The following is a 71,414-nucleotide window of genomic DNA, read 5'->3' as shown; positions in this document are numbered from 1 at the left end:
ATTATGTTGACACATGAAACACGGAGCATTTTCCAGTCCTACCTCACAGATCTTCTCCAGTGAGGGAACAAAGTAGTCATCACAAACCAGCGCCAGGGCATAGAACATGTACACAGCCTGCAGAAACAGACCCATGGTCAGGGCAGCGATGGCACACAAACATGCACACGTCATCACACACACACACACATACTGTATACTCACGGACACACACTCATACACCAACACATTCTGTATACACACACACACTAGTCAAACACATATACAAACAGAGCTTGTCTTGGTCATTTGAGGGTCTCAGAAAGTGATATAATCATGGATCGCCTCCCTGTGGCCCTATGTTCTGGATAAGCCTCTTCAACATCTGGTAAAAAACACATACACACACGTGGCCCTCACACCAACACAGACAGGGTCTGTAGAGCAATATGCGTGTGTGTGTGTGTGTGTTGGGGTGTAGAGTGGTGGTGGAGGATTTTTATTTGAATGTAAGGATGTGTGGATACTTGTGCTGTAAATCATGCTGGCATGACCAAAGCACAGTAAAGTGTGTCACTTACAAACAGGACGTGAAAGCCCACCGCTCCCTCGGTGCGCTCCTGGTTGGTGAACAGATCGCTGGGGAATTCATGGAGTGCTGCAAAGAGAACACACGCATGCACAAATTAATTGAGTTAATTAGGCAACACTCTGACTGATAAGCACATGCTTGTTTGCACTCAAACACCCAATATGAACCTGTTGACTGTAGTCTGTTATTAAGCCCGTACACTGTAAGGAAGTCTGTGGTGGAACACAGTGAGTGACATGTTTGTTATGGTAACAGGAGAGTGAGATTGATTGACAATAACTCTGCCAACATACTCAGTCTCGAACTCAAACATGACACAGTTTGATTCAAACCCACGCACACCAGAACAGTCACATACATACCAGTCTACGGGAGTGACAAGACTAAACATAGCCTTTCGCTGTGTGTGTGTGCGTTTGTGTATGTACATACGCGAGAGCATGTGCATGTGTTAGTGTCTCTACTTGTGAGGGACAGTGTGGGTGCGTGCATGTCCGCGCGTGTGTGTGTCGTGTGCGATGGCTGCACAATGTGCGGTGACATTCTCTCCTCGAACACCCAAGAGGTTGTGTGAGTCAGCGAGCTTCAGCCTGCCCTCAAAGCCCCAAACACAACACAGCCATCTCTGCTCATAGGACCTGACAAGGCCCCAGAGAGAGAGAGAGGGAGAGGTGAAGAGGGGAGGGAGAGAGAGACAGAGAGGGCTGAGGGCGGGGCGGAGGCAGCGAACAAGTATGGGAGAGAGGATGAGAGGGTGAGAGCGAGGACAGAGAAAGGGGGATGAGGCCGTGGGAGGGCAGGAGAAAGAAAAAGGAGAATGGGGCGAGGAGGAAGTACGAGGAGAGAGGTGTTTTCAGAGACGGATCATTGAGCGAGTCGTGTATGGTCCTGAAATATGTTCTTTATACAAATCGTTCTCTTGGAAGTGTTCTCTCTCTCTTCCTCCTCCCCGTTTGGTTTTCCTCCATCTCCCGTCACCTTCCCTCTCCTTCCTCCAATACAGTACAGTCGAAATCTCACAGTGGGCCCTACAGTACAGCTGGCAGGGCAGAAGCACACTGGAATGGGTTTCACGCTGTGCCTGGCAGCCAAGGTAGTCTCGCCAACACCAGCGCCCAGCTCTCAATGCCCACGCTCGCACACAATGAGCCAAGGTGCCAGTCAATTACTCCAAGATGCAGCCAAATACTACTTACAACACTAATAAGAAGGGACTCGGATTTGTGTACAGTTCTACACCAACAACACTAATTTGCTCCCTCTCTCTCACACACACATACACGCACACATACACAAACACATGCCCCCCCCCCCCTACCTAGATACAGTACAATTGTACAGTATATAAGTATAGAAACCTTCACACACATCCCAAGTGTGATTTCACGCCCCACAGCCACAACCAATTAAGAGCCCTTCAAAATAAAAAACAACAACAAACATGCCCACCCAAACAAGTGAGCGGCTGGGGCGGACAAGAAAAAGAGCCTTCCCGCTCTCTGTGACAGAGGGGTCTTTTGTGTGTGTTCACCTCACAGTTCGGTTCAGTTCAGCCATACGAAGCTCCGTCCGGCACTGGATTCCACCTCATTACTTCAAGTGAATGAATTGCAGTCAAATGAAACACATCGAAACACACAAATGAGACCTTTTCAAGCTCAAGGAAACGCACACAAAAAAAAGAATGAAATGCATTTAAATATATTGAAAGGCCTCGCCTCCCAGACCCCCCCCCCCTTCATGATCTTTGCTCATTTTCATGTCAGTTGGATCCTTTCAGACCCGACTCGTACAGAACCTCCACACTGTCCCCTGCTCTAAATGGATCATCTACGCTTGAGTCCATACATACACAGGGTTAGGGTTAGGGTTAGGGTTAACCCTAACCCTGCACTAAGTGCAGTCTGCTCTGTAAGGAGATTTATCCCCCGGTTCATAGCGCTGAGGCTGGAGAGAGAATAACATGGGATTAAGAGGGAAAACAACAGGGCTACAAAGTGGTGGCCGTCACTCTGGCACTGGAGCCTCCATTCAAACGGTTATGAACGAGATGGATGGTGATGTCATTTGGCTTTTCTTCGACAGCATAAAAAAGTGGAGAAGATAATGGCTCAGAGGCCAGCTCTGTATTTATAGATGGACCGGCCTTTGTCTGATTCCCAACTGTGAGTAGGAAGGATATTAACATCAAATGGTTGAGCTTAAGCATCTGTTTGACGAGCAGGGTGTCCTGTATTACAATAACAATCCAAATCTTTGTTCTGTACCAGTCTGCTAGGGTCATTACATTTTGGGTACTGTAAATGAAATTGTGTAATACACTATACCTATATCTCGGTTTTGAAATAACTATATGTTTGTGACAACCTTTCCCTGAAAATCTATTAAATGTATTAATTAAAAAGACATGTCCTTACACTTGACATTGGAAGTCTTGAACTATTGATGTGAGCGAAGCCTAGTTCAGGGCGTGGCACTTGTGCAGCGTGTGTCGTTCTGCTCATCAACTACACCTAGCCCAGACAGACCCAACACACCGGCACGGAAACACACTAGATCTAGTGATAACAACTGGACTAAATATCAATAATATTTCAATAACTGATCTACCCCTCTCAGAACATCATTATATACTTTTTAATGTGGAAATTATCCTAACAAAAACCAAATTCTTAGTCCATAGAAGATATTTAGACGATACAGCTATGATGACATTTTCTGAACAATTTGCTCTATATGAGCCGACTAACCATGATTGCTCTCTGAATGAAATGGTAGAGAACCTCAATGATGCACTATTATCTGTGTTAGACTCTGTTGCACCACTGAAAACCAAAAAGAAGTGCACAAGCAGAACCTCCCCATGGCTGAGAAATAAAAATGTTAGTGAAACAAAAAGAAAATGCCGTGCAGCAGAGAGAAAATGGAGGAAAACAAAGATCACTATCCACTACAATATCTACAAAGATACACTAACCACCTATAACAAAACCATCCGTCTAGCAAGGAGAGAATATTTCTCCAACATTATTACAGAAAATGACAGAAATTCCAGAGTTCTTTTCTCCACCATTGACCAGCTGCTAAACACTGTCCCTGCCCCACCTCCATCCTCAGCAGTTAAATGTGAAGAGCTTGCTTTGTTCTTCAAGAACAAAATAACTTTGATCAGAGCGAGTATTATTAATAGTGGGGTCGAAACTGACATCAGTAGATTCTGCAACATAACCATGAGCACATTTACCTGTATCACACTTAGTGAACTTTCCAAAATTGTCAGCGAATCTAACTCCACAACCTCAGATATTGATCCTATACCCACAACATTCTTTAAGCGAGTGTTTGATAGTGTCTCAGGTCCGGTGCTAGAGATTATAAACACATTCCTTAGAACTGGCGTCTTCCCAGATGCCTTCAAAACAGCTGTTGTAAAGCCCCTATTAAAGAAACCCAAATTGGATAACAGTCTACTTGCAAATTACAGACCAATATCAAACCTTCCATTTATTAGTAAAGTACTGGAAAAGATAGTTTTAGTACAATTAAATTCTTTTCTTGAAGAAAATAACATCCTGGAAGTCTCGCAGTCAGGTTTCAGGAAATATCACAGTACTGAAATTGCTCTCACCAAAATAATTAGCGACCTCAGACTAAACTCTGATGCAAATAAAGTCTCTATCCTTATCCTGTTAGATCTCAGTGCAGCATTTGATACAATTGATCACGACATCCTAATCAATAGACTGGAAAAGCTTATTGGGTTCATGGATAGTGTATTGAACTGGCTGAAATCATATATCACAGGAAGGAAGTTTTATGTTAGTTTAGGTGACCATAGGTCCAAGAAACATGAGAACTGCTACGGGGTTGCTCAAGGAAGCTGCTTAGGTCCATTACTTTTTTCTCTTTATATGTTACCACTCGGCGACATAATCAGAGAACATAACATAGATTTCCATAGCTATGCGGATGACACACAACTATATATATCCACTGAACCCAACGATGCAACAGCCATCAATTCCATTACCAACTGCCTGTTGGCAATAAACAAATGGATGAATGATAACTTTCTTAAATTAAATGAAGACAAAACCGAAGTCCTACTATGTGGCCCCAAATCCAAAAGAGAGATGCTTATTAAGAATATTGGAGGCTTAACCCCCTGTCTTAAACCAGAGGTGACGAGTCTCGGTGTAATCCTGGACTCAGATTTGAATTTCAACTCTCACATTAATAAAGTGACCAAAACAGCTTTCTTTCACCTGAGGAATATAGCAAAGGTACGACCATTCATAAACCAAAATGATGCAGAGAAGTTAATTCATGCTTTTATATCCAGCCGGCTGGACTACTGTAACGCACTTTTCACTGGTCTTCCCAAGAAAACCACTGAAAGACTACAGCTCATTCAAAATTCTGCAGCTAGATTATTAACCAAAACTAAAAGGAGAGAACACATTAGTCCTGTCCTAGCTACTTTACACTGGCACATACAAAGCTCTACACGGACAAGGACCTAGCTACATTGCTAACTCCTTTATAAACTACACACCAGCTAGAACACTGCGATCATCAAATGCAGGCCTATTAGAGGTCACCAGAAGCAGTCATAAGAAGATTGATGATTCGGCCTTTGTCAATTACGCCCCAAAACTATGGAACAAATTACCCATAAATATTAGGGAAGCAAACACTCTAGACATTTTTAAAAGACAGCTTAAAACCTACCTTTTTACCGAAGCATTTAAGTAATTTTATCTCAAAAGGGTTTTCCTACTTTTTAAAGTTGTTTTCTCTCTTGAACAGAGATCTTATTGGGATTTTTATTTTTGTTTGAATTGTTTATCACTTGTATTATTGTTTGTATTGATTTTATGTAAAGCACCTTGAGCTACAATTCTTGTATGAAATGTGCTATATAAATAAAGTCTTACTTACTTACCTGTGTTAGGTGGCTTCAAGCCCATTGGGCCACGTCTGATAAGGCGGCATTATAATGCCGCACCGGGAAGGAGGTACTCCTACACTCATTCCCGGTTGTTGTATGATTGTGCTGCTGCCACCCTCCTCCATCCCATCTCCCCTGTGTTGTCTGTATGTTGTTATCCTTCAGGGGGGATTATTTCTCTATTTGCTCCCTGCCTCATAGTCTATGTATGTTGCTTGCTAATGCTACAAGCAGGGAGTGCTTCCCCTAGATACATCCACTCTGCCAAAGTCAAACCTATTTCTATGTCTATGGTTATCAATAAATGCTCGAATCAATACCTGAGTGTCTTGACTGAAGTTAATGCTAATGAAGTGAAATGTCAATGAACAGCTCTTTAATTTAGGTCAACTTAAAAGCCTTGAAATCAAGTATTTTATCCTCCCATAAATCAATGTCTTCACCAGTTCTTCAGAAAAGGTTAAACTAAATTGAAAGAGTGCATTTAAAGGATCATTCAACATCTAATTCATGTTTGTGTGTTCATGTGTTTGTGTGTGTGTGAAAAATAAAAGAGCTAGACAGAAGCATAGAGAGATAATGAAATGGAAAGAAAGAGAGAGCAGGAGAGATACTTGACTGTGTTCCTGTGTGTGTGTGTGCGTGTGTGTGTGTGTGTGTGTGTGTGTGTGTGGGTGTGTGTGTGTGTGTGTGTGTGTGTGTGTGTGTGTGTGTGTGGGTGTGTGTGTGTGTGATCTTCTTATATTCTCCATGTGACAGAATTTGACCTTTGGATGTCCTGCCACATTTGAGTGTGACATCAGAGGGTGCTGGAGATCCATAGTGTTAGCCATTACAGAATTGACAGGCTGGTTTCCGGTACATACGACCTTTAAAGGTAGCTGGTCATTTCTCACAAAACCGTATCCAATGCAACGGCACCGATAACCCTCAAGGAAGACAAAACTCAACATTTCAGTGAGGGATTCCCCCCTCCAGAGATGGTTCCTAATACAGAGAGGTGCAGACCATAGGCTGAATAGAAGTATGCAGTCAGAATAGAGATCAAAGTAAAAACTGGCAAAGGTTGTGAAAGGTTGGTGAAGACATTCAGTGTTGAATTAGTAAAGCGTTGGCAGTGTTCTCCATTAGTGTTTGTCAGTTTGGCCAGTGGTCAGCTACAAGGCTGGGGAGTACAGGATCATCATACAATCACAGTATAGGCTCAAAACTAACATGCACATATACACACCCAAACACACACACAGGCAAAATGCTTGCATTGATACCCATAGAGACATACATTGTACACATGTACAGTGATGATATATTGTGCATAGTACACACACCCATAACACAGGTGTATACACATGAATACAATAAAATCAGATCAGGAACACATAAGAGTACTTAAACAGACAAATTCCCTATCCCCATTATCACAGCCACACACAGACACACACACACGTACAACCACCCAAACACACGCACACTCACGCATACTCTCAAATCCCAGATTTTTAAATCTGTGCTGGATCAGGCTGGATTGACAGGATCCTGTCATAGATAACTAGGTTCGATGGGGGGGCAGAGGATCTACGACATAGCCTTCAGTGTGTGTGTGTGTGTGTGTGTGTGTGTGTGTGTCCACGAGCATGCACTTACGTAATCAAAAGTCATTACATAAGGCCACTGTGAGCAGAGGAGAGAGTGAGAGAGGGACAGAAGAGAAAGGGGAGAGGAAAGAGAGAGCGAGAACGATCCTAATCCTATGCTTCATTATAGAGATCTCTGGAGGGCCGGCCTTTTACGAGCAGTAGAAAAGATCACTCCTTGTGCAGACGACAGATGGCTTTTTGTTCATCAACGCAAAGAGCGTCCCTGTTCCAACATCCCACAGGTAGCAGGGAGAAACGCCGGTGAAACGCTGTCAACCTACATCCACTGTAGTTAATGGCGGCAAATATGCATCCACGCACATATGTGTACACATGCACAGTGAAACGCTCGCACACACACCGAGTCAAACACACACTCACACAAACACAAATGGAGATTGGCAGACGGGATGTGAAGTCTTGTACCGGTCACTCTAATCTTTCCAACCTGAATGTTTAATGTACTCTAAGTAGACATGTACTATTTATATGAGAGTAATGTTAATATGGTTGGAGTGCCACAGTTACTGTATGTTGGCCCTTATGAGTACATCTTCACAATGAATTAAAAACCTCTGTGTTCCACGGCTTAAAAAGCACACAAATCCAGCACTCATCCTCCAACACGCTACTTACAGAACAAAAATGAAATGAATATGATCTAATCTTCAGGAGAGAGCTAACCTCTTCTTGTCCGTCCAGTGTTTGCACAACAGAAGGCTTATCGTTTGTGAGTGGGGAGCGATAGACCATATTACGGGCTCCCTTCATTTCTGGGTGGACGTTGTTATGTCGGCTAATACAGGAGTGAAGCGTGGACAGCCTCAATATCGTTTTTGAATGTACAGTGTCTATCTATCCATTGCTATTCTGGCACGGGTGCCGCACAGACAGTGGGAGGTATGACCCAGGACATTTGTGCAATCGTGTTGCAAAAGAGGAAGGATTTAGAGGGATTTAAGAAGGGGGTAGATACAGTATTGAAAAACAATCTGGTCCAAAAATGTGAGGAGAGGATGAAAGGAGAGGAGAGGAAAGGAAAAAAGGAGAAAGGAAATGATAGGAAAGGAAAGGATGGGGGCAAGAAGAAAAGGAAACAAGAGGATCGCACAGGTTGAGCTGCTTCAAGCTCCCCCACTCTGTAAATTGCTTGTCTGAACACTTCCAGCCATGAGCAACAATTATCACCAGGGGAGGCTTGGGGAAGGCTGGGTTACTGACCCCACACATCTCCCTACACACTGACTCAGACCTCCAGACGACGCTGAGACTCTCTCTACTCAATTACCAACTGCCAATAGACTGCCAACGCCATCTTCTGTCTGCACACTCATCCTGAAGTTTCCCCAGAGATCCCACAGAGGCATCCAAAGTACTTTGTGGGTTCGATTTTAAGAATGCCCACAAGCCTGGTTCAACATCTACGGCATTCCCATCAATACAAAATCAAACACATCCGATCAAAGTCGATTGTTATTCTATTTGATGAAAACAAATAGAGATAAATCAACAGCATCGCTACCGCCACCAGCCTCTCGCTCCCACCCGATACATCCCCAGCCTGGAATGGGCTCAGAGCCAAGTCGACACGCTTCAGTGTCACAGTCTTCAAGGAGGTTTGTACCGCCGACACGTCATATTCATAAGAACGTGGCTATTTTCTGACAAAGGTGTGTGAGGCCTTGATAGCTGGTATAATAGTCACAAGTCAGTCTGTGCAAGAGGCACGCGTGTGTGCATGCACGTCTGGAAGCCGGTTGCCCGTTTGAAAATACCTCCTCTGGTGGGGAGTGGGGTTGGGGGGCAGGGGGGAGGGGGGGGGGGTTGTCATTAGAGTGTGTCTGTGTGTGTGGAGGTTTCAGCGTGGCGGGACGGAGTGTGTGTGTGTGAGGGGGGGGGCGCAGTACCCTGTGAAAGGTTACATGCTAATACTGGCATTTAATCAGAGCGCCAACAAACGTGGGCCGCAAGAAATCAGGACACGCCGGTCGCGCTGCTGACCTGGGACATGAGAGAGGAGTTGGGGGGGGGGGGGGGGGGGTCGGGGGGGGCTCCTTCCTGGATGGAAACAACAGAACATGACAGCTTCTTGTTCTGTCTAATGAACACTACGCTCTGTATACTGCATGAGCCCCTAATACATGCAGAATTAGGTGCTATGGAGGACTATGGAGGCTCCTAACTTAAACCTTGGCCATCACAAGGGTCCAACTATGACTGCTTTCCAAAACTTAAAAGGGTTTGTACTACGCCTCAATGTGTGTGTGACGGTAAGCCTGCTGCTTAATTACAAACACATTTACGGAGGTGGAATGCTCGTAAAGGAAAGGTTGTGTGCTAGTCAGAGGGAAAAGAGGAACGCAGAAAGAGAAAAACGGAGGAAGAGAAGGAAAGAAAACAACGTTATATGGCTGTGTTGTTTTGGGATGAAACTGGGCAAGTCTGAACGTATCTGGCCAAGACCTCAGTCAGTCTGTTACATTTGGAACCTTGTCTGCCAATGTTCAGTCAATCAGGCAACTATGGTACAGTATGGGTGATGGTCAAATTCAAATCACGTTCAACTGATTGACTAGTTGGAGGATGGCTGGATGGATGGATGAAAGGATGGATGGATAGACTGCATGACTGGAGCGTTTTCAGGAGGGTGAACGGCTGGCAGAGTCACACCGTACGAGGTAACCACCAGCAGCTCGTCCAAACATCACAATCGCCATCACGATGCCGTAGCCCATGATTTAATAACCTCAGAAAGATGGTTTATTTATTTTTGATGGTACTTACTGTCTGCTTAAAGAGCACTGCTAATTAACAGTAATGCTCTGCTGAACAGGGGGTGAGGTAGAGAGACAAAAATGATAATGGATTTGGATGTGCATGTATACGTGTGTATATGTGCAAATACACGCACACACACGCCACACACACACACAAACACACACAGGGAGAGTACAGCGTCCTCAAGAGACTCTGTTCAAGTAAGTGTTCATAATTCAGCAGTGTTCTCTTTTGAAAGCATGCATCCTCAGTCCAACACACCCCTACCGCTGAGACCTCTCTCTGCTCCCCACACAGGATCAGGAAGTCCCCTGCAGGCTCGGTGTAGGCAGAGTGTGTGTCAGCACCTCAACACAGAGGTTTGTGTGTGTGGTGGTAGGCATGAGCAGCCATAGAGACATCCGTTTGTGTGTGTGCTCACCAACATGTGCAAGTGTGTGTGTGTGTGTGTGTAACCTTGTTTGTCTGCTCCCTGCTCACTGTCAAACCTCCAGATCAGGTCCACACGGCAACCGGTGACATCACATACAATACACATTAGTGGCATTTACCATTAAACTCTTACATTCTCACCTAAAGCTCAGGAGAATTCTGTAAGTTCCCACACAAACCCATTAGATAGATGTAGATATGACACACTGCATAAACAGATGTGCTACAGCGGAATAATAATAATCCTGTCACATACAACCACTAATGTTCCTCTTATTCTACGTCAGATTAGATTACACTCCAGTTCTTTTCATATCCCACTCTTGGTGATAACACTGGATTACGTAACCGCGGCAATCTGGCCACTGAGCGTCAGGGTCCGATGAGGCAACGGTAGGTGATGACGTCATCTATACGAGGGGCTGAGTTGCCTTGGAAACCAGCATGTGAGGCCCTGGCGATTTGGAGCGAGAGGATTCTTGAAGGGCCCAGCTGAAAATAAGCCAAATTAGTACAAAAGTGGGAGGTGGGGATGTGTGTGTGTGTGCGGGGGGGGGGGGGGGGATTTCAGCTGTCTTAAGTCAGGCTTGGAAGACGCGAGAAAGCAACGGAAAGAAAGGAAAGAAGGGAAGAAGTAGAGATCGGATGAAGAAGGAATGACAAGGATGTAGACTGGCAAAAAAAAGAAAGTATTTGGTTTTGGGAAAGACCAAGAAAAACAAAGAGCCAAGGAAAGAGCAAAGAAGCCAAAAGAACTAAGAGCCCAGTGGGCCGAGAGTCCCTAGAGAGCACAAACATTTGTGAAAGAACAACCAGAGACGTGTCTCAACAGGAGTGAGGAGAAGCGTACAGTCTAGGAGAAACTGTACGCATTGTCCCCCAATGTCCGGTGTGTCAGCTCTGTCTCTTCCCCGCAACACTGAGGCGTTGAGATGAAAACATCCCCTGCAGTGGCGGGAGGTGCTGGAATGTGAACATGATGCACGCAGAGACAAGAGGAGAGGCAGCCGGGCTCCACCAACATCTCTGGAATCTGCATCGCTGGCCTCGTGCAGAGTTGGCACTAAACTGTGGCCAGAGAGATGCATTCTCACATCGAATCTTGTCCAGCAACTGCCTTGCCAACACACACATAATACACATTCTAGAGACAGACAGACACACACACAGACAGACACAAATATACACTCCCCTGACCAGTGACCACAGTCAGGCCAGGTCGCCATGGTAACAAACGAGGGCTCCGATTGCACCTGCCAGAATTTGCCGGTTAGTCCAGGCAGTGGAATGGCACTAACTCCCCCTCGCTTGGTTACTCAATACAAACAATCATACACTCCAGTCCAACTCTCTTCCACTTTACTCAGTTGTTGTTAACAGTTTTTACTGGATATCAAGTACATAATTCTATGGCGGAATGAAGAGGAGACCAGGAAGGAGAGCGTATAGTATTCCACCGTAGGTCATGTTCATGTCAGGAACAAGGAGTGATAGAGATCAAGTTGTGGGCCGAGAGAAACAGATGTGCTAACAGATCGTGGAAAGATGGAGAGGGTTGGATGGCAGAGATGTCACATTCCTCAAGTGTAGGGGAAGAGGAGGGGTGTGTGCGTGTGTCTGAGAGATACAGACTGTCTTTCCTCAACTCCAAGTCCACCATAGGTGCAATACAAAACTGTCCACATACACACAGTCGACCGATTGTGTTTCATTGAGCAATTTCAAGAAGAATGTCACAGGGGATAGTTTGGATATGTTTGTCTCATCCAAGGCAGGGCCACTAACAGTCAATTGAAATAGATTTTCCTCCGAAAGGTAAAGTTTTAAATGCAGGACACGGGGCCGTGTGCACATGCATGCGTGCACGTTTCGTGTATGCTTGTTTGTGTTACAAGCGATTTATTGGTGTCGTTCGATAAAAGATCATGCCTAGAAATCCAAAATAAGATTACGTGGTTGAGTAACCTTGAGTTTGTGAAAACAAACAAGAGCTCATTCGTTATTCAGCGCACTGCGACATCAGAGGTCTTGAAAGAGGTGCTTAATCCCTTTCAACGTATTCACACACACTAACACACAATTACATACGCTCGAACACAAACACACACGCACACACGCGTGGCCCACCTCTGCCATTGTGTGGTCCGCCTTGTCGATGGTGAAACTACAGTCTGTTGTGTTGAGTGGTAGAAATGCCTCATTTTACAACTGACACAGGCACTCACACAGATGCAAAGTGACACTGTGTGTTGTCACTGCGCTCAGGGAATATATATCTTTGAAGAACACACAAAGGCACACACACATAAACGCAACACAATTAGGCCAATCGATAGGGAAGAACTATTTGTCTTCTGCCGTTGCTGCCTGCTCCCTCCGCTTGTCTTTCCTGTCTATGGCATCGTATTTCCTGCTGGTGTGACTCCTTGCAGGATGTGATGCGATGGGAAGAGACACAAGAGCCACCCCCCCCCCCCCAGCCTCCAGGCTGTGACAGGCTTCGTGAGCCTCCCAGAGTGACAGATGCGCTTCAGGCAAAGGAAGGGGACTGTACGTGCAAACACACACACACACACACACAAATGCATGAAAAAGCCCACTTAAAAACATGTTCAAGAACACACATACAACATACAGCAAGGACACATGCATACATAAACAGTCTGCTAAAACACACACACACACACACCTAAAGCTCATGTGCCCCCTTGAGGCTTGGGTTCCACAGAGTCCTCCCAGTGACGGACATGATCATTTCTTGGGGTTTGGAAACCACGGTGGGGTTAGCTCGGGGGGGGGGGGGTGATGCTGCGAGCAGAACATGACTTGCGTGTCTTTCAATCCATGTTTGCTCTCCGGCTGGTGCACCGTGGGGCAGAAAACAAACACCCTCAACCAGAGTCCCATGAATGATTGATGAAACACGCTGGACAGAGGGGAGACTTACGGGGAAGGGTTGAGGCGGCTGTCTGTCGAGCCCGGCGTTCGCAGGTTACCCTGTTATGTGTGACGCTACTGGCGTCAAGGAGCCACGGAGCCAGCGTGCGCTTGAGGGGGCTGGCTGTTTGTTCTGTGCTTCGGTCGCGCTGGACAGGGGGATGTGGAAAGCATGGTTGTCGTGACTCTCGGAGAGAGACAAGGACCACTTTAGACAGACATTGTCGAGCTGACACGCACACACACTCGTCCACACACCCACTAATGAGGTGGTGCCTCTTGTTTCCACTGCATTAGGAGAGGGTAGAAAGTGGACAATGTAAACATGATTATCTCTAATCAGACCGACCACAGTGCTATCCTGTTTAATGAAGGTAGAATGGGAGTGTGTGAGTGTGTGTGTGTGTGCGTGTGTGTATATTAAACAGTAAGAGTGACATAGAAAGAGGTAGGAGAGAAATACAACAAGTATTGTGTGTGTGTGTCCGAAGACAAGGAGGGAGAGGAGGCAATTGATAGAGCTAAAAGTAGCTAGAGTGAAGTGGCAGGGAGAATCCCTGCATCTTTGAGTGGCTGCTAATGGAGTATGGAAATAACAAATACTGTCAACCAGAGCAAGTTTACAATACTATTTCAGAATGTTTACTAAACTTTCCAGCTTTATTTAAGTGTTTAAGGAAATGTATGTTTGTGTGTGTGTGTGTGTGTGCGTGCGTGCATGTGTGTGCATGCATGTGTTCTGTGTGTGTGTGGGGACTGACATGAAGAAAGTCTCACTGGGCTAGACTCCACATCTCCAACATAAAATAGATGACCGTAATCCTCAACAATAGAACTAACTGAATCAAGGGATTCAGACATGTGAGGGTCTTAAGACAGCCAGTTACGGAGCTTGTTGAATTTGAGCTTTCTCCATGTGAAAAGTTGAATGGACTGGCCAGTGGCAGTTTGTCATCGTTTTTTCCATGTGACTACCGCCACTGTTCCACCCATTGTATGGGTGTTGTTTCTGAACCAAGCCCTCCTTTATGAGATCAGAGTTAATGTCCTCACATGAGTATGGCTTGATAGATGGTGAGGTCTTTGACATTGGCGGACCATTAGTAATGACCACTTACAAGGAACTGCGTGTGTCTCCTGATCCTTCATATAGAACTGGAAGAGATGGAGAGATGGACAGTGGGAGGGAAGAGAAAATGAATGAAATTGCAAGAAAGCATGTCGTCAGACGAGGCTCTTTGGTGCAGAAAGGCAGGGATGATGCCTATTAAAATAATTACTGTGTTTCAGGAGGCAACGCGTGATTAAACGGAAACAGGCTATTAGGTATTTCTGTCTAAATATAACTCCCTCATGCAAGCTAAATGATAACTACCAAATAGAGAGAGAGAGAGAGAGAGAGGGAGAGGGATATAAACAGAGGGGTAGAATGTGTGTGTTGGGCCCGTCTGTGTGTTGGTGTGTGTTCACGAGAGTGTGTGTATGCGTATGCATATGTGTGTGTGTCAGTGAGTGTGTGTGTGCGTGTGTATGTGTGTCCACACAGGGGTGATTTTAGGGGAGTGGAGAATTTACAATGAGATCAAGAGAATGCTTGGCAGAGTGGCAGCCTTGTAAAGCAACGGGACCCCACATGGAAAACACTCCAGCAGTACCAGGCAGAGAGAAAACACACACGCCCACCGAAAAAATCCGACATCTACGGACGAGTGCCCTTGCTTACAGCTCGGAGCATCTTCACAAACACAAACATACACACAAACACACATACACACAGTCCTATGCCCTCTCTGGTCCAGAAACTTTTGCAGCCAGCCAAAGCAGAATACAGACTGAACTCCCTCTGGCTTTTCTTTATCTGTTTATTCTTTATCTCATCTTTACTTCTCTGAAGTCCTCACGTTTTCTGACTCTCATCTCCACACCAGTACTCTCTCTCTCTCTCTCTCTCTCTCTCTCTCTCTCTCTCTCTCTCTCTCTCTCTCTCTCTCTCTCTCTCTCTCTCTCTCTCTCTCTCTCTCTCTCTCTCTCTCTCTCTCTCTGTCTCTGTCTCTCTCTCTCTCTCTCTCTCCTCTCCTCTCTCTCTCTCTCTCTCTCTCTCTCTCTCTCTCTCTCTCTCTGTCGCTCTTCCGGAATCCCTCCATTTGGCCCATAGGCTTCCATTCACTCTTTTCTTAGATGGTTTACTCATTTCATTCATTTTCAACCATTCACGGCTTCTTGAAAGCTGATTTGATTTGAAAGCTTAATGTTTTGTAGCCAGCTGAACTCTTCAACGAACAAGCACACACTGCAGCTACAGCAGGATGAACACTGATGCACTACTACATGAGCTAGACGGCAGTTATTGGTTGGCCTTGCATTTTTATTCAAAATGATCAATTGATCCATTCATACAGCTGTTTCAGAACTTGTCGCGTAGCCTTTTGGCATGTCAGTCACAGACAACAAAAAACTAACATTTCCACGTCTTCACCATGTTACATTTTCAATGGAAAGCCTCACATGCTAACTCGCTAACTTCGAGACTGAAGCTCAATGGGATACTGTTGAATTACACAAGTGATCCAATCGAATTTATTTAACTTATTGTCAGGTTTGACTGACACCTTTCCCTGGCATAGGAGAAGCGTTTCAGGACCCTGCTTCTGAAAGGATGTTTTAATATTGCTGTAGTCCTAATGTTACAGATTTGAAGAAAGACTCCACATGGCATCCTGTCAGTTCATCTGGCAACCTGAGAAATGTAATGTAAACATAGAAAGTTTACTCCTGCATAGCTTCCAACTTTCCTCTTCTGAACTTCCCTAAATCAATGTCAAAGCATGGACTGCTGAAGCTTAGGGGGAGACTTAAGTGCACACTGGGTGAAGAACAGTGAAACAGGTTTGTGCCAGTCTTACCTGGTTCAGTGCAGTTTTTGGAAGGGGGCTCCGTCTCGTTGTCGTAGGAGACCTGCAGTAGTCGACGACTGCCCCACCTCTCTTCCTCCTCAGTGGCGTGGCTGGACATGTCGTAACCTTGACAGGGGGTGGAAAACACACTTGTTCAAGGTTCAGTCCGTGGCATGGAGTATAACAGCAGACACTAAAGTCTAAAAAGATTTATGACATCATATACAGTATGCTACTAGTCAATATTTCCATCCCAGTTTTCACATGGGAAAATTCAAACCAGTGACGGTTCTTATTTTCTAGTCCCAAACACATGTGACATAATTTCCCAGAGAATTGTACAATGAGCAACACTGCATGTCCAAAAATACCCCCGAATCATCCGTTGAGGTTCAGCATGTTTGTAAGCACGCGTTAACTGTTAGGCTCAGAGTCAGCGGGTGCACAGAGGTATATGGAATGTATCAGTCTGAATATAAATGTCACACAGGCCTCGTCATATACAGTAGGACCAGAGTGGCAAATGTATGGTGCGTCCTTCCTGTTTTTCCTTCACCATGAGAGTCCGGTTCTAACCACCAGGAAGCTTCATCAGCACGTTGACTACTTTGTCATAAAAGCTAGTGTACACTCTTTCCAAAAGCCTTCCAAAGACGAGCTCTTACATAAAAAGGAGAAACATATTCTCCGGCTGAAACATAGCTGTTGTGACATCACAGGGAGCGTGTTCCTACGGCAACACAATTCCCAGCATGCTTTGTAAGCCCTGGGTGATCATTCCGGCAGCTCAGTCATCTGGGTCACGGTATCCTCAAACACCCGCCTGGAACTCATCTCAGCTCCCACGATGCAACAGGCCCTGACTTACGGCTGCGAGCCGCCAAACTATAAATAGCCACAACTGTATTTATGAAAATGGGAAGTAAAAGCAATCTCTTTGTTCAACTGTTTGAATGGAGAGAGCACTTTGATGCAAACCATGCTGGCCAAAGTATGTTTTAAAGTACTATGTAGATGTTGTACTTATAACAAATACTTGATGTAATAATGTTACAGTTAATTGCTGACTCAGCACAGCTAATACACAGCAAGACTCCTGTGGTGGTCCTTCTTAAAGCATGTCAGTATGCCCATATACGTATGTAAAGCTTACATTGTTGTGACACATCCTGTCGTCCTGGTCCTGATCTTCCCCTAAGCTGATGCTTATGTTCAGCTGTGTTTGTGTGTGCAGGACTACTGACAGCAATAGCTTAGAGCAGACACTCAAGACGCCCCACTGTGACCTTTTTCTCTCTCTCAGTCTTTGTCTTTCATTCTCCTCTCCCTCTCCACGAATGCTCAGGAGAAGTCGTCTCAGTTGGAAGAAGTGTGTGGCTGGGCAGACACAGGCTAGTGTCGGTTGAGAGGGGTTCTCCTTGACCGGCCACCGTTACAGACTAGAGAGTCACTGCGTCAACACACACACACCTTTACACACTCATTGTGGGTAGTGGGTGTTGACAGCTCTAAGTCACCTTATGAGTACATGTTTTTTACCTGTCATCCATGCAGACACACACAGACGCAACACACACACACACACACACACACAAGGAGGCATTACACACACACACACACACACACACACACACAAACAGAATTACACACACAAGCATTCAAATACAGAACCAAACACATAAAACCAGACACAAACACACACATGCGGCTCAAATCCAAAATCCCATATCCAAAACCAAACAGACCGACAGTCTGACCCATCAATTACACACAAATCCAAACACACACACATCATGAGATGTTTGTATTCTTAGATTGTTTAGTTCTTAGAAATAGTTAAACTTTTGTACTTTTACTTAATTTAAGATCTGTATATGTTTAGTGTTTTGCACCTCCCTGCCACAGTAAATTCTGTGTTTGTATAACATACATGGCGAATAAACCTGATTCTGATTCTGATTCTGATCTCTTGTGGTTCTATGTTTAGTAGTAAGCGCTGTTCAATGAGCCGGAATTCATCCACAAGCTTGAGTTACTATGGAGACATGACGTACACAGGACCGTACAGTAACAGTCGAGACGAGAGAGAGAGGGGATGATGTGAACACGGAGTAAAAAGACGACATGTCTACCACACACTGAAACACATGCACACAGAGAGCAACCAACATTGCTTTCACATAAATATTGCACAGTGAACAACACATTTCTCACATTGGTAGAGGCTGTGTAGATGTTATGGTTGTTCGGTGTCTGGCATGAGTAAGTAAACACAGATGGATATGAGACACACCAGGAAAGCCCACATGCTGCAGATCCAGATCAGAATACGGAACCAGGCATTGGCTTTTCCATGGGGGATATAGATGCAAAACTGACCTGGGGAGGTGTGCACATAGACACCATGCTTAGACACTACAGACTTCATGCTTTAGAAGCCCAGTCCTTCAGCAGAGTCCTCAGGTGGAGAACTGTAGTGCTATTACCAAGACAACCGTGAGTCACCCAGGTTACGTAACTGAAGGTTTTGTTGTGTTTTTAATGAAGAAGGCCATCAGGAAGAATATGAGTCTTCATGTAACAGTCTGAAAGGCTACTGTGGAAAGATCTAACCTTGGTGTAGTCTGTGTGTCTGTGTGGTTGTGTGTCTGTGTGGTTGTGTGGTTGTGTATGTTTGTTGCATGCCTAGTTTGGAGAGGAAATGTATTTGTGTGTGCCTCTTTGTGTGTTCATGGGCCAACATGCTTGTTAAATGATCAGTGTATGCGTGTGTATGTGTGTGTGTGTACAGGATGAGCAAATGAATATACTGTGTGTGGTGGTCAAATGTTTTCAGGTTATCTTGCAAGGATGTACTGAAACTACAGGAGTTCCCCCATCAGCCTTCTCCTCTGCAGAAATCTAGGCCAGTCGTGTGTGTGTGTAATGATCTTCAATACACAGGGGGAGGTTTAGACAATCCACATGACAAACTGTTCAGGGCTACAGAAAGTGAACACACACACACAATCTTTACCGTATTCTATAGTAAATTTAGATCTATGGGTCCAAATGACCCCATAATGTCGTTATGAAGGGGAAAAGGGGGAGGGGGGGGGAGGGGGGAGGGGGGAGAGCGCCAAGTCCTCCCTCCTGTCACACCTAATCAGGTAGTTCATCTTCATTAGAAATAGCAAGTGTGTGTGTATGTGGGTTTTGTGTGTGTATGTGTGTGCGCATATGGACCACTGTAGGTAAACAAGAGCCCTGTCCCTTGAGAGGGAAGAATCAGGCCAGGGACAGGTAGTACAGAATACAGTGATGCAACATGTATCTTGTGTGTATGCGTTACACAAACAGGACTGTAGATTGTGGAATATGTTATATATCTGAGATGATAGTGTCTACCTCCTGACAACCGTTGTTACCATGACACCAGATCCTTCTGTGCACCGCACACTGGCTTCAGGCTAAGCTTCAACCTGTGTATACTGTGTATATCAAATTGAGATGTGTTCCAAAAAGTCACCCAACAATCGTCTACTTTTACATCTTGACTCCCCCAGTTCTCAGACAGAGTAAGTTAAATGTAATTGTCACATCCATCTACAAGAAATCTTTGATTATATTTGTGGTCCTGAATATACTTTTTAGCTCTTTAAAGGTAATAGTAATGTAGTCTGGTAGAGATCTCTAACCCAAACAGTCACACACACGGTTTTCCACAAACTACACATCTTTTCATCATCAGGAGACTGCTCATTTCCCCCCTCAATAAATACATTTGTTCATAAGTGGGATGAGTGACTCAAGGGACTACCTTATGTTAAATAGCCCAGGGGGTCCTGAGGACCACCTCCGCCTCCAAGGACTTCATTAAGGGTGGTCAGAAATGTGCCTGAACACATAAAAAAAAGATCAATAGCTGATAAAAACTAGGCCCATTGGAGGGCGTTGGTAATTGGTGGTTAACGAGTATGACAGCTTGTTAATGGGCTTGTTAATAACCTCGTTATTGTCCATGACAATGGACAAAAATAATAATAAAATGACTAAATGACTAAATGTAAATGTCCAGTGTCATCCACCTCACATGCTGTGAGCGTGTGAGAGTGCGCTGTCAGGTTGTCAGATTTCCCTCGCCCATCTCTCCATCTCTCCCTCATCCTCGTTTGAATGCCGTGGACAGGGTGGCTTTGAGGAGCTGGTTGTCCCAGCGGGGGAGGGGTTTGGTGGGCTGCAGGGTCTGTGAAATCTCCATCTCTCCTGTGGAGCTCCTTCTGGGCCATGCTAACAGTCTTTGAGGCAGATGGAGATGGACTCAGCATCTGCTGTGGGTGTCATGCACAGTTGCTTTATCTCTCCATCTCTCGTTATTGCTCATGCGCACATTCTCTCCATCACATCCACTTCCACCACTCTCTCAACACATAGAAGTTAACTTCCAATAGTAATTCTCTCTTGACTTGAATTATTGGCTGGAGAGCTTTGGCTCCAAACCACAGTTGACAATCTGTATAGCAGTCAAGACGAACAGGCCTTTTATGGAGTCAACAGATGATCCTAAACCTGTTTCATCATAGTTCCCTGGTTGAAGAACTAATCGAATTACATGTATTACTGTAAGTAAGAACTCAAGATGACGTTAGATTAATTCAGTCACGGTCCGTAGGCCAGTGGACAATTGCGGTTGTATGACTGCATTCTTTTAAGACTGTTGCATTGATTCTTTGGTGACCGTGTGAGAATGTGAGAGAGTGTGTGTGATTGTGTTGCTATTTTGTACTTACATGCGTGTGCATGTGTGCATCACATGCATTTAAATAACGTTTCACAGCCAACTCCAATGCAAGTTCAGTCACAATGACTGATGGCCATAAGATGACACTTCCAGCTCATAACCTCCAGGAAGTATTTCACACCTCTCCCTATGTCCTGAGGGATATCTCATTCCCTCTCCAATAAGGTCACCCAACCCATCCCCATGTTTATTCTTACTTAAACGCAAACCATGCCACAAAAAACACAATCTATGGCTAAAATGCGAAAATTCTCAATGTGACACACGACTGTGAAACACAACGACTTACATAGTTTTCCCTTATTCTGCAAGCTCTGTCCAAAACATGTCCTCACACACTCCCTGCCAGATCTACATACAGAGCATTGTCAACTGCCAGACGATAAAAACTTGTTTATCCAAAAGGGAATTTCAGAAACTCTTTCATCCCTTTCCTTTACACTAAAAGCAGCCAAAGTAGAAAAATGACTTCAGAAAACAAGGAGCAATTCTCAAGATATACTTCAATATGCATGGTATGTTGATGGAAGGCATACATTTTTGTACTTTGAGTAAAGCATGCGTGACCATCAGCCATGTGTATCTTACATCCCATGATTTGCACCAGCCTGGAGATCAGGAGAGGCCTCTCTCTCATCACCCCCTATTGAGAAGATGAATATCGTTAGCTAATTGGTCTTTTCATTGAGAAAGCTCTGCTGTGAAATGAGCAAATCACACACACACACACACATGTCTCACACCACACGTGCAGACACACAAGCTCACGCAGAAACACATTTAATTTCACCCCATGACACTGAGAGCATGATGAATCGGCGCCGAGTAATTAAAAGGCTAAATGGTTCCATTGGTCTTCCAAGTGCAGGTGAATAGCTCAGTGATAGTGTTTTCATTGTTCAAGCGAACAAAGACTCTGGGGCTAATGACTGCTGACGACTCCAGAGTCTTCCATTGTCTGCCTTCTATCACTTTGCCAAATAGATATAGAGAGAGGAAGGGGTAGAGAAAGGGATGAGAGGTGTGTGTTTTGTGCGTGTGTGTTAGGGGAGTGTGAACCAACCTTGACCATCTCACCCTGTGCCATCAGGGGGCTGTGACATTACTGTGTCACATAGTAACATACATGTTGACACACTTAGTGTCCCTTCCTGTTCTTCTCATGAAATGTCAGCGCTACTCAGACCATCTGCCATAGACCCACTTGAACTCTGGGACCTTGTGCGTGTGAGAATGGTCCACTTCGTAGACTTCCGCACTCCAACAAAAGACCATCAAGGTAGATACAGAAGAGATCCCAGGGCTCAGGAAGCCCTGGGATCTCACTGGTCTATAGGAAAGAGCTCTAGTAACGTTTCCTTCTCGTCCTCTACATGTAATGAGGACTTTTATGGTGCAATTTCCATATGAGGGGTCAAAGCTATACATGTTGGAAGAAGCAAACCCCAAAGCAGTTGTCGTGGGGTTGGTTGTATTGGCCTCTGACTGTGTGCTGAAGCTGAGGAGTGGAAAGATAAGACAAGAGGGGAGGAGAGTCAAATGCCAAATTCGAATTGAATTATAAGAAACAGGAGGAGAAGAAAAAAAGGATATGGACAGAAGAGTGATAAGAGTGATTAAAACTAAGGAGAACATGGAGAGAGACTTCCCCTCTCACTCTCCACGGACCCCCCCCCCCCCCCCAGGTTCTTGGAAGGTCCCAGAATACATGCCGGTGTTCTAAAACGGGCATCGTGATGGTGATTAATTGGTCAGGGTGTATTTGGGGATCGGGAGAAGAATAGCTCAGAGTGTTTAATCACAGTAGGATGTAATATGGCATCACAGACTCCCAGATAGACCCAATGCCCCCATATCCATCATACTGGAGCAAGTCTTCCCACAGGCCCACAGACAGACAGACAGACATCCTTATTTTATCTCCCTATGAGAGTTGAAGACACCAACTGGTCAACTGGTGGTTAATAATGAGAGGATTGGGAATAGAGCAATGAGCACACATGCTCACACCTCAAACACAGAACCTGTCAGATGCATAAAAACATTTACTATTATAAGATTTTCCTGTATGCCAACATACAATCAAACACAGAGCACCAGCAGCCAACCCAGAATCTCTACCATCTTTCTGAGTGTAAACCAACATAATGTACCTTCATTTTCCCATGAACTCTCTCTGCAATCAGCATATTCCTTATATTCACATCCCTCTGTATTCATTATTCATATGCAGGGTTGAATTAGTAATAGTCTGGGACTTCTATAATCAACAGGCCTGTTGTTGCAGCCTCATAAAAAAGATTGATGGTGATTTCTGTCAAGCAGATGGTGTGTGTGCATGTGTGTATATGTATGTGTGTGAGAAGATTTATGTAAAAAAAAAAAGTGATATCAGAAATACTATAAGAATTAAAGACAAAAAACATGAAAACATCCTTCCCAGATGCTCTGAGGCAAGTGGTGTAACCATGGTGTCCAAAAATGACCACTCAATGAACCATAAGGTCATAAACCATTTCCAAATCTAGATTCCTTCAAAGCCCAGGCAACCAACCGACTGGACAAGCTGGCCACCAGTAAACCTAGGTGTCAATAATGTTTACAACACCCCCCTGTAATATTTACTGCATGGGTTGTGTACATGGAAAAGTATCATAAAAAATGCTCTGGAAAAGTACATATGCACATATTTAAGTCAAACTTTAATAGAATCTGAGCTTGTAAAATCTAGAACACAAACCGTGTAAGCGGGGAGATAACCTGTCATCGACTCTCTTCTTATTCTAAAGACTGGATTTGCTGGAGGTGGTTTAGCCTGACGTTCTCTACAGTGAATTTACAATATTTTTATGCGTCATGCTGAGACCGCTTTTTGCATCGGTTGTTGTGCATACTGATATGTAATGTGATATCAAATTGGGATCTGGTCATAGAGTTGATTTGTCAAGTAAAAAAGCACAATTGTTCTTTCTTATACGTCTTTCTGGAAGTGCAGAAGCAGAGTGTCTCTCTCTCCCTCGGTAACAGGGCCTTGAGGTCTGTCCTCGCGCTCTCTCTGCCTCTCTCTGATCTCCTATAATGGTAGAGAACGTACAATGTAAACTTTTATGTTTGGCTTGTAACTCATTTAATTAATTTACTAAATGAATCATTATTATTTTCGCTTTACTACACTACTTACGTTATCTTTACTGCACTGCACAGTGTTCCTTTAGATTGAGAACCTTTGTTTTTATTGCATTATCATTATAAAACCAGACATGGCATTCAAACAAAAAAAATTATGGTACTGTTCTTTACTGTGATTGGTTCTATCAGTTTATTTTATATGGTCAAAATAGTGCAAATCAAATACAACCTGTTCCTTTCATGTTTCAAAGAGAATAGTCAATGATCATATCTCTGGACTGTGGGATGTGTGTCTGAATGTATAGGCGTGTAGGTGTGTTTATTGGCGTGGATGTGTACTGTATGTGTGTGTACGTGCGTGTGTACTGTAAGTGTATGTGTGTGTGTTTGTTTTTGTGGGGGGATCTGGGACCCCAGCTGTGAGAATACCCATTATTCTAGGACAAAAGAATGAACCCACACATCCAAAGATTGAGCCTCAAGCATCTAAGAACGTCAGCTGTTTTTTCAGCTGACTATATATATGGTGCTATGGTACAGAAACACAGGTAAAATAGTCTCATACAGTAATACACTCTTTTCCCCTTCCACCACCCAAACTAGCTCAGATAATGTGCTTCAGAGAGAGAGAGAGAGAGAGAGAGAGAGAGAGAGAGAGAGAGAGAGAGAGAGAGAGAGAGAGAGAGAGAGAGAGAGAGAGAGAGAGAGAGAGAGAGAGAGAGAGAACAGACAGATAGACAGAGAGAGAGAGAGAGAGAGAGAGAGAGAGAGAGAAACGAATAAAGATAAAGATAGGAAGAGGGAGGGAGGGCAACTTGAGACAGGTTGGCATGTATGATGAATGAGGTAGTCAACATACAGGAGCAGCAAAGAGCCTGCTGTTTTCACTGGGGAACAGGTGGATCCATCTCTCGTACACACACTTCACACACATACTCACACACGCATACACGCATACACACACACGTGTACTAGTCTGTCATATTATTCCACCTCCTCTCTGGGTGTCACTCTGCAGGCATCCCTGATGAAAGGCGGAAACAGTACATAAGGAACACCGCAAGGAAAGGGAACTAAAACAGAGGAAGAGGGCGCAAGAGAGAAAAAAAGAGAGAGGGGGATAGAGAAAGCGAAAAAGCATACTGCCAGGATGAATATGCACCACAATCTCAATATGGTTCTCTAAAATCAAATACATCTTACTTTGTGGCCCACTCCTATATTTAATTAAACAGCTGTCCTTGTTTATCAGGCACAACAAGGTAAATAATCCTAGCTATCCATGATTTACCTGTCTAGAACATTGCCTGACATCACAGCTTCCATTTGACTGATGAGAAGAAGTGCATTGTGGGTGGTTGTTTGGGTGATGGGGCTAGCCGGGCGCACCTGGTCAGGGGATGAAAAGACTCTGTTCCACGCAAGCGGATAAACAACAAATAAATGAATCAACAAACAACAGACAAGGCTGTTAGAGAACAACAGATGAGGAAATCTTCAGGATTAGTTACAACTGATGGGAATGGAAAAACAAGAGAAAAGATGGAGAGACAGCGAGAGAGAGAGAGAGAGACAGCAAGAGAGAGATAGCGAGAAAAGACAGAGATGGGGGGGAGAGAGATGAAGACAGACAGCAAGAAAGAGACACATGGGGAAGTGAAAGAGAGAGACAGCTAGGAGAGAAACAGAGAGAGAGAGCTGTAAGAACAAACCTAGAGAGACATAACGTAATAAAACAATATAACAACGCAAACAGTGGAGGGAGAGAGAAGACGTACAGAGGCACAGGAAGAGAGCAAGAGGAAGCGAGAGTTTCAGTGACTGAGCGAGGGAAGGAGAGGGGGGGGAGAATGAGAGAGAGAGAGAGACTATGTTTGCGTCTGCACTCAAGCAGTCTCAGACTGGAAGGAAGCTCTCTGTTCAAACAGCCTGACCCAGATGCAGCTGAATTAGACACAGCCTCAGAGAGCACCGTGCGCATGCATGCGGTCGCGCGCACGCGGTCGGAGAACGACGCAGTAAGTGATGGAGTGACAGAGAGACGGAAAGTTTCAGATTGAGACGTCGAAATAACAAGCGATGAATGGGGACAGAGAGGGAGATAGTCACCTCAGAGACACCTTGCCGTGACAGGCAATCTGTGCTCTCCATCCCCTTCTTTCTCACTTTATCTCATCCCTTCTTTTCCACTCCCTCTCTCGCCGCTCTGCTTCATCTTTCTTTCACTTTACCCTTTACCTTTCTATTCAACCCGGGGGGGGGGGGGGTGGCTTTCTCTGTTATTCCAGCTTTTTAGTGTGACCCTGTTCTTAAAGCCCTGGAGCCTCCGAGTGCAAAGTGCTCCGCTGTCCACTTTTGCTCTTGTGCAAAAAAATCCCATATTGGCGTACCAACAGAGAAACCACAACCACGTTATGCAATGGGATAATCTACACGACCATAGCTAGTGCCCATTAGTGCCCATATGACATTCCATACATCGACGATGTCCATTCGTCTCGGAGGGGTTGTCTTTAAAGTTTTCCGCTGATGTTTCCTAGAAGGATAATGGTATGCCAAAGTGGCCTGGTCTAATGCATGGTACAAGAGGATTCTGGGAATGTGTGTGCTCAAACACTTATAATCTCTCCATTGTCAGTCCTTGAGTGTAATTATTATATTTCTTTGTTTTTAAAAGGGGGTGGTGGTGGTGGTGGTGTGGGGGGGGGGGTCAGACAAATATGACAAGATGGAATAAAGAACAGACAAAGGTAGGGAAGAGGTTGATAAAATCCACCAGGACAAATGGGTGTGTGCTCATATTGAGACTCAGACACACAATTTCAGTACATCCCAGAGATGAATAGTTAGAGGTGTTATCAATGAAGGACTCCTCATAATTCGCGAATTGTTCCTCTGGAATAAAGTATCTGCCTGCCTGCACTGCAACTGTACTGCTACCAGCCTCCTTAATGCTACCTTGAGCTCACCGATTCCTGAAAATAAACTAATTTAAACTATTCAGATACAAGCTTGAAAGGAATAGTATTCAATATGCATAGTTCCTATACATAAATGTTTATTATTAAATTGTTTGAGTCAGTCACACGACTTGTGCTTGTGGGATTTGTCTATATCCAGTACTGATTCGTTGCAATAGTTACAGTGAAGACAGCACCCCCTCCATTCTCATTCTGCACTAGTCAGAATACAATTCTTAGCAGACACGAGTCATAAAGTTTAGTAGCTTTCTTTTTCAATAGGCTGTTTGCGTGTATAATAGGCATATTTAAGAGGTTTAAACGCCTGCATTCTAATATTCAAGCAACTGTGCGGCGACTGACACTACCAACTTCAGAATTATATTGAGTGCAGATGTTCCACTCGCTCCCGAGCCATGGAAACAAATGTTTTTGTCAATTACTTTTGTAGCCAGAACCATGGTTTATACGGGTGCTATTTTGGGTGGTCACACTGAAGACTGAAAAGTCGAAAAAGAAACATTTGAACTTGTTGCAATCCTATAAAAAAAGAAATTCAACTAATTCTTGTTTATGCCACTCAACTACAGGTGCGTTATTCAAGCGTCATTGCATCATTAAGACGGATACAACATTCCCCTTCTAGGTAAAGCGTGTTACGAGCGTTACGACAAATATTACTCACCTGATTTATCTGTCAAACATGACAGCCCCGTAACAAGCGCTAGCAGTACCCCAATGAAACACATCTGTATACCGAACAACTCCTTTCGTTTTTTCCGCCTTGCTTTGATCTTTCGCTGGTTCAGCATCACTTGTGGCGGGCGACCTCGTACCCGGACGGGATCGAGCATCCCGCCAACAGCTATCCCATCCATGGAAACGTTTTCACGGTAAAAGTGTTCCAGGAAACCCAGACTATGACAGCGAAGGGAACGGGAAGAGAAGAAAGAGATGTTGCAAAGTTACACAACGACAGAAATTGATTGTCGACTCGTTGGAGACGTTGACAGCACGCTATATTGAGGCTGATTGTTGTATTCTATATTAAGACTACTTCAGACGGAGAAGTTAGTTTGCGTTGAGGATGTTGCGAGAGAACGGAGCGCTCCATGGATGCGTCAGTTTGGTGCCATGTCTCGCAGGACACGATTTGAAGCGGGGCTGAGGATGTCGAAAAGAGAAGAGCGCGAGCGGGAGAGGGAGGAGTGTGCGTGCGTGCGTGTGCCTGCGTGCGTGTGGCAGTGAGAGGAAGAGAAAGATGACATCAGTTATTAATCGAGATATGCACTCGTCATGGCCCTGGATGACACTTTGGGGAAATGTATTACTTTATTAAAAAACATTTTGTTTTTTTTCCCAATTTTTTTCTCACCCCCCCCCCCCCCCCTTTTTCTGCTTTTCCTGGCAGTATGTCTCTGTTTCGCTAGTAGGCTGCACTTTCAGATGCAGATTAGTTATTGGTTTTACATAACAAAGCAAGTTAATTAAAATACATTTGACAATTAACCAATAGTAGACTGTCACATATCAGAAACATTATGTTAGAATGATAAAATAAAATCGTGTCCTGCTTGGTAAATCTGCGAAACGATCGATCTGCGACGAACTATGGCCGTGCTGTTCCCACTGTCTCTCTTTACAGTCTTTCTTACGCACACACACACACGCACGCACACACATTTCCTGCCTGACGGATTGAGCATAATCCCTGTCTAGAGAACAGCAGTGATTCAGGACAATGAACTGGAATCAGATGGATTAAGAGGTATATTCAAATACAGTTCTTTTGAAAAGCTTGTCGTGGGTGGGAGAGATGTTTCATGTCAACCAATGACACTAGTTTCCCAGTCTAATCCTAATGGTGCCTTCTTTAATTTATCTAAAATGCAATCTTCTTGTCTCCCTTCAAACATTAATCAAATATGGGTATTGGTAACATGCTGTTATTATTATAAACAGTGTATAAACTGTCTTTATACGACCCGAATTCCGGAAAAATTGGGACGTTTTTTAAATTTGAATGAAATGAAAACTAAGAGACTTTCAAATCACATGAGCCAATATTTTATTCACAATAGAAAATAGATAACATAAATGTTCAAACGGAGAAATTGTACAATTTTATGCACAAAATGAGCTCATTTTACCTGCTAGGTCTCAAAATAGTTGGGACGGGGGCATGTTTACCATGGTGTAACATCTCTTCTTTTCGAAACAGTTTGAAGACGTCAGGGCATCGAGGTTATGAGTGTCTGGACTTTTGGTGTTGGAATTTGGTCCCATTCTTGCCTTATATAGGTTTCCAGCTGCTGAAGTGTTCGTGGTCGTCTTTGACGTATTTTTTGTTTAATGATGCGCCAAATGTTCTCTATAGGTGAAAGATCTGGACTGCAGGCAGGCCAATTCAGCACCCGGACTCTTCTACGACAAAGCCATTCTGTTGTCATAGCTGCAGTATGTGGTTTTACATTGTCCTGCTGAAATATACAAGGCCTTCTCTGAAATAGACGTCGTCTGGAGGGGAGCATATGTTGCTCTAAAACCTTTATATACCTTTCAGCCAGGGGCGGATCTAGAGATTTTCATTCGGGGTGGCAATGGGGTGGCAGAAGGAAGTTGTTGGGTGGCCTCCTGGAGGCAAATCAAAACCCAAAGTAGGGGGGTACAGTACTCCCTATGGTAAATGATTAGGCTATAACATTGTAGTTTAAATTAAACAGTAACATTAATATTATTTATTGAAATGTTCTGTAATGTACAAATAATATTTTTCCATGGGAAGATTGAGGTTCATGTTGTGTAATTGTAACTTGTTTAACTATATGCTCTTATGGTTCTTCCCTTTGGGACTTACTTGGTTTTTCACAATGCATGCTTCATGTTTTGGCTACCCGCAATGTTTGGGGCTATGTCGTTGTTATGATCAATGACCTATGCACTTTTGTAAAGCTCTTGCTTTGGATAAAAGCGACTGCTAAATTGATAAACAAAAAAAAAACGATTGGGGTGGAAGTATTTTTTATTTGGGTGGCAGCTGCCACCCCTTGCCACCCCTTAGATCTGCCACTGCTTTCGGCATTCATAGTGCCTTCCAAAACATGCAAGATGCCCATACCGTATGCACTTATGCACCCCCATATACCATCAGAGATGCTGGCTTTTGAACTGAACGCTGATAACACGATGGAAGGTCTCCCTCTTTTGCCCGGAGTACACGACGTCCGTGATTTCCGACAAGAATGTCAAATTTGGACTCGTCGGACCATAGAACACTGTTCCACTTTGAAATAGTCCATTTTAAATGAGCCTTGGCCCACAGGACACGACAGCGCTTCTGGACCATGTTCACATATGGCTTCCTTTTTGCATGGTAGAGCTTTAGTTGGCATCTGCAGATGGCACGGCGGATTGTGTTTACCGACAGTGGTTTCTGGAAGTATTCCTGGGCCCATTTATGTCATTGACACAACCATGCCGATGAGTGACGCAGTGTCGTCTGAGGGCCCGAAGACCACGGGCATCCAATAAAGGTCTTCGGCCTTGTCCCTTACGCACAGTGATTTCTCCAGTTTCTCTGAATCTTTTGATGATGTTATGCACTGTAGATGATGAGATTTGCAAAGCCTTCGCAATTTGACGTTGACGAACATTGTTTTAAAAGTATTCCTATATCTTTTTACGCACTCTTTCACAGATTGGAGAGCCTCTTCTGAGAGACTCTGCCTGTCTAAGACATCCCTTTTATAGCTAATCATGTTACAGACCTGATATCAATCAACTTGATTCGTTGCTAGATGTTCTCACAGCTGTATCTTTTCCAAATGTCTTGCTTTTTCAGCCATTTGTTGCCCCTGTGCCAGTTTAAACTTTTGTTATGTTATCTAGGTTATATTGTGAATAAAATATTGCTCATTTGAAAGTCTTTTAGTTTTCATTTTATTCCAATTTAAAAAACGTCCCAACTTTTCCGGAATTCGGGTTGTATATATCACACCATACATATACCCTTTGCAGAGAGGGAGAGAGAAAGATTAATTGAAATGGATGCTCTGGATGTTGTTACTTTCTTTCCAAACAAACTCGGCTTCGGTGTCAACTGTCCCACATGTTCTCCCTCTCAGTCTTTTCCTCAACTATAATCCTCTCTCAAACTCTTGGGCACACACATTATTTCTCTTGTCTACTTGGAGGCTTCTCTTTCACCTGTTCTTCCACCTGTAGTGTACCATATGTCTTTTCCCTCCTCCTGTCACTTTATCTTCTTTGTCTATCTGTCTGCCTCATCCTTTTCCCCTTACCCCACACCTCGCCATTCCTGATCTGTTGCTTCTCCCCGTCATTCGTACCCCCTCAGTCTTTGAAGTGCAGCTAGTACAGCATTGTTCTGTAAATGTGTGATTCTGTGAGCTGCTGGTTTGCCCGGCTCAGGGTGCCCAGCTCTCTCTCTCTCTCTTTTGATCAACAGAGACTGTGGCTTTTGTTTAGCTGCAGTTAAAAGGCTTTTGGAGCATCAGACTAGGCTGTGTTGGTAATGAATTACAAATTGGCGGCAATGTTGTTTTGAGGAGCACTTTGGAAGACTGTTGATGTAAAAAAAAAAAAAAAAAAGAAACACCCACACACACAAAACAGAAGAGTTTATTTCATCTGTTGAGATGTTCTGCTGCAGTGGGGATGTTTGTGTGTTCATGGAGGGGATAGAAAGAAAGAGGAGAAGGAGAATGTATGGAGGATGTGGGGTCTAAATATAAGAGAATGGAAACAATAAGTTAGGGGTGGTGTCCACATTCTCCATGCGTACCATCATGCACTAAACTACATCCTGTGTACACAGGGTAGGGTTATTGTCATGCACACACTCGTGCACGCACACACTTGCACAGACAAATGAACCCACTGAACCCACACACCTGTTGACCCTGTGACCCTGAGTTTATTAATAGACAGGTTATTGATGTGCTGCAGTGCTTCAGCGCTGTAGCACTAGTGATGTCGCTACCTCTCCCTTCTCTGCTCTTTTTTGCAGAAGCAGAGAAATCAATGTGTAAGCCGGCTGAAATTGAGGGTGTGAGGGTTTCGAATATCCTGAGAAGGAACCTCACAATGTGAGGCCTATTCTCGGACTAATTGCAACATATTTTCTGCTTGTGTAGACTGATTTTCTGTAACACGATTGTGACACTGAGCAGCAGAATCCGATAGCGAGATAAACGAGGGAGAGAGAGAGAGAGAGAGAATGAGGCAGAGAGGGAAGGATCTAAGGAAACATTTTGAGAACATTAGAAACATACAGGAGGCATTGAGTGAATTTGGAAAAAATAGAGCACAATTGAAAGAGAAGGAGAGAAGCAGACAATTGATTTAGCATTGCTTCGTATCAAATGGATCAAATGCTGAAGCTGTGAAATAACATGTGTGCTCTCTATGACATCGAGAGAACCTCTGCCCAAAGGATTACCCTAACAGAAAGCAATTACCACATAATACCACTGTCCTCTCCTCACATGCATGCAAGCATGCACACATACATACAGTACACACACAGTAGATGAGTGTGTAACTAGCAATCTGAAGGCAAGGTTAGATGGAGTGAGGTGCAACGTATAAGACAATGGAGTGATATATGGGACTGAGTGTGGCTTGACAAAAGTGTAAATTCTTATGAGTTATTAAAGATTAAGACATGTTGCACCAACATTTCTCCTTTTATTAAAATGGTGCACTCTGGTTGACTAATCCTCATGGATTGTGTGGGCTGTTTTTTACACGTTCCTCCTTGTATTCACACGTGTTCAGGCACATGGACACACAAACACACACAAACACACACACAATTCGTCCCCCTAAAGCCATTACCTGTTCCATCCTAGGACTGTGTGTTCTCTGTGAATGAGAGAACACCCTCTTCTATAAAACACATGAGCTTACACACTCACGCACACACCAAAATGAGTCAAAAATCTAAAATGATGTATTACACAGAGACATGGTAGAAAACCAGGCAATCAAACACTATCTGTTCTTTATATTTCTCCCAAATATAGGCTATCTGTTTTCATGTGATATATGTCAAATTATATCAGACCCCTCCTTTATCTCTGTCCATTGACAGTGAATGTGTGTGTGTGTGTGAGAGTATTGTCTCCCCTGCCAATCAATAAGTCTGGTCACTCAATCCCACTCCCTCCAGTCTTCGGTGCTATGCTGAAGCTAGGCTATGGGGATTTCCTAAAGGCTCCCTTTCCACAAATACCATTGTGGTCTATTCCAGTTCTGCTGTGTTGTTGTCTAGGGTTTCTTTATATTAGGATATTAGAGAGGGATCTGTAACCAAAGTCAGGTCAAGGACACAGAGGAGAGGATGAGAGGAATGGACAAGACATAAGGGGGGGAGAAGAGTAGGCATTTTTTGGAGACCAACTACAGTGATCTTACATCTGGATGAGACACCTGGCTGTCAAAAAGGTGATTGATGGAAAGAAGAAAAGAGAGGGGATGAGGAGAAAGGTATTCATAGATGGGGTTATTTACTGTCAGAGAAATCTGTTCTGATGGCCCTCTTCTCCTCCCTAGTCACGCTGTGACACTGACAGACTGGGTGCTGAAAATACACATCACACATATAGAACATGTAATGGAGCATACAGACGAGCACACACACACACACACACACACAATGACCTACAGGTCAGGCATGTCTGCTCATCAACGACTCTGAGATTATACAGTGGAGCTCAATGGCAACATGAATCACCCCAATGAGCTTGTTTACAGAAGTACTGACCTCCATTCACTCAGAACAGAAGGGAGGCCGAGATGAGCACTGGCACCTGACGCCCTCCTTGAGGACCAGGGATGTCGACCAGCCTTATCCTCATCACGCCATGCCCTCGTCTTTCCGTCTGTCTGTCTTTCCGTTTGTCTCTCCCTCTGAGGGTATACTGACCACACCCAAATGGAACCAAACCGAGCTTGTTTAAACTGGACTAAGAAGTAATGCCCATGTCAATGGTGTATTCATTGAAACCTTGGGGCACGTTATAGATGACTTTGGTCTGCATTCATTTGTAAACATTTTGGATATAAATCTACGATACTTAATGTGGAAATATAAAATAAATGTGGAAAGTACTTGATCTGATCTTGTTACCGCTTGCATTTACAGTAATAGCTGTAATCTCTTCTCTTAAGGAAACATTCTTGTATTCTATGGAGGTCTGTGGAATATGTAAGGTACATGAATGAGAGCCTAGAGAGTCAGGGTGATGTGTGTGTGTGTGTGTGTGTGTGGGGGGGGGCAGGTATGCTGGGGGAAAAAGTAGTATTGTTTGTTCAAGAATGAATGAATGAATGAATGAATGAATGTATGTATGTATGTATGTATGTATGTATGTATGTATGTATGTATGTATGTATGTATGTATGTATGTATGTATGTGTAAGTGAGTATTTGACATCTGTCCCTGAGCGTAATAATCCTCAGCAGTCAAACTAATACTTCTTAATCCAAACTGTAAAGAGTGTAAGAGCAGCACTGTTACACTGCAGCAGGATACATGACAATCGCTTTGCCTACCATCCTTTGTATAACCCTTATACCAACTTGGATGGATCTAATTACATTTTACATTACAATTTATTCATTAAGCAGATGATGTGACATACAGTGCATTTACAAAGTACAGCAGAAAATGAAGGACCAGGAGTGCATAGTCCTAACAGTATTTCAGTGGTCAGTCAAGAAACTGTATTTACTAGGCAGAGTGCAAAGTAACCACATCTCAGCTACAAGGCACGATTAACAATAATCTCAACTACAATAGTGCATAGGACAGTGTAACATCATAAACAATTGTGTGGGTGCAGTTGCCAGCCGGACAGTGGTACAACAGGATATAAAATACAATATGCAAAGGACTAACTATCACAATAAAAAATAAATTGCTATATGTTTTGCTTCGTTGCCCTCATGCCAAGCAAAGAGTAGTTAGTCTAGGTGAATGCGTCTAAAGTGTTAACAAGGGGAACTGTGAAAGATTTCTGGGTCTCAACATTTCAGGTGAGCCAAACATCTACAAGTTTTGAGAACATTGAATTGAATAATCAGATTCCTCAAATACTGATTCTGCAGACCAGTATAGTGGAAATCATGTCCCAGTTTAATATAATGACAGGAGTGTGTGTCTGTGTGTTTGTGAGTGCAAGCTTGAGTACACTCAAGTGCAAAACAGTGGTTTTGGGGGACATATTTTTGTCAGATACTGTCAGTGATCGACCATTATTTGTTCAACCTCTGCCTTAACTCTCTATTTCTCACACTCACACACAACATTGTATTCCCTCAGCACTCTCCTCCACAAACCAAACTTTATTAGTAGTCTTTTGCCCCCAGGGTTGACAGTGACTTATCCTATCAGACATTCCACTGTCCTCTTCAGAAAGCCTGACAAACACACATGAATTTCATTTAAACTAAGCCAAATGCACTCACACTATTAGGATGAGAGTGGCTTCAGTCTTCAACAAAAACAGCACAAACTGAATGGGAAATAGAACAGATAATATAGGAGCATTGATTTTTCAGTGTGTGTGCGCGAGTGTGCGAGTATGTATACCATGTACATAATGGTGTGTGGGTGGGTGTGTACTGTACTTAAGTCTTTCTATATAGAGTTGCTATCTTTACTCTGAAGCTTAAGACTCTGCATAGACAAATGTATGGTATGAGATGTGTTCAGAAGGGTTTTATTACTTTTATTACTTATAATATTGTTTTTATTGATTTTATGTAAAGCACTTTGAGCTGCAATTCTTGTATAAAATGTGCTATATAAATAAAATCTTATTATTATTATTATGAGCATTTGTGACAGAGGAGTGTGTATACAGTATATAAAAGTATATAAAATGGACCTCTGTGTGTGTGTGTGAGAGAGAGAGTAGTTCTACCAGGAGAGGATGGTAGGAAAAATAGGTTATAGTTTTGGTCTTAGATGTCATCCGAGTGTGATACGCAGAAGCAAATATGTCTCATCTAATCTGTCCTGCCACAGACATGCCCACAAAGGGAATTGTGTGTGTGTGTGGATGTGTGTGCTGACAGTCAATGTTCTTTCTATGCACATATTCCTCCAATATGGATGTAAACTTCCACTAACCACCATGCCTAACAGCACCAAGAGGTAAAAGGTGCTTTAATACACTACCTAAGCCAAGGTACAGCGCCCCAAGGTCATGTCCTTCAAGGTCGGGAGACAAAATCTTGTGCAAAAATTGAAAACGTTTTGATCAAAATGCCCAAGATTTTTTAACAATATTATCAACAGAATTTAGGATAATGCTAAGGTTGATTTACCTAACAGTACGGAGGTGCCTCTATCCACACAGAGCTCCACTCTCTCCATCCACACAGAGCTCCACTCTCTCTATCCACACAGAGCTCCGCTCATGGAAACTTGTCTTTTCCGTCTGCACAGCTCCTCCAGTCTCTCCAGGGGAGAGGCAGCTGCAGAGACATTTATTTAATGAGTGTCCTGGTTTACCCCTTTTATAATGAAGCAGAATTAGGATGTAGGGTTTGAAATCCTTTGGGGAAAAGTGAGGTTAGATACAGGTGTAGTTTACGGGCTACACTTTAAAAAAATAAATATCTCAGCAACGATTTCTCGATTTTGAAGATTATGTCGAATTAAGTGTATCGTCGTTGAGCCTAGCCCACCTGGAACCATGTAGGGGTTAAATTCCTTGCGTGTGAAACAACACCTACAATCATTCCTTGTAATACCTGCGATAAAAATAAGCGACCATCGCACTGGTCCAATTCTAGTTTAACGTCAGTCTTCTCCATTTTACTCCCTTTCTCTGTCATAACCAGGTGAATTGACAGTGACAGCAGTTTAAACTAGCCCTGTTTAACTTTATTTTGATTCAGAATTTTCAGTATGGCTAAGGGGCGTGTCACTGGGAATGGGTTTCCATAGAAACTGACAGTTCTGGACACAAGACTACATCAGAGGTTAAGCTATTGTGCAAAGAGTTCTTTTCAATGCTGGCCTACTTTTCAATGTACTTTTGCAAGTCATCCTGGGTTAGGTGCATTCTTGACACCAAGTACTAAATGATTTGGAGAGAGAGAAAGCGAAAAGGAGATAGTGAGAGAGATGGGAGAACAGGCTGACAGACAGCGCCTCAGGGTGAAGAAATGCTTGAGAGAGGAGAGAAATATACAGAGCAATATCAGGCAAAAAAGACAAACATATAGGGACACCAAGGGAGGAGAGAAGAGGAGAAAATGAAAATGTGAGGGAAAATAAGACATGGAAAGTCAACAATAGAAACTCTTGAGATAGTTAGGTGAGATAGTGAGGTTTATGAAGGTCTGAGCTGAAGGTCCATACACCTTTTTTATTCAGTCTGACATCAATTTGCCATAACTCCTATCCCTATACTTTCTAGCCTTTATATTACCACTGTGTCCCTTTTCCCTACTTTGTAGCTGCCTAACTCCTATTGTCTTTTGTATTACCTGTGACAGTCTTTAACAAAAATAGCACATCTACACTCAATTACTATTTAAAGGTGAACTGAGCTTCAGAAAAGTAGATTTAGAACATTTGACTTGAATCTTGAAATACACCGTTTTATCAGGTAGAGAAATATGACTTTGATCTTCGGTAAACCTGGTTTATTCCTACCAATGTTTGAGACTTGTTCTCAAAAACCTGAAGTATCACGGAAAAGAAAGGGCCAATAGGTGAGTAAGTCCATGTTCAAGTGTGACTCATACCAACACTTTAGCTGCCGTTATTTCAGGTTTTCATAAAAGTATGATTACGCACCTGACGCACAGGCCTTGTTCCCCACAATAGAACAGTTGTCATGGAGACAGTGTGCGTCCGTCTAGATCCCAGAGAAGGTCCTGCTGCGAGAAGCAGGCAGTGGCATGCTGGGAACTGGGTACAGTGGCCTTGTCCTCCAGTCACACATCCTCACTGCCCACAAACTACAGTACTAGTGGGGTACAGGCATGGGTCAAGCAGCATGGCCGGCTGCCCATCCACTGGTTATTTTAGACTTATGTCAAATTAAATAAAACACACTGAACTTGCTTGGAAAATTATCAAATTCGCCATCCACAATATAAACTAGAACTAATCACCACCAACAGTCATTACCCATGACGGTGACAGTATTATTGGGTCTAAAACACTGGTCAAACCCATCATACACTGGGTTATACCTGGGTTCATGGCATTAAATGTCACAGCACCATCTAGTGTCCAGGAACGGTCATCATAAGAGAAATAGGACAATTTTTGATGTTGTTGATACGCATTTGTTTTATAAAATAAAGAAAAAACATTTGCTTAAAGCAAAACTATCCTTTCTGAGAAAAAAAATATGGACATAGTTGATTATACTCATATTTACTATATCTGCTGTTTTGGAAAACCTAAGTAGCAACTCTCACTTGCTCCAAGGCAACCCCACCCTTTTCACACAATGTCTCAGGTGTCTGCCCTAATTTCTCTCCTCTAGCACAAACAAGTCAAACCAGGAAGTAAAAGCATAGTCTCATCAGATTTTCAGGTTCCAGGGACCAATTAGAGTGTTCCAGGACCATTGCTAGAAATTTTCTATGTATCCTAACAAACCCGCAGAGCCAGTTTTACATGTTCGAACAGTTCAAAGAACATGTTTCTGCTCAGCCTGTTGATGTCTAATGACTCTTTATACATCTCTTTATTTATGTTATGCTGACATAATTGCAGACAGTTAATTTGCTACAGGTAAATAAATAAAAAATTCTTAAACAATATACTTTTTTATTGACTGTGGATTTCATCAAAGCTGAATAATGCTGTTGCACCACGTTCTCAAACATGTTATCAACAAGATAATCAACTTAACCATAGAAAAGTCATTTAGGCACCACCCATTAATAATAGAACACAAATAATAGTTTTGTGTTGAGACGATATGACTGTCAATCAAATTTGGATTCTCATCTCGAAGAGACTCATTGGCCCCAAAATAATCTTATTAGGTCAAAGAAATGCAGTATGATCATTTTGGGTTGATTTCAGACAGAAAGTAGAATCTATGTTGCCCTTTATACAGCCTCTACCCAGACCTCATTGTGATGGTTGAATATATCCCATGGGCTCTGATATCCTGCTCCTGTGTACCTATGCAGCTCAAACGCTTTCCCAGCCTCATTCAACTCATCCCGTAGTTGCTTCACATTGGCCTGTGCAGCAGAATACGATGCGAAACCACCAAATATCCTAGAGAGAAATTTTCAGTAAATTAGAGACAGGCTGTGTGAAAAAAATGGAAGGTTATCACATAATAACAATCACACATTATGTAGGCTATCATCATTTATGCTTTGTAAGTTGTAGCCTATAAGGTGTTGCTTTATCCATCTACTGTCACATCTGAGTCCTGCAAAACATGAAAAATGTTATGGTCCAGGTACCAGTTCTAGTGTTTAGAAAGACTAACTGGTGCCTCATAACTTTGTACCTTTCATAGATTTTGTTTTGTTCAGTTCCCCATGCTATTAGCAATACTTTTCACAGCATAAACAGAACAGTCACACTTCCTTATGCCTTTGTTTATGTAAACAAGAAAACAACTTTTTAAACTTTTCAATTGAATAAGTGTAATTTCGGGAAGGCTGTTTAACGCGTATAATGGCTTATCATTTCGAAAACATGTCTCTAAAATAAGTGTATCAGATTTTCATTAAGCAGGAGGGCGTAGAGGAGGGTGGTCTACTTACCTCACATAAACCGTTCGAGCAGGTATGTTTTCCTCCCTGATTGTTTTGTCATTTGGCTTTGGAAGGACGGTGCCGGGGGGAATGAAGAAAGACACCGACAAGTCTTCGTCCGCCGACCCTACCTCTGTTATGGTGATTATTGCAGGCCACGTCTTTGCGGTGACACTTGCGCCTGAGACAGCCCAAAAAAACAGTTTAGCTAGAATACTTTTACTGCATGAATCTCGAATAATGTTACATCTTAAGAAAACCAGTTCCTTTGACCTACTTTCTTCATTCTGTCCCTTGCAGTACTGGTATAGCCTCATAAAGCCAGCCTTCACATCATCCTGTTTCGCACTTGCAACATCGGTGGTTATCCATCGGCTGGCAAAATACGCACGTTCCTCAAATTCCTGTTGTTTCAGAGAAAACGTTACGTTTTTATTAAAACTCAAACCTATCTCGTGTAGTATTGACTCTCACATTTTAGTTGTGTTACCTTAATCTTCTGCACGAGAGTAAACTCAGGGCATTCAGAGCCGCGGCAAAAGTCTGGAGCTATCCAGCCTTGGACGCCAAACGAAAACATCCAGAGGACAGCTATCGTAACCAATATTATCATGTTGCACTTCATGATTCCCAAGAACCTCAGTTTGTATATTAGGTGTTCTTTTGCTTACAAACTCTCGAAGAATGTGGTCCACATCACATGTTTCATGGGGGCGGGGGGGGGGGGGTAAAGGTGAGAATCCCGCCCATGTGTGCAAAAATGCACGCCCAAACCGCGCGTCACAGGTGCAATGGGAATGGGGAACAACAACGCGATCGACTGAACTTTTTGGAACATTCTGAAGAGCCGTGTAATAAATGCAAGATATCAAAACTCAAGCTTGTCTTGTGAGGGAAATGTATTCAATAAGAAAAAAACGCTCAAACGGTTTGCAGGTGAATAGCCTACACATGTGCGCGTCTTTTAGCAAATCTGTGTGCAAAGTCTTTTACCACACTCTTTACATCTAAACTGCGCGCACATTCATTTTCTATGCTAAGAATGGCAAGCCCTGACAGCCTCTCTTGTGACATGGAGCTTCTTAGATATGTTTTGATCAGTTTCAGCTTGGAAAATGACCTTTCAGCGCTTGCGACAGTCACGGGTATTGTCAGAAATAATTTGATGGCCGTGGCTACATCAGGCACACTTGATAGTATGGAGTTGTGTTTTATTATTAGCGTGTTCGCTAAATCATAAATGGAGCCATTTTTTGTCGTGTGAATCTTGTAGAAAGCAATGACTGTACGTTTTACACGATCATAATATTTATATAAATGAAATACAATGACTTATTGTAACTTTGATGTTTTTGTATGTTTAAATAGTCAAACTCAATCGCTGCAACTGCACGATACTACTGTCGCATACGTTATCATGTTTGCTAATAATGTCAGTTATGTAATATGTTTTATAATTAAGCACTTTTTCTACTTTCTCTTTTTTTTGTAGTTTCACTCCATTTCAATGTTGTCAGCTTGATAGGAAGTCAATAAAGGAGCAAGGCTAATTTTCCTGGCTCTTGGAAAGGAGGCTCTGTTAACGCTAGGAAGCACAACATAGACCATACAGCTAACGTTAGCTACGTGGTACAGTAATGTTAGCAAACAGTACAATACCTGTCTCTTCTGGCAGATGAGTGCATCCTTCACCGGCTGGTCGAAAAAGAAATTTGTAATTTTGGGATGTTTGGCATTTAATTCAGAAATGTTCTGTTTTGAATGCCGCTTTTGGGCACCGCTTTTAAATGTGCGTTTCATTTTTCCTACGCTACAGTTAGCTACCTATTTGCAGCGGGCTCGCCGGTCTGTGTGACCATCTGACATACTTCGTCATGTCACTTACCTAGCTAACAAAGAAAGCACAATTAAATATACTTTCCTTTTTTGTTCCTTCAACTCTGGAAACACAGACAAGACAATAAGACATCCCATGTAATTCAAATTGGATAAAACATTTAAAAAAACGAGGTCCCCATCCCTGCGAGGCCCCCCCGCGGTGCGGGGGCTGAGGGGGTAATCTTTACGGGCCTGCACTCAGGGCTCTCAAGTCTCACGCATTCGCTGTGAGACTCACGTCTTTCAAACATTTCACACGCTCTCACGCTGAGAAATAAGTAGACCTAAGGCATAACTTGTCCCGCTAATTAATGGACGAAGCGCAGGTATATGGTAAGTTTTCTGCAAAGTTGAAAGCTGTGCCACCTACCAGCCAATCAGAAACACTAGCAGCACGCCTCTCCCGGTCTCCTGGATTTTAGTAGCCTACCCAAACGTTGACAGGTATGGTAATCGCACACCCACTCTACTATGCCTGCCAACTGCTATTTAAGCCTCGATTCCGGGGTTCAAGCCAGAACATATTTTTTTTTACTTATAGAAAAAGGTTTAAAAGCCTATATTTTTACAAACTTACTCCAACATAAATATCCTTCAAGTTGGTGATGTTTGAACGAACTGTCACAGATGTATGGCCGAATTTGCGTCACATCCTTGTAGGCTACATTTGGAAGTGGTGGCATCACTTACGGAAGCAAAGTTTAAAATATATATCTAACATTAATGTGCATCCATGCTCTCTATTTCTTCAGGTGCTCTGTAATTTATGTAATGAATGATTCCAAAGACGCAACAAGAAAAGAGATGACACATTTTCGTGCGCAGGTAGAAGTCTCAGTTTTCTTTTTGCACGGTCACTTCAGGGACTCCGTAGGTTTCAGCACCTACAGGGCTTGAACTCCTATTGGTGGGCAAGGCCTAAATACAAATTGTACATACTGACATTAAATTGAAGTTTTGCCTTTTTCGCTATTTAATTGCGTGGTGTCGATTTAAATCAATGATCAAGATAAACGACCATTTCAATAACAAAAACTGTTTACGTTCACTGTGGTCAAGTCCAGATTAATACCCAAAAGTACCTCTGGGCACTGAAGTTCAAGCTCTCCGATCACAGAGGTATGTTTTGCAGAAATGTTTTGCAGGTACACAAATGATATTTTAATCACAAGGACACTTTTTAATACATTAGAGATTTAACAGTTAGAGCTGTGTTTATTTGATCCTTAACACACAAAAGTTTGGTGGCATTGATAGCGACATTAGAGAACATATTTTATAGAATACACTGTAAATTATAATTATTCTGCTTACTATGGCACCAAATCTTAACAACCCTTAATTACTTTACAAACAGGATAAATCAATATCAAAAAGCACTGCTTCACTGTATACACAAACACAATGGCTAGCACATTCGTGTAGATGACCATGACATGACCAGTTTAACTAGTGTACTGTAGCGGGGTTTGCTCGTTTAAGATTAGCAATACTTAATTTATAATAAAGTATGTAGTTCTTGGGGCACCACCTCTTATTGTTAAAGGGATAGAGGAAACCTTATTGAATAATATTTAAATAATAGCCTTCGTAATAATCAGTCTAATCTTAAGGAATGAATTCGTTCTAAGAGTAGAGCCAATCGTAACATCAGTGAACACGCACGTCAAAATATCTTTACAATGAATTTATTCAAGTAAGGTAAACAGATCTTATGAAAAGTTGGATTATGGGTTTGATATGAGAGATTGGTTTCAATGAACAGAATGAAATGGTCTAACTTAAAGAAAGGCAGAAATTGTACAGTCAGTGATTACATCCTTACAAATCATAAACAGAGCTCACGCCAATGCCATGTCGAGGAGGAAAGAGCGTTAGCCATAGTTACGTTTGATCAGGGGTTGATCAATGATGTTGAGGGCGGTTTGCGCCAAAGGTCCATTTGAAGAATCTGAAGTCACAGCGCGGCTGCGCTGGGTCATGTGACTGAGTCTGCGGGATCTCAGTGAAGTCGCATTTGGAATTGCGTTTTTGGTTCTTCTGTTGAAACGTCCAGATAGTGACGCGTTCACTATGAAGTTGAATCTCAGGAGAAGCTTGGCGACGTCCTTTGGAACGCCAATCCTGATGGCGTTCATGCCATGGTCGGTTTCGCTGGAGTCAGAGATTGATGGTCATCTTAGGGCTTTATACAGTTTGAGGGAGGACCCGTCTGGGGTCAGATGTGGATTGGGGGAAGCTGGGTTCTCAACTCCCCCCTCCTTCCTTCACACCTACCAAAGGTGTGATCTGATCTTTGGCTGGTTCATTCGATGGTTCAAATATTGTTCTGGACATCTTGGTACAGTTACAAAATATAGTTGAATGATTGTTTTATTATGATAGCTTCGTGTAGATACCAAGAATGACGTGGTTATCTTTCAGGAAGAAGGAGTTGTTACTAGAATCAAGATTTCAGTGAACACAACATTAAAACAAAGTAACAAACATAACACAAATATCCCTCTCATAATTCTCCACCTTGTACTCTTGTGGTAAAGGTGAAGTCTCAAGACTTTCCTCAAAAGTTCTGATCAAGGTATGTTCTTTGTTCAAATCGCCGCCGAAACGGATAGCAAATGGTCGCTGGAGACGTGTTGTCTAAATCAGGCCCTTTGAAGCTTGCAAGCTAGCAGGAGGGCTGATTAGGTAGATTGGGGAGGCCCCCCCCCCCCATTCTATGGTTCCTTTGCATCGGCGTTTGGTGGGTAATCAGCATACTGAGGGTGTCACAAGGGCTGATTCTGATGTGATTGAATCACTCTTCAGGTGTGGCAAGATGTTGGCTCCGTGTGGTCTTGTGGACCTCACTACATCCCCCCGGATGTCAACTTTCATAGACCGTCGTCGATGAAACTGTTGACATGAAGACAAGAGAAGAAAGACCACAGCAGCGTAACAGCATGTCACCCCCCCTCCCCAGACATTGGCATGGCTATGAGTGATTAAGCTATGACATGACATAGGAAAAAGGTTGAGAGGAAATTATTGAAACAAAAAGAGGCACTTGAAGTGGCTTACAATGGCCGTAGCAATTGAAGCTTTGTGACTAGGGGTCTAGATGAGGGAAAAGTTGTCGGCTTTCCAATCTTTTTAAATCAAACTAGTTTCAATAAACTCATTTAGGTTATGGTTACAATTGACTGCCAAAGACGTATACAAATAACAAATAAAGGTACAAGGTAATTATAGTACATACTTTACACAATTATAGTTACTAAGTAGCTTCTTGAAGTCAACGTAACTAAACCACATTGATGAACTGCATCTAATAATGTAACTTTAGTTTGGCAACCACTGTTATTTTAAAACACAGTTAGCTGTGGGAATAGTCAATGCTCTTTTCGACAAGCTATCGTGGCGGCATAATAGGTTACGTGTAGAAACTGCATTGTTTAGTTGCTTCTAAACAAAAGTCCTTCAGGACTAAGCACTACTGTCTGTTTCCCTGAACTAGACATGTGCACCAACGTATTAGTTGGTTGGTTAATTCACTTAACCAAATAGCTACACTATTAAAATAGAGGCTATAGTAAAGGCTCTTATGCTACTTTCCGTGAAGAGCTGGCCGAGGCAGATTACAACGTAAATGTCGGGGCAGCGGTGTTTCTGAGCACGCGCGTACCTCCGGTCAAACCTAGCCGCTTCCTTTGAGCTAGCTGGTCCCACACACACACTCGTGGTGGCGGTAGGTTACGTGTACAGAACTGCGTTGTTTAGTTGCTTCTAAACAAAAGTCCTTCAGGACTAAGCACTACTGTCTGTTTCCCTGAACTAGACATGTGCACCAACGTATTAGTTGGTTGGTTAATTCACTTAACCAAATAGCTACACTATTAAAATAGAGGCTATAATAAAAGGCTCTTATGCTACTTTCCGTGAAGAGCTGGCCGAGGCAGATTACAACGTAAATGTCGGGGCAGCGGTGTTTCTGAGCACGCGCGTACCTCCGGTCAAACCTAGCCGCTTCCTTTGAGCTAGCTGGTCCCACACACACACTAGCAGCTATTTCACGAAAAACAATTGAATACGCACACAGCCACTGTAGCCCAGGCACAGTAGTATTAAATACATGGTGCTACATACAGTTAGAGCTCGCTCTATTTTAACAGTTCGTTTCACAAAAGTTACGATTGCTCATTTCAATCTATCTTAGCCTCACACGGGGCGCCATTATGTAGCGGGGTTTGCTCGTTTAAGATTAGCAATACTTAATTTATAATAAAGTATGTAGTTCTTGGGGCACCACCTCTTATTGTTAAAGGGATAGAGGAAACCTTATTGAATAATATTTAAATAATAGCCTTCGTAATAATCAGTCTAATCTTAAGGAATGAATTCGTTCTAAGAGTAGAGCCAATCGTAACATCAGTGAACACGCACGTCAAAATATCTTTACAATGAATTTATTCAAGTAAGGTAAACAGATCTTATGAAAAGTTGGATTATGGGTTTGATATGAGAGATTGGTTTCAATGAACAGAATGAAATGGTCTAACTTAAAGAAAGGCAGAAATTGTACAGTCAGTGATTACATCCTTACAAATCATAAACAGAGCTCACGCCAATGCCATGTCGAGGAGGAAAGAGCGTTAGCCATAGTTACGTTTGATCAGGGGTTGATCAATGATGTTGAGGGCGGTTTGCGCCAAAGGTCCATTTGAAGAATCTGAAGTCACAGCGCGGCTGCGCTGGGTCATGTGACTGAGTCTGCGGGATCTCAGTGAAGTCGCATTTGGAATTGCGTTTTTGGTTCTTCTGTTGAAACGTCCAGATAGTGACGCGTTCACTATGAAGTTGAATCTCAGGAGAAGCTTGGCGACGTCCTTTGGAACGCCAATCCTGATGGCGTTCATGCCATGGTCGGTTTCGCTGGAGTCAGAGATTGATGGTCATCTTAGGGCTTTATACAGTTTGAGGGAGGACCCGTCTGGGGTCAGATGTGGATTGGGGGAAGCTGGGTTCTCAACTCCCCCCTCCTTCCTTCACACCTACCAAAGGTGTGATCTGATCTTTGGCTGGTTCATTCGATGGTTCAAATATTGTTCTGGACATCTTGGTACAGTTACAAAATATAGTTGAATGATTGTTTTATTATGATAGCTTCGTGTAGATACCAAGAATGACGTGGTTATCTTTCAGGAAGAAGGAGTTGTTACTAGAATCAAGATTTCAGTGAACACAACATTAAAACAAAGTAACAAACATAACACAAATATCCCTCTCATAATTCTCCACCTTGTACTCTTGTGGTAAAGGTGAAGTCTCAAGACTTTCCTCAAAAGTTCTGATCAAGGTATGTTCTTTGTTCAAATCGCCGCCGAAACGGATAGCAAATGGTCGCTGGAGACGTGTTGTCTAAATCAGGCCCTTTGAAGCTTGCAAGCTAGCAGGAGGGCTGATTAGGTAGATTGGGGAGGCCCCCCCCCCCCATTCTATGGTTCCTTTGCATCGGCGTTTGGTGGGTAATCAGCATACTGAGGGTGTCACAAGGGCTGATTCTGATGTGATTGAATCACTCTTCAGGTGTGGCAAGATGTTGGCTCCGTGTGGTCTTGTGGACCTCACTACAGTACTGACGTTTTAGCGACTTATTTCCCACTCATCAAAGAATAATAAATGTTCTGCACAAACCTGTCAACATTGCACAAGGGTGATTTCTTTGTTTACACTGGATACTGACTGATAACATTTGAGACTAGCAGGGGTGTAATGTGCAGTAAAATCTATTTCTGCCACCCTATTTGAAACAAGAAGCACTTGTGCATGTGTTAGCAGCGATACTCATGGAAGCAGAAAGAATGTTCAGGCCTCCTTTCTCTTGATGATGAGGGGACCAACGTTGTCTCCCGTCTCCTGATTGTGTTTCGCGTGGGCGCCATCACAGTATGGAAACTACAAGAGAAATAGTCTTCAGGACCAGTATTTGTGCAAACACAAAATTCAAGCAAGATCGGTCTACTTCTTACCCAACAGCTATACATTTGGCAGAATCCAGTGAATTAAGTGATAGTACGTTAAATTGCCTGTTAAAGAACCATTTGAAGAAGTCTGATGTGCATGGTTTTCTTTTTTCCATGCATGGTTAGGTTTAGCTAACCCAGTGAACCAACCTGACCTTGTAAGTTTACCTTCTGTCACAGTAGTTAGGTGAAAAAAACCAACTACATTTGCATTGTGCTCTTAGTCTCAGCACCACCTCATGCTTATCAGGTGAAATTTCTGGATCAAATACCTTTCCTGACACCGGTCTTTCAAAGTAAATGAAAACCATTTGAACTCAAGTTGGAAAAATGCAATGTGACTATTCAAAGGGAACTGCAATGATTGAAATGACAAGCCTCATGAAAAATATAACATGTATCAAAGACATTGTGCTCTTCAATGTTGAATTTTAAGTGAGTTACCAAAATTACAAATTAAAATAGTAGGTTTTTTAAAATCAATTTAAGAAGAATGTACTGGCTAATACATTTTGTGTTAACCATTTTGTGTTAACCATTTTGCGTAAACCAACATCCCCCGACCTTAAAGTGGCAATATAAACTTGACTGCTAGCTACCTTCTTAGAGCGCCAACACCTGCAGTATACAGCTTTGTCCCCAAGATCTTCGATGTCAAACGCATGAACCACTTTGGGATTGTCCTTCTGCAGTTCCTGGTTCACTTTAGGCTTTACACCTTTCCCCTTTGAGAACAGTTTTTGGAAGAGTAGGATGCCAATAGCTGTTACTCCAGCAGTCAAGGAGATTGCCGTTGCAAGCTCAGCTACAAAATAGATAACATTGTAAACATATTAGGTTGAAAGTGGATTGATGGTAGTGCCAGCACAATAGGTTTTGAAATTATTTTCTAGCTAAAATAGAATAAGAGTATTCACATTCCCCAAGCTATTTTGATAGCTAGCTAGTCCAGGCTTTAAGAAAAAAGTAGTAAGACATCAAACATACTTACTATATCATGTCAACAATAAATTAATACGAAAATTATTCATTGTGTAATAATATGATGTGAACATTGTCTGACTACTGTAACTATACCTAAATGTTAGAACATTTTTAGCAGCGGTTCAGGGTTATGTCAGGTCATGATGTCAGTCAAGGTCGCATTGCTAGCTAGCTAAGTTAGCTATTGATGCTACACCTACTAGATCTTCTTGGGAGGTTGCTGCTGTGCCAACCTATCGACTAAATGAAGTAACTTAATAGGTGGCTTACTGCTAAGTTTGCTTAAAACCAAATGGCTAGCTGTCTTGGGTTATAAACGCCATCATGTAGCTAAAACACAGCAGCAAACTAAACACCAGATTCACATTAAATGCGTTTGCTCGCTACGCTAGCTAACTGGTTAGCTACTAGAATAGTACTAGCCTACCTAGCTAGCTTGCTAATGACTGTCAAGTTAAGTTGGAGCAAGCAAATATCTAGCACAGTGTACCTTTGGACAGGCTGACGTTGTTTGAACTCATGGCTTGTCTTTTGACGATGTAGTTACCCAACTAGTCTCCAAACTTATCTGCATCAAGTGCAGACAATTGCATATCTTTCAGCTGTACAAGCTTTGCTAGCTAATATTTGCTAGCTGCGCCTACTACTGTCGCCCATTTGAACTTCCGGGCTAAGGAAAAACCACGAGGATTTTGTTGTAATCTTCATAATAAAGGTTCTTAGAGTCTTGCAAGAGGTGTTCGGAGACCCCTGGCACTTTAGAGCCATGGTCAGATTGAAGAACCCTATCGTCATATTACTGCGGAGCTTTTAAATCGATTAATTTCCTGCTACATGTCAGGATCAAACAATATTTCGTTGAAGTGTTTAAAAGAGATCGGCAATTAATTACACTATTATTATTCTGTACTCATTATTAATTAATTATGAGATTACATTCCTATGTTTAGACAGATGTAGAACAATGAGAAAAAAATGCATCCAAAATAGCGGAAAAGGATCTTAGAAATATCTTCTCCAATTTATTTACATGTCATTAACACTGCAATATTTGGCATATAAAAATATTAGTTTATAGGTCCCAAACGTCTGAGATCACTAGTCAGATAGGCCTACTATTTGGCATTTGTAGGGTAAAATAGGACCCAACTAGACATGTTTCAATTCAGTTTGATCTCTGTATAGGCTACATATTATATGTACTAGTTGTAAGGCCTTAATATAAATAATTCACTATTTTAGAAAGAAAATGTTGGGTATAATTTTATATATAAGTAGTATGTTGGATGAGTGTGTTAGGGGCAACCGGCCCCCTTAAAATCTACACTTGTGAACCCCTACTGGGGGTAACCAGCTCCCCTGTTACCCCAGTAGGGGTATAGTAATTCATAAAATAGCAACAAATATATAATTAACAGCCAGTTAATTACCTTTTGGTTTATTTGCCTTAACATAATCGTTACCCACATACCCTTTCCAATTCCCCTATTACATTTTCATGTGGTCTCAGACGTTTGGACCCTACCGTGTATCATCGGAATCATAAGTTGCGTTCGACTTCATAGAGCAGCCGCCTGCAGCCCGACTGACTTGAAGCAGCCAATGGCATTCTCAGCTTCAAGGCAGCCGGCTGCAGCCGGCTGTCGGCGGCGCCGGTGCTGCATTTAGTCAAACACACCTACAGTCACATATAAGGCTCTTTATAAAAAAAAAAGAGGTATTTTCTGTTTTGTTTTATTTGACAAGATGAGTGTCAACTTGGACTGACATGGGTGAAGTCGAGTACAAAATGGTGACAGAATTCAATCCTCCTCAAATGGGTGGAAGTGTCCGTGGGCAGTGTACAGCACACAGATGAAAGTGTTCATCAAGTTTGTCTCAGGAAATGCTGTCAGCTGCTAACCGATGTACTGCTTTGCTTCATAGCTAAAACAAGGTTTCTGGTGACCTAGGAAAACAAAACAGGAACACACACTGTAAAAGTAATGTAAGCCTATAGTCTAAGAAAAAAAGATGAGATTGTTGAGTAGAATATGCTGTTTAAGGTACAGATCCTTCCGACTATAGCCTATAGGCTACAATGCAGATCGTAAAGGGCATACTCGCCTTAGGGTCCGCAACTTTGATCACTCAATCCTTACCTGGGATCGTCCTAAACATTTTCATATAGCTACATATTGTATAACATATAAGATAAACAATGAATAACAATGAACTGTTGACACTGAACAGCACACATACATTTAACACAATTAATCAAGCATTTGACTGACTGAAGTTACGCCAAGTCCAACTTCTTCTGTGTCTCAGATAGCTTGTCCTGTAGTCGTTTCTTTCTCCAGTCCAAAAACTTCCTTCTCATTCGGTTGGCCTGCCATCCCGTAATAAACCCCGTGGCAAAGGAAATTGCAATTGCAATCTGCAGTGTCCTCTCCGATATGTCAGCCATGTTCACCTCTGTGTGTGGCTGATGATATCCTATTTGTATTAGTTCATCTAAAACATGTGTCCACCGGTCTTCGTCGCCCTGCAGTTACGCAACCTCGTCCCCCAGTTATGCCAATGTACTTACTTCCGAAGAACGTTGTGCGCATGCGTGTTCACGATGTCTTTAGTCTCAAGAGTGCTGCTATGTGGTCAAATGGAGTGTTATTTCTGCAACAGTGCCCCCTTTCGCTCAAAATAAAGTATAGGCCCGGCTATTACGAATCATACTTGGCGAATACTGAATAGGTTCAGAATTTGAATCAAGTTCAGGTTCAGTGGACAACATAAATGTTAGTCTTATAGCCTACATAAAATGCATTGGACTAACATGTCACAAACAATAAAATAGCCAAGGTTTATGTGGTGAATCTCACTAGATGCACTCTATGTAACAATAACTATAATGATAGTATGTAAACGAAACGGATTGCCTGGACAAGCAAAAAGTTGTATGTTGTAGGCTACACTGAAATGATTTAGGCCTATTGCTTTTAGGCCGGGTGTCTGGTTCTCAATTCTATAAAGACTTGCAAAGTTGTTCCATTCAGTTAGCCTCTTGTGCACGTGATGCACAAACTACATTCAAAACAAATGACACTGTCAAAAATATGTTATTCTCGATCATTGATTTATAGGCACCACACCATTTGCGTCACTCACGTTGGTACGCAAGCACCCAGTCACGCAGGACCGCGATGCATTTTGGGAGTATCCGTATGATGCTGAATCAGAATGCAGGCGGATAACGGGAGGATGGAGAATGGTGCAACGACACTCGACAAGAAATGCCACGGTCTCTCAAAAGGATTGATGCACCTCTCAAAGGCCTCCGACACTTGAGATCCAACAACAACGCAAACAGAACAGGTGTGAATTACGACTCCACTTGATATTAGCATCAGGCCAACTTTATGCAATATTCACGAATGATGGTAAATATAGCCTAGTATAACTTGAAGAAGCAGACGCCCCTGCTATGCTCTTTATTGACATGATAGAACAATATTTGGAATGGACATGGTTATTAATATCTAATCACGACAGTAGAATAGCATGTCATGATAGTTCACATCATGACTACTGGTATCCCATACAGGAATGATTAAAATGTAAAACAAATGATTGTGTCGATTAACGTCAGTACTGCTCAAGTGTAGTGCTTGTAACCTTATAGGAGCATCATTCTGCATTGACTTGCATGAACAAAAACGACACTACCCAATATGCCACACGCGCCCTTCCCATGCAGTGGAATGTTTCCTTGTTAATTCGATTGTCAAACCCAATAGCCTGTGTACAGTATATAGGATATCAATTCACCTGTCCATTACACTATTTTTCCGATCAGAAGGCATGTTGAAGATTAATCTTCCGTCAGCGCAGTGCCTTGTGCGTTTTTGTAGCTGGGAGTGTGCTCATGTTCAGGGGATGCTGAAACTGCAGTGCGGAGAAAATGCAAGATAGGAGGAGAATGAGCGCTTGCACAGAGGCCAGTTAAAGTTGCGATGAGATTAAATACAGAAGGCCAGCCTATTCTCTATTTTGACCATTCTGATTTATAAAATATTTCAACAATTTAGAATAAAAAGCCTACATTGCTTTAAACTCAGTTTGCCACATTGTTGCACCTGCTGAATGTCATAGTAGCCTATGCGGTGATGGTTCACATGATCTCACTGAAAAGCTATAATTCAGTGCTTAAAATTAAGGTACTACAACCAATACCTGGCGAAGATGCGAATGTTTGGTTTACATGGTTGTGACAAGCATTAGGTTTTTTCTTCCCATTTCGAGATTGGTGACTTTACTTACTAAGGTGTTGCACTTCTTAACGAGATACCTCATTACTCAGGATGTTATTCACAGACAAACGGAGAGGAAACTCATGTTATCTCCCAGGACAATCAAAGTTTCACTGTATGTTCTCCACAATTTGTTGCTCTACATTTTTCCTAATCCCAGTCACATGTTGCCTTGTTTTCTTTTTGTTTCTTGTATTTTAGACAAATTTAGTGGGCACCCTGTGGTGTTTAGAGACCGATTGGAGTTGCAAGCAACTGTCAGTTGACACACCCATGGTTGTCTTTCAGGACCCATTGCAAAGCCCTTTTGTTTTGTTAGTTTATGGAGAAAACATAATTCCTTATTTGTCTTTAGTGACCATATAGGAGTTAGTTTAAAAAAACTAAAAATATTCAACACATCATAGGATATGGGAAGTAAATTGAAAATAGGATTGAAAATTAGAGTTGCCTTCAAGACAATATCTTGAAATGATTTCCTGGTAGTACATTGATTATCTGCAGTCTCCATCCATGTTTTATAATGAAACAAAAAATCATGTTTTTACCCACCTTGCTGTGTGTTGGTATTTCTGATGGTCTTGCAGGTGATACCTCGCAATCCTCAGACTAGAATTTCATGGCAAAATGTTTGCTCTTCATGGTTATATGGTAATATTCATGGAATCCAGTAATGGGGCTTGTCAGCAGTGATGCAGGGTGTCTTGGCAACAGTGATGCAGGGTGTCTTGGCAGCAGTGATGCAGGGTGTCTTGGCAGCAGTGATGCAGGGTGTCTTGGCAGCAGTGATGCAGGGTGTCTTGGCAGCAGTGATGCAGGGTGTCTTGGCAGGTGGGTATTGCCTATGCTGTGACTTTTTTCTTTCTTTCTTTTCTTCTTTTTAGTTTATGTTAAATCGTCTTCTCAGTGTTGGGAATACTGTAAATCCCTTTGCTTGGAGGTGGGAAGGCCTACACGCCATACACCTGTACACGCACAAATACACAGGCTGTTGGCATCTAATGCAGGCTGTACAGTTAACCTTTTTTTTAACCTTCCCATCACTTGGAGAATGGCTTGAATGGTGTTCAATAACTTGATTGGAGTTATGAAGTCATCCATGTATGTAATTTTTAATAGTCTTTTGATTTATTTGGCCTTTTTTGGCTTTATGTATGGAGGCAATTGGAGTGAGAGACATAGGAAAGCAGGGAGAGAGAGGGGAATACATGCAAGACATGCGCTGAGGCCATAGTGATACACATGCTTAACCTGTGAGCATGATCACAAAGATCTATGTGTACTTAAACAGGTTTTTTGTAAATGATCATAGATTGTGTTAAGATTAAATATGCCTGATGTCAGATGGCATATTTGGCACTACCACAATGTTGGTTTATTTGACTCATAAGCTGCTTAAATTAATTAAATGCACCTCAAGTTTCACAGAATATACTAAATGTGTTTGACCTTAGGTGTTTCAGTTCATTGTCATCAAACAAGGTGGGCCATAGATCAGCAAATCCGAAAACCCACAGAAGTTGTTTATCAGAGCATAATGAGACATGGGAAGCATGCAGGGTACTTTGGCGGTAGGGAATTTATGAAATCAGGGACTATGCTATGAGCACAACTGAATATACAGTATCAGAAAACAGAACCGTAGGCACACACAGACTATTACCTACAGTAACATGAGGTGTTATATACAGTAACACCAGTGTCCATGTTTTCTTCCATTTAGATGAATAGCTGATTCAAGTTTGGAGCTGTTGCGCCTTCACTAGGCAGGCCAATGCAGTGTGTGGGGCCTGGTGTCCAAGCTGACGAGAACATGAACGGAGCAGGAGAGCAGGTGGATATCCTGCCCCCAAACTGCATGGTGAAGGACCGATGGAAAGTGGTGAGTGAGTTTGGCATCAAAGTGGGACTTTGGTAGATACATTCTGTAATGGAGTGGGTTTGTAACAGAACCACCAATGAGGTGCAAACAGCAAGCACGTGTTTATCTTCACTGTTTGTCAATCTCTACATTTTTCTCATTTTGACATGATCAGCTCAAGAAAATTGGAGGGGGAGGTTTTGGGGAGATATACGAGGCCTTGGACCTGCTGACACGAGAGAATGTGGCCCTTAAGGTGGAATCAGCCCAGCAACCCAAACAGGTCCTCAAAATGGAAGTTGCTGTCCTGAAGAAACTGCAAGGTAAGAACAGACAGCTAACCGAGAGAGGAGTTTAGTAAGGACACCATGAATCAATGATTAACAATATCCTGACCAAGAAGAAATAGGGGAGTCTAAACTAAGCTAAATCTATCTGTCATGGATGGAAGTCAACCATTAGAATAAAATACAACTTTCTAACCATTTTCTTGCATTCTTCCAGGTAAAAATCACGTTTGTAAATTTATTGGATGTGGGAGGAATGAGAAGTTCAACTATGTAGTCATGCAACTTCAGGTAATCCAAACTATTTGCGAAATAATAAATGAAACAATATATGTAAAGAGTATGACATCATTCTAATTCCTCTCCCACCCTCTTTGTCTTCTCCTCTGACAGGGAAGGAACTTGGCTGACCTAAGACGTAGTCAGCCTCGTGGGACATTCACCATGAGCACTACGTTACGTCTGGGCAAGCAGATACTGGAATCCATAGAGGCCATCCACTCTGTAGGCTTCCTGCATAGAGACATTAAGCCTGTGAGTGTTTCTCTCTATGCCTGATTGCTGTTACTCTTGGGGCCCATACTGTACAACACAAACACTCTCAATGTTGTCCACTTAATGTTGGTTTTAAATCAAGTAGCATATGTGACAACAATTATTTGGTCTCTTCGTTCCACTTAATACAATACACATAGCTTAAGAGTAAAACTTTGGAAATATGCAATACAAGTCTACATTTAGGTATATTTCTTTTAGGATAATTTACCTGGTTTCATCTGTATTTTTTTCTCAGTCAAACTTTGCCATGGGTCGACTTCCCTCGACATACAGAAAGTGTTATATGTTAGACTTCGGGCTTGCACGCCAGTACACCAATACTACAGGAGAGGTTCGACCGGTGGGTGACAATCGCAAACAAAGATTTCTAAGTTTGTCTTTAGCTATAATCTGTCAGACTTATTTGAACCTATAAAGATATGCCACATAATTTCCATTTTAATGCTCATTTCTGTTCTTTGTGATTTGTTTCTGAAAATGTTCATGCTGCCACACGATATACAGCATCTGTTCTCTTATATTTCTGTTTCTATTTTGCAGTCATGCTCTTCCTTTTTGACCCTTTCAGTTTGATGCACATATACGTGTGACTGCATACTTCCTGCATGCTTGTGGCCCTATGTGTCAGGTGCCTGAACACCACTGCAGATTCAGCTTCACAAAATATATGCAACTATACCACACCACATACAAACTGTTCCAATGTGAATTATGTTTGGCTTTTTGTTTTTAATGGTTACTAAATTATAAAAATAAAATAGTTAAAGATGAATGCAAGAACTGAACTCAACATTATGGATTTTGATGTAGTTTGATATATCGTACCATTAGTATAACTTATTGCTCTGATGCTCATGGGGCCTTGCAAACCTACACTGACCACAGAGAAAAATGTACTAAATATTCAGTATATTCAGCTCTTATCCTTTCCCCTTATTTGTGCAATGCCCTGGCTGAGATATATTTCCCCACCCATGTCAAATTTTATTTAACATTTGTAGCATGTTTTACATTTCACTTGAATGTATATTTAGCTGGATTCCTTCCTAAACATGAAAATACAGGACAACTGTTTTGACATAATGCTAAAAATATTTTTTTCTTGCAGCCTAGAAGTGTGGCTGGATTCCGAGGAACTGTTCGTTATGCATCAGTAAATGCACATAAAAACAAAGTAGGTGTAGTTTCATCTGATTTAATTCACACATTTTTATTAAATGTTACATGTAGGTATACACAGTATCCTATAATGGATTTTTCATTTACTTGCAATAAGAGAATATTTCTTAATAAGTCTCTAATACGTATTATACACAAAGTTTCTGTAATGTCTGGTTGGTGCAAGCACATTTTCACGATTGAGGAAAAAGAAAGTACGCTACTTCCTTCTAAACTGTATAAACCCATTTTAAAAATGTCCTTTTCGCAGGAAATGGGACGACATGATGATCTGTGGTCACTGTTTTACATGTTGGTAGAATTTGCGGTGGGTCAGTTACCATGGCGAAAAATCAAAGATAAGGTGAGCTCTCTTGTTTGTCTTTATGACTACTGTTTGACAGTTAAAGTGGTCATTAACTAATTTTATTATATATATTATATATATTTCACACTGTTCCTTAAGGTCTCCGAATAGGGTATGTATCATTGGTTGGGCTGAAAATGGCCCGGGTGCTGTTCTATGCGCCCTAATGCAACCCTGTGAAATAGCCCTAGAATGAAATGAGAGGTTTTCTCCCTTTTATGGCATGCTCATGAATATTTAGATGAGCTGGGTGCTGTTTGGTTGGTTTACAACAAGCAAAGCTGCGGAGCAAAGACGCAACATAGCCAAACATGCATCGTGAATTGTAGATTTACATGACAGCAGGTTATTTATTCGAATGAAGCACAGTCAGGAAAATGAAATAACGTTAGCCCCATTGCCAATAAACAAAATCATCACACATTCTACCTATGCTAGATACAGGATACGTTAGCATTGCTAATAACTGTAAGCGACAAAATCATACTTACAGCTTGCGGTTGAGATGAGCATACGGTCGGATGTGTATGTCAATTTTGGGGCGTGACAAAGACCAGAGCCAAAAAAGGTGGAGCCACCGATCTGTTGTTAATTCGGTGGCTTTTTGGAAACCACACGTTTTACAGTGGCAGTTTCAAATTTTGAGATTTGCATAGGAAAGAGGTGTTTGAGGTTGACTGTCTGTCCATTTTACCCACCAAACTGTCGTTATTCAACTATGACAAGGTAAACTCGGTTTTGCAGTCAATGACCCCTTTAATGTCTATTCCCAGTTACAAACTAGGCTATATCATGTTTTGACAGGAACAAGTGGGCCAAATTAAGGAGCGTTACGACCACAGAATGCTGCTCAGACACATGCCTTCAGAGTTTTATTGCTTTCTTGAACATGTATCAGGCCTTGACTATTTAACCAAGCCAGATTACCAGGTACAGTCAACTTCTATTACAATGCACTCCTCTTGCAATTTTTCGTTTTTGACCATGACAGTGTGCCATAAAATTAAATTTGTAAACTTTTGACTTAGTATATACATTTAAAATGTTTACATAAGAAATGAACCATTATTTGAATATCAGTTTAGTGTTCATTGAAATCAATATTCTATGAATCAGAGGAGTATGAATTCTATTGTCTGAAATCCTTCTATTCATGGTTCTCTATGCAGTTGCTCATGTCAGTGATTGAGAACAGTATGAAAGAGCGCAGTATCACAGAGAATGAGGCGTTTGACTGGGAGAAGGGGGGGACAGATGCAGGACTGGCAACCCCCCCTCAACAAAACACAACAGAGCGCCGTCAGAACGCTGCCATGGAGGGGTAAGATGTCGTTCAGTAACTTTGAGACATTCTGCCAACATCCCCATTAGGCAAGCCAGTAGGGGCCACATTCAAATGAATCAGAACTAAGATTTCTTTATGATCATTTATTACTCGGAAATTTACCTTATTTATTCAGTACTTTATTTATTATAGTTTGTTGCTGTCAACAAATGAACGAATGTACTAACCTTAAGTTACCTATGTTCAAACCCCAACCCTGTGTAGCACACAGTCATTTGAATATCTACCTATTCTCACCTTGTTTTAAGGGTCAGATATCAGGACCTTTACTGTACAACACATTCTTTAACCATTACACATCTTCAATCTATTAAATGATGTAATACATTTATCTTTGTGAAGCCTTGTTGTGTTTGCTCATCAGAGGCAAAACAGAAGAATATATGAAACATCTTTAGGGCTATTGATCCATTTTACGATCCGCCCATTGTATAGGAAGGTATAATCCATGTACTGCCCTTGTCAGTTAATACATTGATTTTTTTCAGTGTGTTGAATGTATGTCCTGTTCCTGGTGAGATGCCAAGAGATTCCACTGGCGATGTACTGCAGGATGAGCACCTGAGCAACCAGGAAAACGCTCCACCTGTTCCCAGTAGGTCCCGAGATGGGACCCGGGCTCAGGCAGAGGGCGAGGCCTGGGAAGATACAGACTTCAACCGCAACAAACTCAGGATCAGCATCAGCAAGGTAAAGTATAGGGATTGGCTCTAACATTGCCATTGGCCACATGTTGCATGCCTGTTCACCATTTGTTTTTGCTTTAATGTAAGCTTATGTATACGGTAGAAAAACGTAAAAATGTTGAGCGTATTAATGTGCCTATTTACTGTGAGTCTAACTGGCAAACGTGTTCATATAGTCTACAGATGGTTTATTTATTTGATGGAGAAGCAGTTGACTTTTTTCTTAAAAGTTCTCGACATAGCTATTTGTTTCTTCATTGTCTTTATCAACGTCCAACGTCTAAGTAAAAAAAAAAATGTGGGGGGGGTTTGTTTGGAACCATTTGGTTCCCCAGACACAGTTGACTGCCGAGGAGGAGCCAGCCAAGGCAGCGTGTCCTGCATCCCCAGTAGGAGACCCACCAGACTCTCCCGGAGCTCAGGCCCGTGTCCTCATGTACCGAAGGGTCAACAGCCCGGAATCCGACCGCCTATCTGCTGCTGATGGAAGGCCAGATGTCTATGACAGGCGGTGGGAGAATACAACAAGAACATTTGACATTTGACAAATACCCACAGTTTGTATTGTAAATGTGTTCTTGTTGAGATACTTTGTATTCGTTACATTTACGACTTGGCCTACAATATGACGCACGTCCAGTAAACCATTTGGATGTTGCAACCTTAATCTGACACGAATTCCGCAGTTGTTAAATACATCAATTCAGTTCCGTTTATTTGTATTAACTACAGGTCCCGGATGGACATCCTGGGGTCCCCATCCCGCCATGTGTACTCCTCCCAGCCGGCCCAGATGCTGTCCCTCGAGGCAGGGGGAGGTAACAGGCAGGCAGACGGAAGGCAGGAGGTCTCCGCTGCCTCCGCAGGTGACCCCGAGGCCTGCAGCAACGCCTTCATTCGTTCTGTGCCTCTGGCTGAGGAAGAGGACTTTGACAGCAAGGAGTGGGTGATGATCGACAAGGAGACAGAGCTGAGGGACTTCCACCCCGGGGCCGAGCCCACCACCTCGGGCACCACAGACGAGGAGCCGGAGGAGCTGCGCCCTCTGGAGGAGCAGGAGGAGCGCAGGCGGTTACGGGGAGGTCCCGGAGTTGGGGAGGTGGTAGTGCGGCCTAAGACGCACGCGGACCGCGGGGCGACTAGAGGCACTGGGGCACTACACGAGGAGAGCGAATCAGTGCGAAGGCAACAAGAAAACCGGGCCCAGAGACGGGAATCAGAACCCTTTAGACCACATGGGCAGGTAAGATCAGATTCAGATTTTTTAACTTATATCCAGGGGTAGTGATGATTGGACTTGAAGTTAACCCCTTTCTACATCCATTTTTACTGTCTTACTGTATCAAAAGAAAGATCAATAGATTAATTCCCATAAAAAATGTTAATTTAAATATCTGATTCTGACCACAGGATTATAGTATCTCTGTGAAGTAGACAAGTGACATTCCTAAAATACATGGAGAATGGCACTGAAAATCAGTTGTGAAAAGGTTTAGAAGTGTAATATGTAGATCATGACAGTTCTTAGGTTGTCTTCTACTGTGACATTCAATTTCAAGTGCTGAGAATCAATGGACATTAACAATTTCACTTACAAATCTGTATTTTGTATGTATTTGAGTCCAGGAGTGTCAGTGTTCAGTGACAGTACATATTTGACTAAAAATCATTGAGAAGCATGCTGTAAATACACCGTACTTCACCTGTATAATTATCATACCGTACTTAACATGTGTAAACACATCATTTCAACAGAAGTAACAATCCCACCCATATCATTCCACTCATATATCCATTAATTTATCTAATAACCATTACAACATGAATTCATCCAACTACCGACTTCAGTCCATCCAACCAAGCACAATAACCCATTTTCAGATCATACAACTTTCATTCATTTCTCTTGTTGGCGTTTTTATTTTAAACAGTCCATGGTCAACTTCATCTGTATGGTAATCATGTTCTGTTATGGGTCTGAAATGTTCCATCATTGAGCACTATTTGAGCAAATATTGACTGTGGCTTCTTTCGTTTGCTGAGGTTAGTCAAATTGAGCATCTAGTTATGCAAAGGGATGTAGATCTCAATTCCACCTTAAAAACAATTAGTAATATGTCTCTCGTCTCTCTCCGCTCAAAATCACGATTGCCTTGGAGTTTCCTTACTACAACCAATTTAACTTTCCCTCACAGAAGTATTTTTCATATCGCAGAGGAAAATCTCTCCTATCCCCTAAAAGACTGAGAAAGAGGTCCATATTTCTGCTATGTGTGTACAGGGAGGGGAAAGGGCGGCTGCGAGATGCATACAAAAACATTTAAATGCGCTACAATATATATTTTTTAAGCAAGAGTCATGGCCCCCCGCCTGATCCCTTTCTCCTCCAATCTTATTGGTCTTTTTCAGTTGGAGGAGGACAGGCCCCACCCCCACCACCACCACCACCACCAACACTCTTACCCGAGGCCCAACCAATTGCGGAGATTGGCGTCGTATGTGTTCTCCTCCTCGACACTGGAGACGGAGCAGTATCCCCACGGCAGCGCTGAGGCCGGTGCTTTGATCCAGCGCAGCCGCTCAGCAGAGAGCAGCCCCGCCCGTCTACCCTCGCGCCGCCATATGCCCCTGTTGCCCGGCATCTCCCGTGTCCAGATACAACAGATGCTAGCCAAACTCATGAATAAGACGTGATCGAATAGACACATCTGGCTGCTGTTTCTCCCAAACGTCAACCTCCTCTATTCCCTTCACAAACCCTCACCCCTGGCTTTAACTAAAGGGTAACTAAAGGGAAGGATACAAAGGAAGACGTATATTTGGCTTTCTGTTGCAATAAACCTGAGCCCTCACCTTGTCCCGAAGAGCCATCGGGCCCGGGATTGTTAGATTGGGTTTCACCCTCTTCTCCAGGGAAGCACCTCAAGTCACCTGATACCCAAAGCTCTAAGCACCTAAAATGGCTGACACCATGTCATATGACTCACTGGCTCCTGTGGATTTAGAGGGAAAGAGACAGAGCACGACCGTTTGAGAGAGAGTGAATGAACAATCCTAATATAAAGGTCTGATCTGGAAGAGACTCTATACTCAACACTGTACACTTTTTTAATTCGATTTTAAAAAATGTGTGTAGCTGTGTGAGCCGTAGATTTAGGATGTGATTACATGCTTTGTCTAATATCTAGTCTGGCATTCCTATACCTGCAGATGCTTTACTTTGCTTCAGGAATAGAGTATGTGAGTGTCAGTGTTTGAACCTGTGAGTGAGTGTACAGTATGTGTTGTGTGTGGATGAAAGGCAGATTTTTTTCTTGGTTTCACTATTGCCCTGTCAAACTCTAAAACTGCCCACCATAACCACCATTAACACACAATCACTGCTATCACTGTCCTCAACCCAATTTGTTCCTCCATGTTATTTTTTGAATGTAAATCATTTTTCTTCAATAGAAAATGAAAAGCTGACCAAGGCAAAATGTGACTTTTTAGCTCACGTGTTTACTTGACATGTAACCTTTGTAATGTGAGTTCTAAGACTTAGATGATCAACAAATATGTTTATTGTCCATCTGACACTACTTGAACCATAATACAACACAATACATTTCATTTGAAGCACCTTTCTCATATCTTAGGCCGCCATACAAAAATTAAATAAGACAGTCAAATGAAACCAGATGACCACTATTTAAGACATGTTTAAGGAATCAGTTTTGAATCTGAGTTGCTAAAAGATGGCAGAGAGTTAGGATTGCACCAAAGGCTTCTTCCCCCACATGAGTCAGAAACAGCCTGGTTTCAGAGTGGCAGAAACCGTCCATCGGGACTACTGTATGTGAGGACAAGTACATTGAAGGTGAAGTGGAATTTGGCATGGAGCCAAGAGAGATGCATAGTGGGGGCGGGGTGCTTGCATGTTTGGATTGACGTGCTACTAGCCTTGTGGTACGTCTGAGAACTGTAGTAGCAGTTGGAAATATCCTGGCCCTAACACCTCACACAAGACCTTAAACAGTCAATTTTGTATAGTATATGTACTGTATATCAGTTTTAGCTACAGAGTCAGACATGGTTGGTCTGGGTATGACATTGTGGTCCAAGAAGGCAGGCCAGAGAAGAGGGTGGTGTTCAAAAGGAGGCAGGGAGTTTCTACAGATTGGACAAGGTTACAAAGCAGGGGTATAGGTTTCATTATACATGGCGAATCTGTCCACCCCACTTTTTATTGAGAATTTTATATTTAACGGCTGCATTATCAGTTATTAAAAAAGCTGTCCCACCCACATTTGAAAGCAAACCTACACCCCTGTCCAAAACATTCCATAGACTTCCTCACAGCAACTACCATGACATGGTTTTAATGTTGTTAAATATGTTAGATCGTTCCCTGGATCTGAACTATTCTCTGAAGGTTAAACGTGAAGAACAACAAAGCTCAGATAGGTTGGGCTGACGTGGTAGATGTGCTTTATTTTTAGTTTAGTTTTCCAGATTTAATGAGGAAATAAAAGTAGAGTGGAGTCCCTTATTAATAGATATACAGTACAGTGAAATTCCGGGAAAATTGTTTTCTTTTATTGAAGGATAACTTGAAATCACTTTCAAAATACATGTACTGTTGCACTCAAACAGTGTATTGATTAGCAAACATGTTTGTGATGTGAACACAATTTACATATTTATTCAGATTTATGCAAACTCACATTTTTTGTTACCTGGTGACAAAACGTACCACATTAAATCCTATGCATTTACTTAGTTTGTATCAAATTATGACCTTTTGAGTTTATATCAAGAGATTACTATTATGAATGCTACTTGGACATTATTAATGTGCCACATAGCTGGAGATGATAGAAATGTCAGTAGTCAGTCGATTAATAGGCTATTATTGTGAATTAAGGCTGTTTTATTTTAGCCTGCTTAATGTTCATCAGCTAGTCAAAGAATAATCACTATATTTGAAGGGTCTTACTTTCATGATATACAGTACATATCTTAATATTACCAGCAATAATAATTTATTAATCTGTGAATTTTCACTCACAATTTTCCCTTGAAACTTTATGGCCCTGTTTACCAAGTACAATTAGAAAGAACCCCCATCAGTGCACTGTCATCAAAAGTAATTTAGCTAATAACTTTGTCTTAAAAGATAACAAATGTGTGTTGAGTACCTGTATTTGCTATTATTCTGGTATTACATTGGCAGCATTGAAAGATAATACATCTTTAATATTTATTAATTTCATATAGATATAAATATATATTTATATTTTTGGGTGTTCACTCATCTGTTAAATTGGAATTGAAAGGTTCTCCTGAATCATGATTTAAATATATGTTCTGACAGGATTGTTACTCAATATTCTGTTTGGAATCTACTATACAATAATTTATTTAGGTATAGTCATGTTACCTTGGTGATCATAAAATAATTAGGGTTACTTTATCAATTTTTGCTTCTCATAAATCCAACAAATTGGACATTAGTTAGGTAACAACTTTACAATGCTGGCTGTTTCTGTCACCCAAAATTTTGAAGTGCATGCAAATTAGCAAATACACATCATCACAATTTTTGTGAAAACTGTTATATCTAAGTTCAACAAAATATATTCGATTCGATCATATTTATGATGGATTGATGTACAAATGTTGTTACATAACCCACGTTTTACTTTTCTGCAAACACTAGTTGATTCTAAAAGAACATATGAGATGTCTGTTTTAACACTCAAAAACATTTGAGCTTCAACTTTGATGAACATGATTCTTCATGTGTCATATTTCTGAAAAGGTGAAGTAAGATATATTGTTCCCATCTGTGAAATTTACACAAGGAATGCTTGACAAGTTAGTATCATCAATATTGGACATACAGTACTGTAGATATTGAACATTGAACACCCATCTTGTTACCACCATGGACCACTACTCCATTCTTTGCACCAGCTCCAAATGCTATTGTAAATCATGCAAAGAGTCATGTACCTGGAGTGATGATATGGCATTTGAAGTGGTTAAACTGTAATAGTACAATTGCAATATTGATAAACATTTATTGACTGGAACATAAGTCTTTGTTTTGTTTTCCTACATTGATTGTTAAAATAGTTAAAATACATTTTCTGGTGCAGGACAATGAGCAAATGCATGAAAACCTGTATTAGTCCTAATAGAGGACATTTTTGTGGAGTTCATTTGTCTGCACCAGCAAAATAGAGTCTGTCATTTTATTATTTTCTGAGTGGCTGGTTGGTTATAAGTCATCAGTCAAGCTTGCCATTAAGGCACCCGAGTGTCCAACACAGTGAATGTATTGGCCCCAAGTTGTACAAAATTCCAGGTTAAGCGCTTTATTATTTCAGTTTTGGCAATTAAAAAAAGAGATGAAGCCACTATGACACTAGTATTTCTTGCATTCACCATTATTTTGTATTCACGGTTCTGTGTGGATGGCCACACAATTTATGGTTGTATGTCTGTATAATGATTCCTGCAGATAAAGAGATACATGTAAGATACTGAACACTGTTAAGAGTGGAGCAGTTAATAGTTGAGCAAGTTCTTGCAATATCTTGGTCAGAGTTCATTGGTCATTGTTGAAAGACTGAGTAATAGTTAACAAGGCTTGGTGAATGAGAAAAGTCTAATGATTCCTTGTACCAACAGGAATGAAACCTTCCCTGAACCTGTAGTACAAAGTATGAGTGGGGGTTGGATGTGGGTGAATTTGAAATATATCCATAGCAATCTTTCACACTTTCAATCAAACTGTCAAAAGGAAACACATTGGCAATAACTGAATAGTTTACCTAGTATTCAATTGTCTTTAAAGTCTTTGTTTTCAAATGTACATTTGGATAGGCTGGGTCAACATTTCAATCATTGTCAGCTTCCAGTGTTATACTGTACTATGAATCTGCTTTTAAGCTGTAAATACATCTGGCAAAGCACTGAATACAAGGCCAAACTTATTACTACATTTTGGTTGAGTTCAAAACAAAAAAAGAACATTTGTTACCGTGCTATGGATTTTTGTGCCTTTTATATCCATTCATGTAAACTTCACTGGACAATCCTCTGGACTTGCATACAACCAAAACACAATTAAAGAATTAGCAAAGGTTTTGTCTGTATCATCAATTAGATAAACAAGATACTAAATAGAAAAGTATTGCTCCTGGTACTGGTTACCCTGGAAGAGAGAATTACCAAACTGAAATGTTTGTTGTGCCATGTCTTTCAGGTATCCAGTACTCCAGTACTAAACCAGTGTAGCAGTTTGGAGGATGACCAGAGTGAAGAGAAGTACAAACTCAATGTCCACACAAAAGGTTGCTCACGAGAATTAGTTTGCCTGTCCACCATGCCCAATGCCACTCCTCAGCCTCTCCAAGAGCCCTTGAAACCCAATCTTGACGTCCAGACAGAGGAGGTGGACACACCAAGAACTGGAGCACGGTCAAGTAGGGAAGATAGCCCCAAGAGCAACGAAGGCAGCCAGGAAGGAGATGATGATGAAGGGGCTCCTTCCACCCTTCTAGCTGACATGTCCCCACAGGGTGCCCAGGGTCGGGTCTCTGCCAGTGAGCCAGACCTTGAGCTGGAGGAGGGCTCCAAGACCCTGGTGCTCTTCTCCCCTGGTGACATCAGGAGATCCTTGGTTGTAATGGGGGAGGGGAATTTGCCTCTGGACATGGATCAGGGCACACTGGTGGCCGTCACACCTCAGTTTGACAGAGTCCAGGTGTTAGGAAGCCTGCTAGATGTCTTGGAGCCTGTGAACTTGTCTTCTTTGCTCAAATCTGAACCCAAACCTTTGACATCCCTCGCCAAAGTAGCCGCTGTGGCTGCGAGCAACTCCTGCCCTATCACCAAAGTGGAACGTACCTTCATTCACATTGCAGAAACCACCCACCAAAATGTAATGTGCTCTTCGGGTGCCCTGCAGACCAAACAGCTTCTGCCGCAAGTCACTGGGGAGCCATCTGCAGAGCAGAAGGACTTCTCAAATAGAGAAAAGGAGAACAGTAGGGAGAACTGGTCAAATGAAGCAATTTCTGAAAGGGATGATGCAAAGAAAAGGAACCATGAATCGGAATGGGCTGATCATCCAATCAATGAAAAGGATAAAGCATCTGAAGGCAAGGTGGGAGACGCAAACAATAGATCTGACAAAGACATACCAGGGAGGGACAACGAGGGGGGGAGAGAGATTAAGTCTGATGTGGATGTTGCAGAGAGAGAAGCCATGAGTGCTTCAGTTAGTGAAAAGTTGGCTTTAGTTGAAAACCTTGTGGTAAAAGAGGCTGAGAATGCCAGTTTAGCTGAAGAAAGAGAGGGGGCAATCCAAATCTATGAGTCTAGCACAGAAAATATAGGGGCAATCCAAGAAACCCAGAATGTATCTCTCAGTTCCCCAGACAGTAAGTTCATGTCTCAACAACAAGGCAACAATATTGTAACGCCCCCTGAGATTCAGCTTGGCCAGGTGTCAGTGTCCAGAATACAAAGCAACCCCCAACATGTCATGGAACAATTCCATCCAGCTTCTTCACAGGAAGAAACCAAGGGCTCTCATGAGCTAGATCAGGAAATTGGCCCTAGTGGTCAATTGGCAGAGGTAACAAACACACAGACCAGCCATCATAAAGGCAGTCGAATCCCCATCCCTGTGCTTCTATCTGAGGAGGACGCTGGCTCGGAGCAATCCCAGTCACTCAGTGAGCCCAGAAAACGGCTGAGGCCTAAGCGACCCCATCTTGCTCGTCTAGTGATGGAGAGGAGGCAGCTGAGGCTGGCTTCTGGGGCCTCATCCTCTGCCTCCTCAGGGGACAATGTTTGTAGAGCCTCAAGAAGCCCATCTGTTACTGCTTCAGAAGAGGACACCCCCAATTCGGATGATTCGCTTGCCAGGAAGTTCAGAGACAAAAAGGAAGCAGGACATCAACAGAGTAAGATACCTCGTCCCATCAAATCAGCAAAGGGATCCTCTGTCATGTCACCTCCACTGTTACCCACTGGTTCCGGTGTCCAGAAGTCTTTACCTATACAAAGGTTGGTGAAAAAGATTTACTAAATTAGCAACACAAACAAGTAAACAAGGACTCTTACTGACCAGCATGTTGTGTCTCTATGTTTCAGATTCCAAACCTGCAAAAAGGGAAGCATGAAAATGAATTTGAGGTCCCAAATGCTCCAATCCAAACCCACCATGTCTCACAGCTCTCCTATAACTGGACACCAAGGCTGGGTTCCTCAGCCCCCATCCACATGCTCCTCCCCACGTAGCCTCAGCACCTCCCCACGCAGTTACTCCACCTCCCGGACGGACAGCCCCTCTCCCCAGCGCCAGCGTAGGGGCACTGCAGTCACAGAGGTCCACAGGCAGCTCATTTCTTTCCGGGTACAAAACGCTGCACCACTTAAAGCTAGAGCTCCCTTCACTGAGGACTCCACTGCTGCCACGGCCATCACCAATAGGCTTGGGAGACGGGGTAAAACCTACCCATTGTTAACACCCACTAAGGGGAAACCAGATGCTACGGAGAGCAAGACCACAAGATAATACTAATAGAAAATTAGGAATGTTTTAACTTTCCATATTCCAAATGCACTTCATAAATTACTTAAAGTCAGTAACCCTAGACCTTAAAAGTGTCAGAGGAATGCAGATGTATGTTTGCCATATTAATCAATGACAAATTAAATGTCCTGCAAAAAAGCAGTACCACATAAACAGCTGACCCTCAACACCACACTTCACAGATGGCCCCCAGCACTTGGATAGCTGCAGTTTGGTTATGAGAAAGGACTGCACACTTTACACTTTACTGTTTGCCTTAACAATACAAGGTTCCATTCTCCTCCCATCATATAGGCTTCCAGGTATGAAACAGCTTACTGCAAAACTGGGTTGCACCTAATTTGGATAGTCCCCATAGATTGTTTGTAGATGCAAAAATTGATGAATGTCACCTGTGACTACTGAAATGTATACATTTGTAAGGTTAGGGTGAGTTTATATAAGCATAACTATCATCCATTGAGCATCTATAAGCTATCAATAGACCATCTCAACTATCCAAGAAACTTATGAACTATCCAAATAAAGGGTTCTCATTTCATTGCCTTTGCATTAACAAAGTGCTTATATAGTGTGTGACATGATGCACTGCTGACATATCTTTTTTCCCATTACGTAACCGTTATAATTGATGCATCTACAGTGAAATTTGCTTCTAAAAACCATAAAAAAACATTGTCCAAAACATTTTCAGCCAAAGGGGATGTGTATTTACATAGCATTTCAGTTTCTCCTCATATGAATTAGTTTAAAGGGCAAGACATAGCTAGTTTAGCTGGTGTTTTTGCACGTAGTCTAAAAGAAGGATGCTATAGTATTGTACTGTATTCCAGGTACTTTTGAATTCATGTAACTGAACATTTACTGAATTTTGTGCAAGATTCCAAATCCAAATTTGACACTAGCAAGATGACTAATGCTAACCACAGCTAACACAGATTCTTCAAAGTGCCTATTGACACAACAGCAATCTTCTGCTTCAATGCAAGTGCACCAAATGACAAAATAGTCACAAACTTGGCAGTACCCTTTATAATTGCTGTCCCTATGAATGTGTATAAGAACATGTGCCTAGTCCTTGATGTTATCTGCTTTACATTTAGTAATATGAAATGTGATTCTTTATTACTGTCTACTCATTTAGTCATTTAGCAGACGCTCTTATCCACCACAACCTAGGCTCAACACTGGCTCAAATCGTTCCAAGATGTTAGTTATGTTATAAACATGTCTCTTAAGGTGCCCCGTTTTACAATTCATGAGTGATTTACACAAGTGTGTTAACAAATTATGAAATTGAAATACACATGTGAAATTCTTAGTTTCATATAGTTCTGCATGTCTTGTCTACCTCTGAGGAATGAGTGCACCATTACCTAAAAAGGTTTGATCCAAAGAATGGCTTTACGTAAGCATCCATTACTTTCAAGCCTTATTGAGAATTGTCTTACTTAAGCATATAATTGTCTAATTCCTGGTAGTACAAAAGTTTAGTATAAACCGTTTGACATCTTCTGACATAACAGAGTACAACGTACAAATAGTAATAATTGACCATATTGAGTTAAATGTTGTGTTTCTAGTTATAACCAGATTAGTTAGTTCTAAACAGAGACAGGTTGCAACAATACTGGTGTTAGATTACTGGTAAAATGTCAATTACTATGATTCTGACTGTACAGTAATTTCACAACTTTGAAGAAAGTAAACTTCCTCCTTAATTTTATATCCATGCTGAAACAACCATCATTTTTGGGAAATTTAGGCGCAATCGCTGTCTATTATTCATCAACTACACCAATGATGGCTTTAAAATGCTAACGTTTTTGAGAAAAAGTAAACTAACACTTGCATTTTTATTTTACCGTATATCGTATTTTAACACTTTGCCACAAATGTTCCAGTGGTTCTACTTGAGTTACAGGTGAATTCAGAGTTTTCTGCATCTATACACTATCCATGTTTACCTGTATTTGTAGACATTTGCCCAGTCAACATGAACTCAGCATGAATGTTTCATTAAATAAACCATTATCATGTAACTGCTTACGTGAAATACCTTTCTAAATGACTCAGTTTATCAATGAGTGTCAACAATAAATAACTGCTCAAGTCTTTTTTTGTTTATTATTAATAATTTTTTGTATGATATTGACATGTTGTAGTATAACATATTATACTATCATAAAGAGACCCGTAACAAACTAAAATGTGTAGAAATCAATTTCAAGAGTATATAAAGTACATTTAAGCTTCAGATGTCAGAAAAGGCATGTCCTCTACATGCTTGTGTCATGAAAAATCTTCTACGTCTTCAACCAATATCAAAATTTAAATACAGCAAAGTTTGATGCAAAGTGTTTATTAGAATTCAGAGTGACAGAGATTCCAACAAACGTGAGCAAGATCCCAGGATCAGACTGAAGTTTTCTACGGACATTTCACTTTTATAGTCTTCACCCCATTGTATGGTAATATGGTACGATATTTGTTGGTTACATATATGTATATGTAACCAACAGTGGGTCCTGTAATGGCGAAAATTCAAGCGGCA

General features: G+C 42.1%; 5 protein-coding genes across 8 annotated transcripts in view; 1 reads left to right on the top strand and 4 right to left on the bottom strand.

Annotated features, from left to right (window-relative positions):
• Window positions 1-28,230, bottom strand: part of slc24a3 (solute carrier family 24 member 3) — a 37,392-nt gene extending 9,162 nt beyond the window's left edge. The window contains exons 1-4 of the mRNA XM_062463492.1: window positions 27,755-28,230; window positions 16,210-16,326; window positions 561-637; window positions 43-117 (exon numbers count right to left, since the gene is read on the bottom strand). Of these exons, the coding sequence (XP_062319476.1) occupies window positions 43-117; window positions 561-637; window positions 16,210-16,326; window positions 27,755-27,947 (462 nt within the window). The 5' untranslated portion in view covers window positions 27,948-28,230. The remainder of the gene's footprint in view (window positions 1-42; window positions 118-560; window positions 638-16,209; window positions 16,327-27,754) is intronic.
• A 10,548-nt stretch (window positions 28,231-38,778) lies between these two features.
• On the bottom strand, window positions 38,779-40,551 carry soul2 (heme-binding protein soul2). The gene is made up of 4 exons (XM_062463490.1): window positions 40,341-40,551; window positions 40,128-40,254; window positions 39,860-40,031; window positions 38,779-39,359 (listed from the first exon to the last, which is right to left on the bottom strand). Exons 1-4 carry the CDS (start codon window positions 40,473-40,475, stop codon window positions 39,185-39,187), a joined length of 609 nt encoding a protein of 202 aa, XP_062319474.1. The 5' UTR covers window positions 40,476-40,551; the 3' UTR covers window positions 38,779-39,184.
• A 6,770-nt stretch (window positions 40,552-47,321) lies between these two features.
• On the bottom strand, window positions 47,322-49,393 carry cisd1 (CDGSH iron sulfur domain 1). The gene is made up of 3 exons (XM_062463489.1): window positions 49,205-49,393; window positions 48,330-48,535; window positions 47,322-47,662 (listed from the first exon to the last, which is right to left on the bottom strand). Exons 1-3 carry the CDS (start codon window positions 49,233-49,235, stop codon window positions 47,573-47,575), a joined length of 327 nt encoding a protein of 108 aa, XP_062319473.1. The 5' UTR covers window positions 49,236-49,393; the 3' UTR covers window positions 47,322-47,572.
• A 1,039-nt stretch (window positions 49,394-50,432) lies between these two features.
• LOC134022862 (mitoregulin-like) lies at window positions 50,433-51,289 on the bottom strand. 2 transcript variants are annotated; one of them, XM_062464597.1, is made up of 2 exons: window positions 50,956-51,289; window positions 50,433-50,662 (listed from the first exon to the last, which is right to left on the bottom strand). In XM_062464597.1, exon 1 carries the CDS (start codon window positions 51,161-51,163, stop codon window positions 50,993-50,995), a length of 171 nt encoding a protein of 56 aa, XP_062320581.1. In that variant the 5' UTR covers window positions 51,164-51,289; the 3' UTR covers window positions 50,433-50,662; window positions 50,956-50,992. The 2 variants fall into 2 exon arrangements, with proteins under 2 accessions (XP_062320581.1, XP_062320580.1); XM_062464596.1 differs by having other exon boundaries at window positions 50,988-51,286.
• Window positions 51,290-51,932: 643 nt separating this feature from the next.
• LOC134022172 (tau-tubulin kinase 1-like) lies at window positions 51,933-70,956 on the top strand. 3 transcript variants are annotated; one of them, XM_062463487.1, is made up of 15 exons: window positions 51,933-52,068; window positions 54,727-54,885; window positions 55,040-55,187; window positions 55,369-55,442; window positions 55,545-55,685; window positions 55,945-56,049; window positions 56,818-56,883; window positions 57,139-57,231; window positions 58,039-58,164; window positions 58,404-58,555; window positions 59,068-59,269; window positions 59,607-59,776; window positions 59,998-60,508; window positions 66,521-68,331; window positions 68,419-70,953. In XM_062463487.1, exons 2-15 carry the CDS (start codon window positions 54,778-54,780, stop codon window positions 68,840-68,842), a joined length of 4,131 nt encoding a protein of 1,376 aa, XP_062319471.1. In that variant the 5' UTR covers window positions 51,933-52,068; window positions 54,727-54,777; the 3' UTR covers window positions 68,843-70,953. The 3 variants fall into 3 exon arrangements, with proteins under 3 accessions (XP_062319471.1, XP_062319470.1, XP_062319472.1); XM_062463486.1 differs by having other exon boundaries at window positions 59,601-59,776; XM_062463488.1 differs by lacking the exons at window positions 51,933-52,068; window positions 54,727-54,885; window positions 55,040-55,187; ... (1 more) ...; window positions 55,545-55,685; window positions 55,945-56,049 and adding an exon at window positions 56,137-56,337 and having other exon boundaries at window positions 59,601-59,776; window positions 68,419-70,956.
• The last annotated feature ends 458 nt before the right edge of the window (window positions 70,957-71,414 follow it).

Source organism: Osmerus eperlanus, chromosome 6, assembly GCF_963692335.1.
Source record: "Osmerus eperlanus chromosome 6, fOsmEpe2.1, whole genome shotgun sequence".
Taxonomy (NCBI): domain Eukaryota; kingdom Metazoa; phylum Chordata; class Actinopteri; order Osmeriformes; family Osmeridae; genus Osmerus; species Osmerus eperlanus.
The sequence above is the reverse complement of the archived record's forward strand: the minus strand, read 5'-3'. Positions and strand labels throughout refer to the sequence as shown.

Bases quoted from the DNA above. Each gene is read 5' to 3' on its own strand.
- soul2 (XM_062463490.1), bottom strand. From the start codon at position 40,475: ATGAAGTGCAACATGATAATATTGGTTACGATAGCTGTCCTCTGGATG. The intron at 40,255-40,340 runs GTAACACAACTA...CTGAAACAACAG, and splicing joins CTCTCGTGCAGAAGATTAAG to GAATTTGAGGAACGTGCGTA. The intron at 40,032-40,127 runs GTAGGTCAAAGG...GGGCTGTCTCAG, and splicing joins CAAGGGACAGAATGAAGAAA to GCGCAAGTGTCACCGCAAAG.
- cisd1 (XM_062463489.1), bottom strand. From the start codon at position 49,235: ATGAGTTCAAACAACGTCAGCCTGTCCAAAG. The intron at 48,536-49,204 runs GTACACTGTGCT...TCTATTTTGTAG, and splicing joins CAACGTCAGCCTGTCCAAAG to CTGAGCTTGCAACGGCAATC. The intron at 47,663-48,329 runs GTAGCTAGCAGT...TTTCTCTTGTAG, and splicing joins GGTGTTGGCGCTCTAAGAAG to TTTCCATACTGTGATGGCGC.
- LOC134022862 (XM_062464597.1), bottom strand. From the start codon at position 51,163: ATGGCTGACATATCGGAGAGGACACTGCAGATTGCAATTGCAATTTCC.
- LOC134022172 (XM_062463486.1), top strand. From the start codon at position 54,778: ATGCAGTGTGTGGGGCCTGGTGTCCAAGCTGACGAGAACATGAACGGA. The intron at 56,884-57,138 runs GTAGGTGTAGTT...TCCTTTTCGCAG, and splicing joins TAAATGCACATAAAAACAAA to GAAATGGGACGACATGATGA. The intron at 60,509-66,520 runs GTAAGATCAGAT...CATGTCTTTCAG, and splicing joins CCTTTAGACCACATGGGCAG to GTATCCAGTACTCCAGTACT.